The 72,089-nt window shown below is 28.6% G+C and overlaps 2 protein-coding genes and 1 long non-coding RNA gene across 9 annotated transcripts; 2 read left to right on the top strand and 1 right to left on the bottom strand.

Moving 5' to 3' along the window:
* Window positions 1-14,665: 14,665 nt before the first annotated feature.
* Window positions 14,666-19,125, bottom strand: LOC111312130 (uncharacterized). Of its 7 annotated transcripts, none has more exons than XR_016343335.1 (8): window positions 18,802-19,125; window positions 18,561-18,707; window positions 17,819-17,883; window positions 17,560-17,698; window positions 17,386-17,447; window positions 17,065-17,165; window positions 15,830-15,948; window positions 14,666-14,995 (listed from the first exon to the last, which is right to left on the bottom strand). It is a non-coding gene; the product is annotated as an uncharacterized LOC111312130 (long non-coding RNA). The 7 variants fall into 7 exon arrangements; XR_016343325.1 differs by having other exon boundaries at window positions 14,666-15,071; window positions 18,802-19,124; XR_016343332.1 differs by having other exon boundaries at window positions 14,666-15,929.
* Window positions 19,126-40,699: 21,574 nt separating this feature from the next.
* Window positions 40,700-45,097, top strand: LOC111312129 (pentatricopeptide repeat-containing protein At1g80270, mitochondrial-like). The gene is made up of 3 exons (XM_022912156.2): window positions 40,700-40,844; window positions 41,576-42,176; window positions 43,663-45,097. The coding sequence occupies exons 1-3, from the start codon at window positions 40,810-40,812 to the stop codon at window positions 44,908-44,910; spliced, it is 1,884 nt and encodes a 627-aa protein (XP_022767891.2). The 5' UTR covers window positions 40,700-40,809; the 3' UTR covers window positions 44,911-45,097.
* A 16,493-nt stretch (window positions 45,098-61,590) lies between these two features.
* On the top strand, window positions 61,591-66,608 carry LOC111312128 (uncharacterized). The gene is made up of 8 exons (XM_022912154.2): window positions 61,591-62,621; window positions 62,713-62,845; window positions 63,073-63,288; window positions 63,587-63,742; window positions 63,984-64,236; window positions 64,944-65,344; window positions 65,852-65,968; window positions 66,071-66,608. Exons 1-8 carry the CDS (start codon window positions 61,609-61,611, stop codon window positions 66,404-66,406), a joined length of 2,625 nt encoding a protein of 874 aa, XP_022767889.2. The 5' UTR covers window positions 61,591-61,608; the 3' UTR covers window positions 66,407-66,608.
* Window positions 66,609-72,089: the final 5,481 nt, after the last annotated feature.

Here is a 72,089-nt window from a genome sequence, read left to right as displayed (position 1 = left end):
TGCTAAGAAATTGCTATTGCAATTTCGATATAATTGCCTAAGTGAGGTAATATTTTCAGTATGCTACTAAAATATTAAAGTATTTAGGAAGTTTTCTAAAATCAAATAATCTAATAAAAATGTTTTTTATTTTGCTGATGGAATCTCTTTAAGAATAACAATAGACACTTTGAATGCTCCTGAGGTGAGAAAATATTTTTAAATTTTTGCTGAAATATTAGAGTAATTTAAGATTAATTTCTAATAATAAATTATTTTGAAAATATTTTTAAAAAATTTTGCTAGACTTAATGGATTACAAAAAATTAGCTAGACTATTTTTGGATTGGTGTTACAGGGGTATTATAACTTTTCTTATACGTAACTGTACTTTTAAATTTAGTTTCGATTTGTAGACCAAATATTTATTTTTGGCCAATCACAGCTAAAAAGATTAGTGACAACTCTTGTTTTGTGTCTAGCGATCGAAAAATCGTTATAACAGCTTACCAACTCCATTAGGGATAAGAGAGTTGAGCTATAATTGCTTTTATGTTATCCGAGCTTAAGTTTTTCGTAATTTCTAACTAATTTTTTTTCCTTTTGATTTTTGATATTTTAATTTTTTATATATTGATTTTAATTTTGGCATTTTAATATCTTGTCATTCATCCTACATATGTATAATATGAGCTCTATACCCAAACTCCGTCTTTATATGAAGGAGTAAAATACTTAAGCTTTCATGAGATTATAATGTTTTCACAATAGCTAGCAAAATACTCATATTCAAATTGAATCCTATCCACTTGTAACCTATCATATGTAAAGATCAGAGTGCTATACTAGTTCAACTTGGATGATAATGAAAAATAATTTAGGAATATTTTAACTTTTGTCATATGTTAAACCATGCATATAATGCAATTTAAGAAGCCAACCCTATATAGAGCCATGCCAAACTTTTTATAGAAAGCACCCTGATTAGGGCGCATGAAAAAGTTTTGTTATACATATATGTATATATTTTTTGTATTTTCATATTAGTTTTTTGTTCCTCTTATGTGATGTTGAATTGATTTCATTTGTGATTATATAAATTTTTATTTGAATAAAACAAAAAATTTTACATTGTAAAAAAAAAAAGAAAAAATATTTAAAACAACAAAATATGTGGTTTTTTCTTTTAGATTTTTAAAAATATGAAAAGTAAAAATAAAAAAAATTTCAATTGCACTACATGGTAAATACATTACATTTTTGTGTGAATATGTTTTATTGTTGTGTAAATATTGTTTCATTTCATGTGCATTATCAATAATGCATATACATCTCTTATCATATTTGTAAATGTTGCTACATCTCCATGAACATTCATTCTTTATAATGTGACCGAGTTAGGACTTAATAAAGGAGCATATTTGTTTTTGATATTAAAATTCTGTTGTTTACTTCATATGTTGCGTATAGATTTGATAATTTAAAACATGACACGATAACACGATACAAAAATTATACAAAAAAAGACATGAAGGTGACGTAATTTAAAATTTTAGTAATAACTATACATGTGTTTAACAAAACCAAAAAATATATTTAATGATTTTGTGTTGATACAAATTGTGACACGTAAAGCATGATATGAATACATGAATTTCAATATTTTACACGATATGAATACACGAATTGCCATGTCTAATCACTTATTCATTGATGCATTAATTCATTCATGCACACATTACTTTGCTACAAATTGAAATCTCACCAATGCATTAGGTGGTTTCAAACAAAAAAAAATCTCTCTTGGTACAAGTTTGTAGTAGAGTAGTGTCCTAATTATGGTAAAAAGGTTCAAGAATAACTCGTTTATAAAAAACTCGAATTCAATCAACCCATCACCCATGTAACACTCAGGCCTAAGTAAAGCTCAATGAGCAAGAATAGGCTAGTCAATTTGAAAAATGGAGAAAGGCTAAGAAGAGCTAAAATGAGAGTTAAACAAAATAACATATATGCTTTAAGAATTTAGGTATAGAAAAAATGGTAGAAGAATGCCCCTTTTACAAGAGTAGTTACAAGACATAATGGTCATTTATATCCCCCAAGATTTAAACCTCATCAACCCTAAACCTCTCAAAGAGCCAGGACACAAATTCTTATTCCTTGGGATATCTATACACTTATCTTGGAATGACAACTACAACTACCTCAAAACAATTCCAAAGTTTTGCTAGTCTAGTTTTTGTAGAAAAACCATCTGATATAATCTTAATTCTTGATTTGGACGATCTCAAAGAGAAAGAAAAGTTAGGAATGAAAGCATCTGAGCTAGTGAAAGATGCAAGTTCCCAACAGAAGATGAAGATGTTAGAATAACGGTTGAGAACCATAAAAAGGATGAATTTTTACAGCTCTATGGACATAGTTATTTGTTTAATTCCAAATGTGATCATCCCACCTAAGTTTAAAGTCACAGAGTTTAAGAATGATGACGGTACAAAATATATGGTGACCCATGTCACTATATTATCTGAAGATAGTCGTTTATGCCTATGATAAAAAGTTGCTAATGCATGTAAGTCAAGATAACCTTACAGGTTCTACTGATATATGGTATGTTCAACTGGATTTAACTCGTTTCATTCTTAGAAAGAACTTACAAATATGTTCATTGTTAGAATTTTTCATAAGTGGGATACTATTAATTGACGATTTTGATTTATTAAAATTGGCTAATGGATTTAGTCCTAAAACAAGATGAGTATGAGAGCCTAATTAATTTAATGAGATCACCTAAGTGTAGGTTTTGCACATATTACTGGGTCAGTGTGGTATGATGGTTGTATAGGCCTTTGGCCCTATAAGCCTTTGATGGGAATGTTACTAGGGTTATTTAATTAATAAGACTAAGGTCTCCTCTTTACTTCTTATATACAATAATTACCAATTTGATAAACTGCTGACAAGAGAGAAGAGCAAAGAGGAATATTATAGCCACTTCAGGGATTGTTTGTTTTCACAAATTCATGATGACCACCCAAACAGGTATATCTAATCTTTTTTATTAACGTAGGTGTTCTAATTTTTACATAATGATCTTGGGTTAGTGCTTAAATGTTTTGCTTCCATGAATTCACAATGACTACCTAAACGATATGCCTAATCTCTTCGATTAATAGATGGTGTTTTAATTTTCACATAATGATATTGGGTTGGTGCTTATATTTGGTATCAAAGCACGATTGTGTGAAATTAGGACCTTAATTTCATGTTAATTTAAATTATTTTTTGGTGGATTGCTTGTTTGGGGTGAACAAGTTGTTACCAAAATTTTTTTAATTTCAATCATTATTTTTTAAAATTGTTTGAAGGCTTTTGTTCTTATCTGAAAGAGGATTAAAACCATATAAGAATAATTTATCATGGGATAATATCGCATTTGGCCCTTAAACTATTGCATTTGTTCTACTGTGGTACCTAAACAAAAAAATTTTCTAATAAAGTATTTAAACTACATTTTCATTTGTTAATTTACCCCCACCATTAACACAATTAATCCTAAACACTAATGTAGCATAAATATCTAATAAGTGCTGACACATTTTAAAAATAATCCAATTAATGCCACATCATTAATGGCACGTCAGTATTTAAAGAAGAATCTAAAAAATATTCTAAAAAATATTTAAATTTTTTTTTAAAAAATATTTTCTACCATATCCCTTTTTCAAAATCAAAAACCTAATTTTTCAATAAAAAAAATTCAAAAACACAAGAAAAAAATTTCAATCAAGCAAGAAACAAAAAAGCCTTAACACCAAAAATTGAAGAAACCCAACAAAACCCACAGTTTCAACAACATAAAAAGCAAAACCCAAACCCAAAAATCAAGTCAACACAAAGCAAACCTCAGCACAGATGACTAAAAACATTCAAGCAAAAACCTAAAAATCAAATCAGCAACTACAAATCAAAATCAACCACAAGTAAAAATAGTCACAAATAGACACAAAAAAAATGCAAGCAACTCAATAGCCAAAACTTATAAATCGCATCAACTGGAGAACACCTATAAATAATTTAGCATCCTCAAAACCAAAATCCTACACATAACTAAGAAATCTAGCACACCATACCTGAACCCAACAAAAAACAACCACAATCCACACCTACAATAACATAAAACCAAAATCACAAAAAACGATAAAGAGATTAAGGTTTTGACACTAGAATTTCAAGTTAAGATTATGGGATTTAAGTTTTGTTGTTAGAAAAAGCTTTGTGTTAGTGGCAGACCCAGTGGTAAAAAAGGTAGTAAAAGTTATGATTTTTGAATTTTAACTTTGGATTCTTGAAAGATTTTTTAAAAACCTATTTAAGAGAGAAAATGAAAGCGTTTTAAAGGCCGTAACTTTAGCTCTAGATCGACACATTGGAGATCGATTTGTGAAAATCTGAGTCCAAATTTGGGATAAAGAGGTCGAAAGAAAGCTTGTGGAGAAATTTGAATGTCAATGAAAATTGGTTAGTGATGGTTGACGACGATTAGATGGCAACGATGATGGTGGCTAGTTATTGATTTTTGAAAAATGAAAAAATCTAGAAGTTGTGTTATTCAATCTTCAAATTATGGGGTTTTATTTTTGAAAGAGAAAAAGAGGAAGAGAGAAAAGCAAAAATTAAAAAAAAATTATTTTAGATTTGTCAATATATGGCCACATAAGCATAATATGTAAGCAAGAACTTAAGTTGACATGTCATTTTATGTTCAGATGGTAATTTTTTGTTGGCTAAAATACCCAAATTAGCAACTCTACTAACGAAGTTAATTCGTGGACCAAATTGATACATGATTTGATAGTTTAGGTACCTATTTAACAACTTTTTTAGTTTAGATACCAAATCTAAAAAATACAATAATTCAGAAGCCAAATAGGACATTATCTTTCTAGTTCCTTATATGGAGAGAGAAATCGAGGTTTAAAGTTTTCAGTTACAATTTTGATCAAAATTTTTGTTTTCTTTATAACATCAACATTTTATGCGTTTAATTTGAAATTGATCATTGGGTAATGTTTTTAACATATTATAAACATGGATCAAAGAGTTTAATTTCATAAAATGTTGGATTAAGATGATTAAATACACAAAAAACAAAAATGGGTTGAATACGGGTTTACAGAATCCAAATTTTTTCTCAATTGATCCTGTTTTTGTTAAATTTTGATGTGTTTTTTGCATGGATTTGATATAAAAATACTTTAATTAAATTTTAGACACTCAAATTTGATGAAAAAACCAAGAAAATTGCATCAAAAATGGAGAAAACCATCAATAGACCTGAATGGGTTAGAACACCTTTCCAATCAGGTCGGGTTAACCTAGCTAAAGGAAGAAAAAGACCCCACAATGCCAAATGAAACCCATGCACGGTGAGTGGTGTGTGTGGGTTTATTTAATGACCCTTTTTGCTTCGATTTTTTCTAACATGCTTAAAATTTTATTTTTGATTTTTTTATGATTTTTCTAGAATTTTTAAATTGCATGAAATATTTTTTATTTGATATTCATGCTTTGTTCAATAATTACTACACATTATGCATGTGAATTTATTTATTTTATTTCATGATAAAATATTTTGGCATCCTAGGAGTCTAATTGTAATAGATACTCTCCCTAGGTAAGCCTTGGTATTTATGTACTATCGGGTTGTACTTTATGTGCATAATTGATTAGTAATTAAAAATAGTTTTAAATTAAGTTTGAGACCCAAGTTTAAATGCAATAAATATTATTTATAGGACCTAATAAGATATATCAAGATTTAGTATCTCAACTAGAATGGTCTATTGAATACATTAAGGTTCAGTATGCAAATAAGAATTTTAGGCAATTAATGAAAATTTCAAGTTTGAAAATTTTTTTATTAATTGATATAAGTGCTTGGCTGCCAAAGTGGCTCATTTATTAAAGTTAATGAAATATTTTATCATTCTAAGATTATGGGATGGTTATTAAATTATCTTATGCATTTACCTGTCTAAAAAGGGTTAATGTATGGGGTAATTTATTTTGATACATAAAGCATAATGGTTGAATGTGTATCGGTCTAGAAAATCTATTTGGCCAAAGGGGATAGGTTTTTCAAAAACTAGAACATTCTCATATTAGTTTTATGTAGAAAATTCTTAATCGCATGTAGCATTCTCTACCTAAAAGGGAGTTTGTAATGATGCACTTGGCTTTTTTAATAATTGTTAGCACATCATGAATTATTGCTATACAACTTATGATATTACCTATTGACTAATGTTGCATTTTGTCTTGAATAGTGACTTTTACTGTTAATAACAATCACGACACTATCAAAGTACTTTATAGGTATAATTATAAGAGATGAAATGAAGATCTAAACTTTGTTTTGGTTATAAGTAAGATAAATATAGTCTTATATTTTTCAAAGCCTGCTGATTTTATTGTGGAAAGTACTACTGAACAAAAGAAATTTTTTGCCAAATTGTGAAAAGGGCAAATCGTATGTGTTTATATGCCATTAAGAGGTATGTTTTTTAGCATCTTTTGAGTGGTTTGGATAGTACCAAATTGATAGGGATCTCTACAATGCTGTAGGTAATAGATACAAAAAATCCAATATGTTTGAGGTTGGAAACCTTATAAGTGAGCTTACAAGTATAAGGTATGATAGTACATGAAGTGTCAGAGATTTTTTTATGAGAATGATCCATATTCAAACCAAATTGACAAATTCATTAGTCACTGTACCCTTAATTCAATACCTATTGAATTCACTTAGATTAAAAGTGCTTATAATGCTATGAATGAGGTTTGGAGAGTTAATGATCTTATCTCAAAATGTGTTTTTAAAGAAGAAAAACTCAAGAAAGAAAATAGTGAGAATGCCCATCTTACTACCTAATTTAAATCCAGTTATCAAAGAAATTATGAAAAATCTTAGAGATCAGATCTTAATGCTTGTAAGAAAGTTCAAAATAACAAGGGATTGGGTAGTGGTCAGACTAAAAGGGTAAGAGATCCTAAAACTATCATTAAGAAAGATATTTAGTTTTTTTTTCTGCTAGAAAAAAAGGTCATATGAAACATAAGTGCCCCAAATATAAGGCTTGGTTAGAGAAAAAGAATAAATAAGAAGGTAATTCACTAGCTCTTATTTGTTTTGAATCCTATTTTGTTAGTTCCCCACCAAATTTGTGATGGCTTGATAATGGTGCAATTGTTCATGTTGTTGTTACCTTGCTAGGGTTCAAAAGCAAAAGAAAGCCAAGTGAGAAAGAAGCCAAACTTAAAGTTGAAAATAATGCTGAAATAGACATTAGTTATGTAGGAACAATAGGTTTACATTTGGATTCTAATTTTGAACTTATTTTGAAAAATATTTTTTCATGTACTTTCATTTAGGAGAAATTTTATTTTAGTTTCTGATTTGGACAAACGTGGTTACTACTTTGGCATTGGAGATGAAAAAATTGATTTGTTTTTAAATTTAAATGTTGTTGGTGAATTTAAACTTGTTGACAATTTATATAAACGGTGTTTGGACTTCAATAATGAATATAGTTGCATTAATGTTGAAAAGATAATGTCTAAAAGATCTTTGATTAAATATAACTCTTCCCTGTTATGGCATAAAAAGTTAGGTCATATTTCTAATGAAAGATTTCAAAGATTGATAAAAGATGGTACTTTATTATCCTTTATTTTTGAAAAGTACACTTGTGTTGATTGTAGTAGGGGTAAATTAACTAAGATTAAGAAGAAAGGGGCAACTTACAATTTTGACCTTTTAAAAAGTGTATGCACTGATATTAGTAGACCTCTTACATCTACTTTATGTGGTAACAAATATTTTGTTATTTTTATTGATGACTATTCTTGCTACAAGTATCTTCACCTACTTGGTGAAAAATCTAATGCTTTTGATAAATTTAAAATTTTTAAGACCGAGGTAGAAAAACAATTAAGAAAAGTCATTGTTGCTAGGCTTGACTATGGTGATGAGCATTATGGCAAATATGGTGAAACTGAATAGCACATGGGACTAAACATGGTGAATTGAATAGCATATGGAACCATTTGCCAAATATTTACAAGAATATGAGATTATTACCTAATATACTATGTCTGGTAGTCTTAAATAAAATGGTATGGCTAAAAGGCGAAATCGCACCTTAAAGGATTTGATGAGGAGCATGATGAGTAAGACTAATCTTCTTGAATCTTTTTGGGATGAAACTATTAAAAATGCTTTGTATATGTTCAATAGGGTACCTAGTAAATCTGTTCCTAAAACACCATTTGAATTATGGGCTCGTAAGAAACCCAACTTGAACCACTTTTAAGTTTAGAGATGTCTTATAGAAGTTAGAATCTATAACTTTTTTGAAAGAAAGATTGAACCTAGGAGTACTCGTTACTTTTTCATAGGGTATCCAAACCATTCTAAAGGATATAGGTTTTATTGTTTTACACGTGAAACTAAGATTGTAAAGTCACGAGTGGTAAAGTTTTTTGAGCTAGATGTTTTTAAAAATGGTACGAAAAAGGTTGTGAATAATAATGAATCTATTAGTCAAGTCTTCATTCTTTTGCCTAGAACACAGTGTCATATTATGCCAGTAGTTATAAAGATAGGAGATTAAGGGCAACTGGATACAAGCCCTCATTTTATTGATTTTATTTTTATCGATGTACCATAAGTTCAGAAAAATAATATTATAATACCTCTATGAAAATCTATCAGACAAAAAAAATCTACCATCTCTAATGATTATGTAATTAATCTTAGAGAGAGTGACTATGATATCAATTATATAGTTGACCATGTAGTTTTTGGTAAAACTATTAAAAGTTTGTACTTTGATGTACAGATGAATGCAATGAAGGATAAGATGAATTATATGGCTCAAAATGGTGCTTAAGAGCTTGTTGAACTACTATAAATGTGTAAACCCATTTGTTGTAATTGGGTGTATAAAAGCAATGAGGAGTTTGAGGGAAAAATTGAGAGGTTCAAAGCTAAAATAGTGACAAAAAATTTACACAAAGGGAAATAGTGGATTATAATGAAACTTTTTCACCAGTGTCTTCCAAAAGTTCCTTTAGGATCATTATGATCTTAGTAGCACATTTTGATTTAAAGCTTTATTAGATGGATGTGAGACAACTTTTTTTAATGGTGATTTCAAATAAGAGATTTATATAGTACAACTTGAGAGATTTTAGAAATCTAGAAAAAAACATTTGGTATGTTGATTTGAAAAGTCTATCTCTGGCCTTAATCAAGCTTTTAAACAGTGGTATCTAAAGTTTGATAAGATAGTTACTTCTTTAAGTTTTGAGAAAAATAAAGTTGATCAATATATATACCTTAAAATAAGTGAGAGTAAGTATAATTTTCTTGTTTTATATGTGGATGATATCTTGTTAGCGTATAATAATGTTAGTTTGTTGCATGAAACTAAATAGTTATTGTCTAAGACTTTTAACATGAAAGATTTTAGGGATGCCTAATTTATTCTTAATATTGAAATTCACAGAGATAGGTCTTAAAATTTGTTGGGTCTATCATAAAGATCTTATATTCATCATGTGTTTCGTAGATTTAATATGCAAAACTGTAAAGCCGAGGATACATCCATTATGAAAGGTGATAGACTTAACATTAGTCAGTGCCCAAAAATTGATTTGGAGAAAGAATTTATAAAGAACATACCTTGTTCTAGTGTAGTTGAGAGTCTCATGTATGCACAAGTTTGCACTAGGTCAGATATTGCTTTTGCAGTGTGAGTTTTTAGGAGATATCTTTCTAATCCTGGCATGAATCAGTAGGTTGCTACTAAGAAAGTGATGAGGTACTTGCAAAAGACCAAAGACCATATGTTAGTTTACAAAAAGGTGGACAATCTTGAAATAGTTGGGTATTCTTTAGTTGTCAAGATAACATGAAGTCCACTTTAGAATATACTTTTATGTTGGCTAGATGAGCTGTGTCTTGGAAGAGTATGAAGCAAACACTCTTAGCTTTTTCTACCATGTAGGCTGAGTTTGTAGCATGCGATGCAGTTGCTATGCAAGCAATTTGGTTTAAGAATTTTATTTCAGGTCTTTGCATTATTGATTCTATCTCTAAACCATTGAAGATTTATTATGATAATAAGTTTGCTGTGTTATTTTCTACGAACAATAAAAGCACTAATAGGCTTAAACATTTGGAGATAAAATATCTTAAAGTCAATGATTTTGTGAAAATGGTGAAATTGTTGTTGAACACATTGAGATTGAAAACATGATTACTAATCCTTTAACTAAGGGGTTAAAACCTATAATGTTTAGTAAACATGTCGAGAGCATGGGTATTCTAAGGTATTTAGATGTAATTCATTAGTAGTAGTAAATCATTGTGTTTCACACTCACACATTATGATTTATCTTTATGTTAGACCCTTTCTTTATGTTTGAAATATTTACATGATATTTGATTTTATGCTTGAATAATGATCATCGTTAGTTTAATATTCATGTTATTATTTATTATGTTAATACATGTACACTTGGAAAATTAAAATTTGCTATATGCATTGTAAAGTCTTAAAATGTGGTATCTGTCTTAAGGACAATTTTAATGTCTTTTGGGTATGTCTCATAAATGATACCAGCAAATGATCTTGAAGATATTAAGAAGACATATAAGCAAGAGGACTAACAATCAAAATAACACATTAAGATCACATTTAAGTGTTATTTTCTTATTACATAATCACACTAAGATCCATTATTGATAAAGTCTTTGGTACTTGAAATCGTGGATTGGTCTTATGTCAATAAAAGGCATAAAGACTACCATGATTCAGTATTAAATGGTTTATTAGACAAAATCATTAAGATATTGTCTCAAGAGCTAAATTGTTTTTAAAATTGTTGCCATATTAAAGTAAAGTAAATTAGTCTAAAGTCTTGTTTTCAAGTCAAATTTTTTTAAACTTAAACAACCCAATTAATATTATTTAAATGGGAGAATGTTAGAATTTTTCGTAAGTGGACTACTATTGATTAGTAATATGATTTAATAAAATTGGCTAATGGATTTAGTCTTAAAATGAGACAAGCATGAGAGTCTAATTAATTTAATGCGATCATCTAAGTGTGAGCTTTGCTCATCTTATTGGGTTAGTTTGGTATGGTATTTATGTAGGCTTTTGGCGCGATAAGCCTTTGATGGGGAGGTTATTAGAGTTATTTAATTAATAAGGCTAAAGTCTCTTATTTACTTCTCATATATGGTAACTAACCATTTGAGAAACTATTGACAAGAGAAAAGAGCAAAGAGGAAGACCATAACCATTTCAGAGACTGTTTTACTATTGCGAATTCACAATGACCACCCAAATAAGTATGCCTAATATCTTCAATTAATGTATGGTGTTTTAATTTTCACATAATGATCTTATGTTAGTGCTTACATGTTTTGCTTCCATGAATTCACAATGATCACCTAAACAGGTATACCTAATCTTTTCAATTAATGTATGATGTTCTAATTTTCACACCATGATCTTAGGTTAGTGCTTATTTTCATTTCTCAATACTAACACATCATAGACTAGATCCAAATCATCTGTCTTTGCAAACTATGGAAAAGAAGGCAATAGAGAGCTTTAATAAATGCGTACAAAGATGAAAAGATGTGACTATACAAGTAACCACATCTCACAGAGAAAGAAACTATTGTCTTGTTTATCAACACCTAGAAAGCTTTATATTATGAAAGAATGATTAGGAACACCACTAAGAAATTTGCTAACATGGTGATCTCATGCGAGATTATTAAAAATGTCATCAAGAATAAAAAATTAGATGGAAGAAAGATTACAAGTGTAAAGAGAAGTGAAACACCCAAGAAAGAATGAAGCTCATGTTGTGAACAATGAGGGGCATTAGTTTGAATACTTCACTCTATATTATTATCTCCCAATGTACCAAGGCCTTGTAACATTAATTCATTATCCCTATCATCCAGTATCAACATTAATTTTTCAGCCACCATTTTAACCCCAAACACACATTTATATGTCTAGCCCTATCATTATGTTGCTTTTAAGCATAAGGCATAAAATCTCATTGATGGTAGCTTGATAAATTTTAAGAATAAAAGAGGATCAGATGTTGTTGAAAATCTTTTTGCCTGACCATGTAAGGGCATAATTCTAAAAGGATTTTTATGATAGTTGCTTGTTATCTTTAGAGTTTTTAAGATATAATAAATGTTAGGAAAATCTTTTATGCGTTGATCTAGTGTTTGTCTTTCATTTCAATAAAATGACAAGTGCATTGCATTACACATTCTTCTTTCCATCCTTATTTTTTATGTCCTTTCATATTTCACTCATTCTTGTATTCTAATCAATAAAATGTTTGAACAATTATGACAAAAATTTAGGATTCAATTTCGAAAACTTTAGTCATGTTTATAAGATTGATGGCTTAAATCCCTAATCTGTTGAGATGCAAAGTGAATTAAAGTTGACATGCTATCTTCATCTATTAAAGGGAGAAATTATAGATGTTTTGTAAGCATGCGATCTTGTATAATTATTTATCCATGAGTTTGCTCTTATTCAATAAATATTTTTTTAAAAAATAAATTCACGTTTAAGATGAACAATGGCCATCACCATCATTTTGTTACCTTTCACACGAAAAGTAAAATCATCCTTTTGCTACATTTTTTAAGCTTATTGTGATCTTTTTAGAAAGAAACCCACCAAGGATCGTTTTCTATATTAGGGGACAAAGATTGAAAAAAAAATTGTTCACGAAAAGATAGAATGAAGGTCGCAAATTATTTGAAGGGCAAAAAAAGGAAAGCCCTTTTGTGTAAAGCAAAGCCATGAAAAATTCAAAAAATAAAAATTTCAAGATGAAAGGAAAATAAAGAGAATAGGCAAAATGCTGAGTGCCTTAAATGATAAGATATGATCTTTGGGTTTATGACCTTTCAAATACATATATTGAGCCTAATCTATCCACTTTTTAGAAAAAAAAAAATTCACCATAACCTACATTACGTGCCTCAAAAAGCTCATTTTAATCAAATGTCAATGCTTTGATTAAATAATCATATATTGAATTAAAGTGTACTTATGGAAAATTCAAAGACAATGAGATTATGGTCTTTTTTAGGATTGATTTAAAGTCGACGAAAACATTGTGATGAGTGAAAAGAAAGATGAAAAATGATAAATGATAAATGATAAAAAATTAAAAAATTAAAAAATATAAAAAATAAAAATTGAAAGACTTAAATTGAAAACCCGAAAGAGCAGTTTAAGTAAAAGATGATATCTTTGCTATATGAAAAGGTAGTTTAGGAATATAAAACCAATATCATTTGAGAATCCACAAGATAGGGGTATGATTTGGTTTCATGAGCTAAAGGAATCGATAAAATGAGGTTTTAAGAAATAATTCTAGATTAGTGTTAAAATTTGTCTAAATATTCATTATTTGGATGTTGTTATACTATCCAACAATTATCCTAGTGATATGCTTTGAAATTGTTCATTTACCTATTTGTTCCTTACTTATTCTTGCATCAAATATTCCTTTTCTTTAGTTTACCTTATCATTTTTGCTTCCCTATAATGAATTTAGGAGATATATAGCTGAATTATATTTGTCATGAAATTAAAATGATAAGAAATAAAAGATGCAACACATAAAAGATCTTTGCATGACTTATGAATTGAACTCAATAATGATAGGGGCAAAATGAAGATGATAAGGAAATGATGAAAGAAACTTCAAATTTAGAGAAACATTATGGAGAACTTCAAATTTGGGGATTATATGATGGAATTAACAAAACAACATTCTAGTTCATAAAGCAATTAATACGATAAATGAAGATAGTCGATTCTAAAATCGTGATTGCTAAGAAACAAAAAGAATGATCGAAAGTTGGAAAAGAAAAACAAAATGATTTCAATTCATTTTTTGGTACACGTCTATTAATCATTTTCAATCCATTTGTAAAATCATATTTACCTTATTAACAACGATTTTTTTCCTCTAATAAGCATGCTATAATTTATGTATTAATAAATTACTTCTTTAATTTTAATAAAATATTCATCCGTTAGAATACAAAAGAAATTATTTTATTAGTTATTTGAATAACAAATTTTTCAACATTTTGAACCGTTTAGAGGTAAATATTTATTGTTAGATTCAATTGACTAGTAATTTTTATTAAAATATTATTTAACTCTCGTACGATTTATTGACAAAATATTAAATTATTTATTTTATTAACAAAGGTTCAAAACTTGACAACCTCAATAATAAAAAAATATTGAAAAAAGTACAATAAATAATTTTACTTACAAAAACCCATTAATGAATCTTGAAATAATGAATAATTTTATTAATAAAAATATAAATTGTTGTTTACCTTATTACTTTATACGTAAAACAGTTTTTCAATGTATAAATCAGAATTCACAAACTGAAAGTAAAAATGTTTTTTTTTTTCAATAAATTCGTAATTTTATCTTTTTTAATTTATACAAATATTTATATAATAAATTAATAATATAAAAATTAAACCATCACCCAAGCGTCACACAAAATTAAAACACACGTTTCATAATTAAATAAGTAAAGCTAATTCATTTATCACATGATCACTCGCTAGTGACCCACATGACAATGTGCGTTTTGCATCTTTATCACCTAAGTCGAGGAAAAGTGTGAAAGTAAATAATATTCTTATTTTTCATGATCTATTAATGCCTCGGAACTCGTCTTACTGATGATACAATGGGCCAAATCTTTAAACTATATTACTCGACAGGAAGATGATACGGCCATGAACATATTGGGTGCTGCATATGTCTTTAAAAAGGGCTCAAGTAATCAGTTCTATCGCCAAAATTTACTTGCTTCTCTATGAACATATCGGTGCAAGTGCTGCATATATCTTTAAAAAAAGGCTCAAGTAATCAGTTTTATCGCCAAAATTTACTTGCTTCTCCACAGGAACTACTGCTTTTATCCTATAAACAAATTATGAGATTCTACCACATGATTAAGTAAGTATATTTCCACTATAGACTACTCAACAACCATTACAAGAAAATAGATCTTTTAGTGAAAGAAATTTTCATCACTAAATCTCTTCTTTTCTGTCACTAAAAATAATTATCAACGAAAATTTCATCAATAATATTTTATTGAAAAATATAGAATTGCTAAAAGAATTTTGTCAGTAATGAAAAGATCCTGTCAATAAAAAAAGAATTTAGTGACAAAATTCCATCAATAATTTCAAACTTTTGTCGCTAATATTATTTTTTAGATAATATATTTTTTATTTTAATTCTAAAATTCTATCGTAAAAACTATTAGCAACAAAAATTTTCATCTCCAATACTTTTTTATTTAAAATATTTTTAATTTTAATTCCAAAATTCCATCATTAAAACCCATTAACAACAAAAGTTTCCATTACTAATGGGTTTTATTGATACTTCATTTTATCGATAAAAATATTTTCATTTTTAATTTTAATTCTAAAAATTAAAATATTTTCTTTTAAAATATATTAAAAATAAAAATATAATAAATAAAATTCTTCATTTTATTGATAAAAAAATCTTTTTCAAAATTTTTACAAACTTTACACATACAAACCTAAAACTTATATATACAGTAACGCACCATGCACTAAGAGAAAGATACTGATATTGGACTAGACTAGCCAAAAATCTAACTTAATCCAGTAATGCAATTAGATATAAGACTAGAAGTTTACCATTTAATGCACCATATGCTAAAAGATTAATCCTGCTGCATTACTAGGACCAGCTTCAGGGATTGGATCTTTATGGTTTTCATGAATTCCTCTTTGATATCTTCATCATCAATGCCCAACTACGTAAGTTTATTAAGAAACAGTCAAAGAGAACATGTTATATAAGAGAACTAAGTAACAAATATATTATCAAGACACTATGCAACAACTTATGAAAATCATTTAGCATTTCTCACTACAGATATATTATCAAGATATTAGACACAATACCACAACTTAATGAAAACCTAGTGGCATTTCTCACAACTTACAAGTTACAAAGTTGTAAAAAATGATGATCATGAATAAATACATAAATACCTAGAGCATATTCAACTTGCTTTTGCAAATTAATAACCTCATCAAGCTTTTGCGAATTAATGCTCTCAAATACCCTTCAACTTTCATTTGTAGTGCTCCCAACCACCCTAAAACCATATCTAGAGATATTTGCACATGTGTGATACTTTGGTGTCTAACATTTATTCTGCCTTGCTGTTATTTTCTTATTCCATGGACTTAAACTTAATTGGAATATTGGATTCAATGTCTCTCATGACTAGGATGCTGTTGCCAAATCCTTGAACATATGGAATGTAAACCAGACCTCACAACTAGAAACTACAGTGATGGAAATTTGGTTGCATCTCAAAAGAAAAACAAACTTGGAATCAGTCGGGTCCATAACGGTCTTTGACTAGTTCTGAAAAATAACAATTTGTAAATTATTTCCATCTATCTATGAGACAATTGAGATGCACTTATTACATCTTCTAATTGCAAGGAACTATAGCTCATGCTTTAGAGAAAACTAAGTATGGAGATTCAAATGTCCAATGGAAAGAAATAGAAGCAAAGTATCACTTTCCACGTCAATTCACAGCTGACATAATAGCAAAGAATGCCACTGATTTTATCATAACCAGCACCTATCAGGAAATTGCTGGAAGGTTGTTTACATCTTATATATTCATGCTTGAATCATGATTTTGCATCCATTATCTGATATAACTAGCTGCCAAATTTCATGCTCTTCCAAAATTTACATATAAAATAGACATTCTTCCAAAACTTGAAAGACTGTTCTCCATTAATAAAATACCTCTTGAAATTGCAAAGGAGAGAGAAAGAGAAGATGGGGGGAAGGGTTTGGATGATGTAAATTTAAATACAACGTGTAAATCCAGTAAAGTTACCTTGGTGGAGCGGACATGTTTCAAGGATGACTGTAGTTGACGCTCATGCTGCTTAAGCTCTTTTGGAGTTCAAGGGGCCCAAGTCTTGATCAAGAAGATTTCTGCTGAATCAAAGACCAAACAAAATTGCACATAAAACTGCTCATATTCAAAAATTTAAAGCAGGAGTAATTACAATCCTAATGTTGCCCTGTCCTTCCAAATGCATACATATTCTCAATCTCACAAACAAAAACTGTTCAAAACATAAAGATAAATGCAAAAATAGCCTATCAAGTTAATCTAAAATCTAAAGCTAAGTATGGTTGTTAGACTAATTACCTCTGAGTGCGTTGTAGGGCCTCATATCTAGCTTTCAGCCTCAGGTACTCCCAATAGCAGCTCTGCTACAGCAAAGATTAACAATAAGAGACACTATCAATTAAGTCTTTATCTATGGTTACATACTAGCAAAAACTATAGTTGTTACATATAGCAAACAGTTTATGAACATACCAAGCTCTCAAATTAAGTTGCAGTAAATATTGTGCAATGATAGAATTATTGCCATCTCAACTCAAGCTCTTGGGCTGGCTTGCTAACTTTCATTGCACCATAGCTGCATTTCTGATATCTATCAAGTGTCTTTAGCATGCTGGGACGAAGGCAAAAGAGAGAAGAAATTTATCGATGCTAACCATTTCTATGATACTGAGGAGGACCAGTCTAATAAACCCATGTAAATAGAAAAAAAGGTTGAAACTTTTTAACTTACTTGTTTGCCATTAATAACATGTTCCTCTTGCTAATGCCCTCATTCTTAATTTTCAAGTTTTATAACTAAAAAAAGGGAAACAGAACAGGTTTTATAAGTAACACATGCTGAAAATTCATTGAGGCATTTTAACAAACACTAGGCAGATATTGGCTTGTGTACATACAAACACAGCTTTTGGTGTTGGGGAAACTCCCTGCAGCACTTACAAGCAAGCAAACTGTTTTCAAATTCTCTACACACTTAACTAGTTGCTGCTGTATATGCTACACGCATGTCTAACTAAGCTAGCACACATGATTAAATAAAGTAGCACACATGTCTAACAAAGTTGGAAAGATTGAGATATAAACCTGATCGCAAGCAATATTGTAGGAAAGAGTTTTGGCATAAAATCTTAAATAACTACCTCAACTAGCATAATTGCCAGTTTAACTCTTGCCCACACATACAAAAAAAATATATTTAAGCAATATTTAATAATTTGCCCAAAAAATCTAAGTTCTAAAGGCAAAAGAAGATTAATGAAAGAGTGTGAATAGCCAAAGATGTCAAGCCAACTGACAACCAAATGCAAAATTGTTTGGTGTGTCAATTCAAGAAGTACACAGCAATTCATGGCCACTAGAAATTACCTATTACACATGGAGAATCTCAAGCACAACGTTTATTGATGTATTGATGAGATAGTATTCATCATTTTACAAGTAAATGATTAGGAAATAAAAATCATATAGCTTACCAATTTAACAATCAACGCGCACTCATGGCGCAAGTGAGAGAGCTTTTCACGGAGTTTATCGGAAACAAACTGCTTCCCCCCCAAGTTAACCTCCATTCCCACCAACAGTAGTTATCATATATATGCCCATGAGATAATTGGACTTTGCTAACAGAGAATGAAGAATCAATATATTATTTTTCCCAAAAAAAAATTATAACAGAAAATTTTAAAAAATAAACCCCCCCCCCAAAAAAAAAACCTTTGTATACGAACACAAATGAGGAGGAAAGGGGGAGGCCAAGTGCCCGTTAGGCCTCCAAGGGGGCACCAGCGATAGCCATGGCTGAAAGAGACGCTGGTAGCGCAAGGGGAGGGAGGAGCCCAGCTCGCGAAAGGGGTGGATTGGGCAGCGGAGGGCGCGCAGCTTGCGTAGGGGTCGGGTGCCGGTTGGGATGGCGGTCAGCGGAGGATGGGGTCGCACAGGCAGCAGCGCTACTAGGAGGGAGGGTCGGGGTGCCGTTAGCGTGTTGGGGAGGAGGGGGTCGGCGGGAGTAGGCTTGAGCTTAGCTAAAATTCGATTAAATTTTATTTTATTAATTTGAATTCTACTTTATATAAAAATTGAATTATTCAAATTTATTTAATTAAATTTAATTGATATATAAAAATAAATTATATTATAAAATTTTAATTATTTATACTTAAATTTAGTTTAAATTTAAAATATTTTATTAATTAAAATATATTAAAATATAAAAATTATATTAAATTCATAAACTATTTAAATTGAATATAAAAATATTAAAATTTGATTCGATCAATAAATTAAATTATTTGAGATTGACTTGATAATAATTAAGTAAAATTTAAATTTTATTTAAATTAAATCTAAATAATTTACGAATATTAATATATCATTTATACTCTTAAATAAAAATATTCAAATACAATTATACAAACACAATTTAAAATTGAATGAATTCTATTAAAATTTTAGATGACGTTTTTTTGACCCTTAATAATTCTTTATAAGATTATATTTTATGCTTTATTGTGGGTATATATTTTCATTTCTTTTCAATTATTTAACAAAATGAAATATAAAAAAATAAGTTAAAATGTAACGATAAATAAAATAAAATAACAGGTATCTCAACTCTTTGATAAAACAAAAAAGACGGACATAAGTATAAGATAACAATTCAAACAATTGTTCTTTGATAAAAAAAAAATCTATTTGATATTATAGAAGCTATACATTATAATGACTTTCGCATATTTAAAAATTAATTATCATAATTGATATTTATAAGTAGTTTTGCCATTTAAAAAATTACATTTTATGTTTTTGTATAGGACCACTTGTGACATTGCACGTGGCCTAAAATATCTTTTAAACGGTCATGATGGTCCATTTACATTCCAATGCCATAAAGCGCTATATAAAATCATACAAAGATCACGGGGTGCTCAATTATTTTTTATCTTCGTTATGTTAGGCATTTTAAGTATTGCTGTAGCTGTTTTTTTTTGGGTCAAAAAACAAGTTTAAGAGTATAGAAAGTTATTTTATTTTTAAAATTAAAGTAAAATGTCAATTCATAAAGAAAATTTACGAATCTTTTAATTTTTTTGAATTTACAAATCATTTACTAATAAAAGATCGTGAAAATTCAAATCTAAATATTTTACATCTAAATTACAAACCTTAATCACTTGCGCCAATCTTTATTGGCAAGCATTTTTGTAACTAAGGTATGCAATCAATGCCCCCTTAACGATATTTATAGCTGCTCTTCTAACTCTATTTTTATACCTTGAAAAATATCACTAAAGTTTATTCACAATAAAGAGCATGAACAGTTCTTTCGGTTATTTGACTATAAAATTAATAGTAGCTTAGCATAAATTTTATTACCATTTGTTTTTTATAATACATTTTTTGTAAATAAAAGTAAACAATAGTTTACTGGCTAAAAAATCATATATATATATATATATATGTTTTTAATATTGAGACACATTAATTATCCTAGTATATTATTAAAAAGGATACATTAATTCATAGACTTAGATTACCAAATCTAATGATATCAATAGCTAAGGCATTACGCTGTATGACTCATCTATTGCGTTAATTTCTTTAGACACATACATTTAAAGAGGAAAGGTTTTATCAAAAGACAACTACACTAAAGTTAAGAGAACAATAGTGTGAGCAAATATAAAGATTATGCTATTTTACAGGTTTATGTTAGATTAGATAACAATACAAAATAATCTTTTTTTCATGAAAGTCATAATACAATAAAGATTCACTAATCAAACAATTAAAATTATAGAGCAACATACCTTAATTTTGCATGCAAGACCTCATTTTTTAAAGTGATTTGTAATCTGTCAAAGTATTTAATATAATCAAAATATGAGAGATTCGAAACCTATACAATTTCTAATAAAACTGATTAAACAATTTGACTAAAAGCAGTAGGTTCGAATGCTATTTTATAAATCAAATTCATAATATGATTATGTATGTATGTATGTATGACAAATCTCTACAATCTAGAAAATACAAAATCATTTCTATTACATAAAGAAGTGAAGGAAATTATAAGTAGGAATTGGTTATTACATGAGCAAAAACATAAAATTAAACTCTTTCATATCATAGAAGCATACACATTATATTGGATTCCGCATATTAGAAAAATATTTGAAACAATTGACAATGGTAAATAGTTTTACAGTTTACAAAAAAAAGAAAAAAAATTGTTAACTTGCATAGGACCAATTTGGTCATTACACATGGCTTAAAAGATATTTTAGGTTCTGATAAAAGTCCATTTATAGGCTAACACCATAAAAGACTAAATAAAATCATAACAACATCATATCATGCTCAAATATCTCTTAGCTATGTTAGGCTTTTAACTATTGTTGTAAATTACCATATGTATTACATGTCCCCTATCCATACCTACCTGCCGACTATAAAACACATGCCATTGTTGACACATACTGTTAAGAAACATCAATGTTTGTATAGAATAGATACACTAGAAATAAAATTTTCATTATTATAAAATAGATAACACTTCAATGAATGATCACATAAATGTCGGTATAATTGTTTTCTGCTATATTGAATTAACAACTCAAAGTAATATGATGAATCTAAACATGAGCAAATAGTTGCAGGTTGATAATAGTGAGAAATTGCATAAAGCTTCTTTTATTGCTAATCACACATTTCATGTCAATCTATTTTAGTAAAAGAAAGGATATAGATTAGCCATGAAAGATGTCAATTGAGAACCTAGCAGCAAGCTAAGAAAAGATAAAATAGGAAACACACACTGAGTTTCTTTAAGACTCCAAGGCACCGAAAAAACTTCTTTGAATCAGTTAGATTCACATTATTCTGACTTTGGTTCGTTAAACCCTAGGCAGTCATAGATTTGTTTCATCAAAGCTTCGATGACGATGGAGGGATTTCTGGAATTGGGATTTGCCACAATTCTCTTTCTCTAATCCAAAGAACAGATAGAACTTGCTTCAAACAGAAATGACAATTAAAATTTAAATAATTAGCAATCACTGACATAATTTACCCAAATGAGAAAAAAAAAAAAAAGTGAAAACCTATAACAGAGATGTATTAAATCAATGAGCCAAGCCAAAAGAACACATACATAAATCTTGAATGTGATGGAAACAAAAAGGAGATTCTTTAAGGAATGAAAATAATTTACTTACGAGATTGATTGCTTTCCCTCGATTCAATTGCGAATCAATTTCTTCTTGACCAAAACGAAACTTCAGAACAGGAAAAATATTTTAGCTAGTTAAATGGGAGAAAGGAGGTTTTTTCTCCTGCGATAATGTTTGAACGATATTAGATTAAGGATAGAAGATTAAGCTTTTTGGAGATCTCAAGGGACTTTTCAGAATTAATCCTTCCTTATTTTAGGGAAAAATATTCATCATTATTATTTTTTTTAGAAAACCACAAAATTTTTTGCAAAAAAAATTGAAATAGGAATGCGAAAGGATAGAACTTTAAAATCAGATGAACGTTTTTTCTCTGGTATGAATGATCTATGTAACATGGGGTTTAATGATTCATTAAATGTTTAAACAAATAGTTTTTGCTCTGGTTCAATGTTTTCATCCAATTTAAAAAGAATAAAACGTTTTTAAAACAAAAAAAGGAGACGTAAATTTTTTTTTTAAAAAAAATTGCCTTGCAAATTCATTAAATAGTGTTTATTTGTATAACTGATGAACAGAAAAACCCATAAGACATATGAATAAATTTTTTAAAAGAAAGGAAATATTTATAAAATAACACATGGCATCATGTCAAGGATCTGCAGATAAAAATAATTTATTGTTAGATTATGATTGAACAATTATAAAATTATAATAAAATTAAAATATATATATTTTTTACAAGAAAAATAATGTTCTAGCAACGAAAATTTTCTATTGTTAAATCTCTTGTAATCATAAAATTACCAATGAAATTTCGTTGCTAATTCTATTGGTAATATTAGCGTCAATTTAGTTATTTTGGCATGCACTAATACCAATAGAATTGAATTCCGTCAATAATTCTCTATTTTTATCAATAGAATTATGCCATTGATTCTATTGATAAAGGCAAAATTTTGATTCACATAAATATATTGGTAATTTATCAAAAATCTATTGATAATAACCATTTTTAGAGATGAAAAATTTTCATCATTGAAAGCCTATTTTCTTGTAATGAACTTGTTTACCCTCTCAATATATTAATAAGTCTTACTAAAAGTCTTTAATTAAGCCATTCATGATATCAATGAAGTGATTTGATATATCGACAATGCTTTCACTTGGGTTCAACTTGAAGAACTTATAATCAAGTGTGAGCATACTAATATTTGATTCCTTAATTAACTTGAATTGTACCTTCATCTGTGATTATCAATTTTTTCCATACTTGCTTGGCATTAAAACAAAGAAAACCATATTGTATTCACTTGGTCACAATGCATAAAAGACAGTGCGCATAGCTTTTGCATTTAGTTAAGCCATCTTAATATCATTATTATCCCACTCATTTCCATCCTTGACAACTTTCACACCATTTACTATCTTTTTTTTTAAATAAGTGGACCATTCATAATCACCCCCACACTTTATAATCATTAGCTTAATTAAAAAGTTTCACCCTTATCTTTAAATAGGAATAGTTCTTAATAATGAAGAGTGAAGGCCTTACCATTGAGTGACTTTGACCACCAATTGATGTAACAATCATTCCAAGGGCCATGAGACACACTTCATGTTGAACATCTTTTTTCTTATTACTTAATATATTTCTTTAAGTTGAACATAAATTTTCTTAGAGTTTAAGCAAGTAAAGACTAAGTTTAAGACGTGGGAATCAAGAGCCTTATAGAGAAACACTTGGCTTTGAATTATCTTGTAACTTCTTTAAGAAGTTTTTATCATTTGAAAAAGCTTAAAGACCTTTTTCTTCCTTTTCCATACTCCAATGTCATGAGCCATAATTAACATCTTCATTCTCATTTTCCATTGTCAAATCTCATATTTTTCAAACTTTGGAGCTTTCTGTTCCTTTACATTATTTTGGACAAGATCAATTTGAATCATAAGATCTTTCACTCAAGGTTATTAGACCTCCAAAAGAGACCAAAACTTTGGTACCAATTATTTACTCAAACGTAAAAAGCAATCCAAAAAAGGGTTGATTGGATTGTTAAAATTATAAATAAATTTAATGCCAAGTATAGTGAAATTGATAAATTTAGCAAAAGGCAATTTAAAACAAAATAATATGTAAGTAAAAAATATATGGATAAAAAAGCAAACAAAACAATATATAAAAGTTCAACCCTTCTCCAACAAGGTGCCTACATCATCTTCGGTAGTTTTTCTAGCTAAGCACCAATCCATTATTATTTAATCCTTTTATAAATTACAATTTTTATCTTTTCAAGAATAAAATAGCAATCTCCGCAAATATACAAACCATACAAGTAATATAGCAAATTAAGTACATGGTAATCTCCACCACAAGGGTTGAATTATGTTTATCCCAGGGCTATGTACCGAAACTAGACATCTAAACTATATCTAATTTTGAGAGAAAGTGAGTTTGATTTAAAACTAAAATTAGTTAAATTAATCCTAAAGTTAACGAAGTGATTAAGCTTAAATTACTAGCAAATTATGAAATCACACAACTAAGAGTAAAAACTTATTATAAAAAGAAAGTTACTATATACCTAAGGCAATGCTTTAAATTAACATCTAACCTAGCAACTTGAAAACAAATTAACATACATGAAATGAAAATTAATATCATTTGTTATATGATAATTATTTAAAATATGAATAAAATTAATACAAAAATTAATTTTATTCATCAATAGTTAAAATTTTTTTATCTAATGTCAGATACACTACATTATAAACTACCAATAATCTCTCATTAGTTTGGAATGTTAGTGCTTACTCTTTAATCTTTCACATAAATAAATATTATGAATACAAAAAAATATCTCTCGATTTAAACCTTTAATTAGCCTATATATCTTAGAATTCTAACAAAATTGATGGTGTTCATAGATTAAACCTCAACTCCTAGTGTTAGAATTGAAAATAGAACATACATAATACTTATTTATTTTTCTGCCAGAGGTTTATAACCTTTAACACTGTTATGACCATTTGCTTATTTTATTTATAAATATTTACAAGAGAGACTCAAATTCTTCTTAGTAAAGTGGCACCATTTCTATGTTTATATGGGCAGAGTTTCCATTATGTCTTAATTGCTTCAGACATTTAAATAATAAACTCTATTAAGAGAATAAAACTCATTCTCCCCATGCAATGGATCATACTATTTTTTAAAATTTGAACGGATTTTACTAGTACTTAATAGACATAAAACAATAACTTATTTTTATCTATTAAACTTTGTAATTTGAAGTTACCAATTCAAAGTTGGTTTTTCATTATTGGTGTTTAATAGTAAGAGTTTAAATCCATTCTACTTGTAGTACTACGAACATAATATCTTGGAATTCAATTTTCTTTTATGATAATTACCCCCACTTAAGATTGAATATCTAATATAATCATTTCAGGTTAATATGTCCAAAATTTTCATTTGGCATATCATTCATATGCTTTAGACATTGTTGCCTTGTTCTTGTCATTTTAAGAAATAGTAGGTATTGATTGTGGCCACAACTCTATACTCATAAATTTCAACTATTATATTTGCATACTTTTATACATCTTTAATACAATTATACTTCTAGTGCAATTAGATAAACTCAATAAATAAACCAAATCATTTTAGTCTTTTTAAGATTTTTAAAAACCTTTTTATGATTTTACTTTAATAAGTGTACTATACTTATTAGTTTGTATAATATACTCATAAAATTATACTTAAATCTTACAATACTATGGTGGTAATTTTTATTTCTTTTGATTTTTGTCACTTTCACCATGTGCAAATATGCATTCTTTTATTAAAGAATGTTCTATTCAATTATCAAGATATCATATATACTTAATCAAATTGTCATTTCAATTATCTTTTCACTATTTGGTAATTTTTTTTTAAGCAGGAGGCATCCAAATCTACCTTTAGTGAAAGAGAACTAACAAATATTTTATATTTTAATATTTTCTTTTTCATAAAAGTTTCAAAACTTTTATTTAAACTCAACATGAGAGTATGCATCAATAAGAATGATGTAGAATATAATCAATTCCAATTTGGTTTTTCTTTTAGTAAACTCATGCTTTCTATAATCTTCTTTTGAGACTTTCATACCAACTCATAGATACTTATAAAATTATTTTATTATGGACATTAAAGCCATATCTACCATGGTTCATGTCATTAAGAACAACCATAATTTCATGTATAACAACACGATACTATATACAAAATTTGTGTGCAAATTATCAAATACATGAAACTTTTCATCCAACAAATAGAAAGCATTTTAACTAGTTACAAAAAATTATATAACTTCTCAAATCGAATTGAAGCTATCTTAGATAATATGTTTATATCTTGTCGAAATAATATTATATAAATCAAATAATATGAATCATGCATTATTCTCTTGACAATAAAATGCAATCATGGAATATGGATTATAAAATATGATTTTATGATAAGAACATACATACTTACTTCTTTTTCGAAAAGATTTATAAATTCACAATTTCTTTTATGCCTTAAAATAATTCTCGAGAACTTTTATCATTTTGATTTGATAACCATGGTCTTACCAAAATATAACAAGGCTATAAAAGATTTATAACCAAAGTTGGCAAGTACTCCATATCCATTTTATACTTATGACCATTCAATGCCATGATCAAGAAAATCCTCATTTAAAATCCCATAAAATCATGAATCATAAATTAAATAATTTAATTCAGAATTAAAAGATTAAAAGAATAGTCAATAAAGAAAGCAAAATTCAATGAGATTCAAGGTCTCTTATGAATTATTAATCATCAATTCTTTTAGTTAAATATTAAAACTAGAAAAATAATAACAAGAAACTTATCTTATATTTAATATTTATTTCACCAAGACTCTATTTGGATAATTGAAACTTTCTGTGCTTGTTTCAAAAGTCGATTTTGCCAACTTTGCCAATTTCTTTTCCTTGTATCTTCCTTATATGAAATATGAATTTCATAATTGTCTTTAAATTATTAGAAAAATAAATAAGAGAGTAGAAATAATATAAAAGAATTTTGGCTTTGAAGTGTGAATAATACTTTCTTAAAGGCAATTATGCCTTTAGGATACAACAAAATCTTAAAACTCTCTAAGCAGAATTATTGAAAATTATTTTACTGAAAGATCTATTTATAATGAATGAACATATATAAATTTCTATTCAAATGGTTATAAAATTTTGTATAATCATGATTTTTATGAATAATAATATATTTATACATAAATAGTTATGACCATTTACCATATAATAATTATTTTTGTTCAAATATAATTATTTAAAATATGAATAAAATTAATATAAAAGTTAATTATTTCATCAATAGTTAAATTTTTTTATCTAATGTGAGATACACTATATTCTAAACTATCAGCAATGAAAATTTAAATGACATAAAATGGAAATGCTTGCACATAAGTGATGTGAAAAGTGCATGAAAATAAACCTAAAAATGAACTAAATTGTCTCTTGGCCTAAACCAACATGACTAACTAACATGCATGAAAATTAAGTACAAACTTAAATTGCTATATCTAAATGAAGATGACCTAAAACAGCCCTTAATTTGACATATCCATGCAATGAAAGTAAAAGGGAACGAATGCAACATGAAATGGCTAAAAGCTAGAACTGGATGTTAAACATAATACATGGACAGAATTTCAAATCAACAAAATAGAATGAAAGTAAAGGAAAACAATGATGTTATGCAACAAGAGATTGAAAGTAATTAGGCTTGAAATTAAAATGGCAACATAAAATGCTATAAAACAAATTGCAAGTGTAAATAACATGAATTTTAGAGAATGAAATAAGAAAAAGAAAACTTGGCCGAACTTAAAACAGAAAGTCAGCAACTATGTAAGCTCAAATGATATGAAATAAAAAAGCATAAGAACTATGAAAATTAAAAGGACAATAAGGTAACATTAAACAAAAGAAGCATGGAAGAAAAATAGGGTATTAACAAGTAAATAAACTAAATGAAACAGACCAATAAATAGCAATAAACAGCTCAAATAGAAATTTAAGTAGCAACAAAGTAATAAGAACTTAAAATACAATACAAAGAAGAAAATGGTGATTCAAGTTGCTTGGAGGCCCATAGGTGATTTCTTAACCTAATAGCATTCAAGAACCATCCTAATAAAGCCCAGCCAACCAAAGAAAACAAATGAAAACATGTAAAAACAAAGGCTGTAACAGTGCTGGAAACATTGTCAAAACCGAATGGAGAAGAAGGAAATTGCATGGGAGAGACAATGGTTTAAATTAAAGCTAATTGCAAACTTGAAAGGAGACCTAAGCTACAAAGTGAAGGACTAAATGAGTGAAAAAGTTACTGAAAACTCAAAGGAAAAAAACTCAAAATGCAAGAAAAACCGAAACTAAAAGCTGCTGGACACAGAAATAGGAAACAAGCAAGAAATAAAAACTTTGCGTAGAAAAGTAAAAGGTTTAAGCTCTTAAAAATTAAAATGGAAGTTAACTACAAGAGAGGTATGAAAAAAGAGTAAAATGGAATTGAAAATCTAAAAAAAATACAAAAGAAATCCACTACAAAAGCCACAAAACCAAACAGCCAAGGAGGCTACCAGTTTCTGGGAGTTGCTAGGGAAAAAGAAAGAAAAATCTATAAGGCGGTTGGAGGGCCCTTTTCTTTTGCAGCAAAATGTGCTATAAATAGCTAATTCCTAGTTCAAATGGCCAATCATGGTGCAGCAAAAAGCCAAATCAACTGCCTCATTTTCTAGCTCAATAGAGGAGTCTCTTTCATGTTAAAATCGTGACTACCTTCCTGCATTGTACTTGTGTCCAGCTTAGCTCCAAGTCATGCCAAGTGACCAATGGGAGGTTGCCAACTAAGGAACAAGTCATCATCTTCATGTGCTCTTCAAGAGTGGGTGAATGGTTGTCCAAGTGGACCAATAGACCGCTGGCAGGAATTCCATTCTAGCAAGAGGTAGTTTTGGTTTGCATGGGGGGGGGGGGGGGGGTGTTATCTTGTAGCTTCATGTGCAGCCGATGTATAGTCTCCTACTTGGACCAATGCGATCTTCAATCTTTGTACCAACTCATCAACTATCTAAGCACTCTTTTGCCAGCTCATTTGCACATCATTTCTAGCTTGAGAAATGGGAATGTAGCAGCTGTCTTCTTTGGCAGCTTGTACAACTGTCAATTGTCTTCTAGTGTCATGCATTCTTCCTGCTTTGACTCCCAATTTGGCTTGTTTCATGGCTTGGCAGCTCATCCACCTCTTCATGGCTCAATTAATGCATGAAATTCACCTCACATTAGCACCCAATCAGCTCATGCAAAAAATAAAAAAAAAACGGTGGCAGCTTGCTCATGCATTTCTCGGCCTAGGCATAAAAAAAAATACCTCTTGCATGGTTTCCTTATCCTTCATGACATCCAAGGTGTTCAAACTTGAGGTCTTGTTACCGTGGCACTCCTTCATCCTACATGTCAATGCCAAGTCACCTTAATTCCATGCTTGATCAAGTATCCTACTGAAGAGATAATGCAAACAAGTTTAGGTGGAATTTTGCCTTATTTGCTAAAGATTAAGCTAAAATTAAGCAAGTAACCTAATTGATTCAATAAGTCCTATGATAATTCTATAAAAATAGAATTGTCACAAGGCTCTCAATAGATTACCTCACCCCTTACTAATTCTCTTTTAATGACAAAAGAATATCCAAACTAAAGAAGACCTTTAATAGGTGGATGTTTGCAAGGTTTAAGTATAAAGATGAATAGCTAATACAATCGAAATGAACTTAAATGAATACAAGGAAAAAGCTTTAACACTTGAAATGCTCCAAAAATAAAGAATATGGGCTTTTGATTTTATTAGAGTGTAATATCCTGCTCTTGAATGTGTTGGAGGTTTCTTTTTATATTGAAATATTATTCCTAGTCATTGTGGATGATTGGATTTGAAAAATAGTTACTGAATCTTTTAAATTTTGGCTTTGATTTGAATTTGTCTGCGTGTAAAGGTCAATCTCTTGCTTGAAGGAATCGATTCTTTTGTTTTATTAAAATTAAAAAATTCAATCATTAATAACTAATTTAATGATTTTTCCATGAAGGGATTAATCCTTTCATTTAGAGGAATGATTCTTTTATATAATGGATCGATCCTTTTACTTAAAAAAAAAAAAATAGAGGAAAGCTTTTTGTTAGTTAAAGGATTGATTTTGGGATTGATCTTTTGTTGAGGGGATTGATCCTTTCAAACGAAGTATTAATGCTTTTAGTTGAAAATTCAAAGGGAGTGTAAGTTGAATGATTGAACCTAGGATTGATCATTTGGCAAAAACCAAAGAGGGGAATAACCGTCCTTAGAAGGGCATCGACCTCTTCTTAAGTTTAAAAAAATTGACCTTTTAACCAAAGAAAAAAGAATTGATTTTTTTTTTCAAAAACATTTTAACCATTAATTTGGAGAAAAATAAGAATCCAAAAATATTTAATAATTTTTCAAAATGTCAATTCAAAATAATTTAACAAAAATTTATTAAATGATATCTATCTTTGAAATCTTTAAAATTTTAACTTAAAGTTTTATCATATAAAAAAACTAAATTATAACCCATGCGATGTACGAAATAATTTTATTTATTTAATATGAATATATATATATATATATACAAATTAGTGTCTCTTCAAAATTATATTCAAAATTTTAAAACTCATAACATATATAAAATTTATATATATTGGTTTGTCATTAGAAAAAAAACTTTTTGAAAACAATAAAAAAAAATTATGTCTTTCCTTTAGATATTTTTGTTTACAATAACATTTATATACTTATAAAATTATATCAAATAAAAATAAATTATATCTTTTTTTAAAAAATAAAAATATATATTATTGAATGATAAATTAAATAATAAAAGAAGTATAAACACATTTCCACTTTAGTAATGTTGACTAAATTATTATACAAAATATGAAAAATGTTAGAAAATATGTGAAAAAAGAAAAAATAAATTGAAAAAATATTATTTTTCATAAAAAAGAAACTATAATAATAAAATATATCTTAGAAAAAATTTGGAAACAAAAAAAAATTACAATAGTAATAGAATATACCTTAGAAAAAAGTTATTGAAAAAATTAAAACAAATTGATGTATAACACATTACATTTGTAGTCTTAAATTTGTAAAAGAATTCTTTAGTGGCAACTAAGATTAAATAGATAAGTTTTAAATTAATTTTTTAAAATTTAAAATGGATATAATAAGTGATAAAGATGATATTTAAATTTTTGCATTTATTTTAAATATAAATTTAATAATTAAAGTTCAAATTGATATAATCATTTTGATAATCTTATTATTTAAATATTTAAGATGAAATTTTTTTTGAATTTTTAAAATCTTACATAAAATTACTTGAATTTTTAATGCTTTACATAGATATTTTAAAAAGATAATTTTTTTAAATCAAGATAAAAAAAGATTATTGAAAGATTTGGATAAGCTTAATCTTTATAATTTTTAAACATGTTAAGATTTTGATAATTAAATAATTTTTTAAATAAGGTTATTTGGTAAACAACTAAAATTATTTATTAAAAAAATAAAATCCATATTTTATATTTTTAATTTTAGAATATATATCTTTAAGTTGATTTGATTTTCAATTATAATTTAAATAATTTTGATATTTAAATAAATTTAAAATTATCTAATTTTTAATTAAAAGAAACTATTTTATTCTTTTAAAAAAATTATTATATGTGTCATTTAAGAGAGTTATCCATATAGGCATCTATGTGGCAAACTTATTTATGTATATTGTTATATAATATATATATATATATATGATTAGATTTGATAAATTTAAAGTTAAAATAACTTAATCCCAAAATCTAATGTGTTTTTCCCAAATAAATTCAGATAATCTAAATTCAAATCAAGATATCAAATTTAGTGTTTACACCAATTATTTATTTTTATTAAATATTTTCAAAATAATATATTTATCTAATACCAAATCCATGTATTTAACACTACTTTCTTTCTAATTGGACTGGCAGATTGAATGAATAGCTAAAACTCTCATTGTTTCAATCTCCTGTTTGATTTTAAAACCATTACTAAAGCATGACTTCAAAGCATAGTTATCATATTGGACTAGATCGTTGGTTAGATCGATTGAATTAATGATTTGGCACTAAATTTGATAATTTATGTATTTATATTGCATAAAATATTAAAATTTGTGTATTCATGTTGTGTTTTACACAAAAATTGCATATCACAATTCATTTTGACACAAAAATATGAGATATATCTTTTGTTTTATTAAACCCATATATAGTTATTACTAAAATTTTAAACAATGTGACATTTGTTCTTTTTAAAGCATGTCCGTATCATGTTACTATATTATATTTTAGATTGTCAGGTTTATTTAAAATCTAAATCAATTCGACTCTCTTATAAGACCAAACTTTCAATTAACTCGCTTTTAAATAATATTGAACTAGTGGTTCAATTAATAAATCATGTTGGAGATTTTTAAAATAAAATATAAAAAATAGTCTCATGTAAAAAAAGAAAAAATAAAGATAGATAGTTAAGTCTGTTCAAAATAGATAGATAAGTTTATTCAAAATAAATAATTTTAACTATTCAAAAATAGATAGTTTTTATCTATTTAAAATAGACAGTCATGTCTGTAAGAAAGGACACTTATCTGTTTATAAAAGACTCATTTGGTATTCTGAAAGTATACAAAAAAAATTGTTGAAATTCTCATTCTTTCTTCAAACTCCAAATTTCTTTTATAAAAGTTTTGCTATAAAAAACCTATATAGAAATTCAGTGATCTTGTGATATATCGATGATTACTCGATGGACTGATTTTGTTAGTGCAAAATATAGTTAATCATTGGGCTTCATTGTATTCTCAAAATTTATTATCTGCAACCCTTTTACACATCTACTAACTAAATAATATGGTGGAGACAAATAAAACCTAAATGAAAGTGACACCGTTACATGCCTTGGAGCCTTTTTTTCAAAATTTTAGATTTATTAGAAGCAGTAATTCTAGATTTTCAATGTTTGCTCTGACAATCTTAAGGTTTTATTCGATTCAACAATGGCTACTAAAGCAACTCTCAGGGAATTGACTTCTAGTTTTGTCAAATTGGATCATTTTGATGGTGATAATTTTTGAAGATGGTAGAAGATTATGCATTTTCTGCTTTCAACCTTTAAAGGTTATATATGTTTTGACTACTCCTAAGCAAAAAAAAAAAAAAAATGATAAAAGAATTTGTTACTGTAACAAGAGAAAGGCAGAAATGAAAAATACAAGCTATAAGAGTAAATGTCAAATTTTGAAAGGTTTATTTGACAACTTGTTTGATACATACAAAACAAGACTATTGCAAAGGAGGTATGGGACAAATTGGAGGTCAGGTATATGACTGAGGATACAACAAGTAAAAAATTTATTATTAGTCATTTCAATAATTATCATATGGTTTATGGACGTTTTATGATTGAACAACTGTGTAAAATTGAAAGAATACTTAATTTTTTAAATAATATAATACGAGTATGGATGAAACAATTATTGTGTCCTTTGTAATAAACAAATTTTCTTCATCATGAAAGAACTTTAAAAGAAGTCTAAAACATAAAAAAGAGAAAATCACTCTTGAGGCTTTAGCTAATCATTTCAAATTGAAGAGGAATACATAAAACAAAAATAGAATTTTAGTTTTGGTGATGCCAAAGTTTATGTTTTGAAAAAAAGACAGACTACAAAGCTTGACGAAAAGAAGTTCAAGTTCAAGCATATTGCTAATAGGCCTAAATTTAAAAAGAATAAGAAAGGCTCATGTTACTATTGTGGTAGCCAAGGCATTTTAAGAAAGAATGTTGGTTGCTATAGAAAAAAATGATTATTTAAAAAAGGATACTTTTAAATGATTATCAACATGCTTGAAAATGATGAATCTTGTTGGGTTGATTCTAAGACAACAAAACATGTATGTAAGGACAAAAGCATGTTTACAACATTTAAACCAAGTGAATATGACAATGTCTTGTAGATGAGAAATTCTTCTACAGCAACAATCAAAGACAAAGAGATTGTTGACCTTGAATTCACTTCTAAAAAAATAATAACTTTGAATGATGTTTATTATGTGCCAGAAGTTAAGAAATACTTAATGTTTGGAAGTCTATTGAACAGGTTTGGTTTTAAACTTGTATTTGAGGCAAATAAATTTATTCTATCTAAGGAAGAAATTTTTGTTAGAAAAGGGTATGTATGAAGGAATGTTTAAACTCAATATTATTAATAAAAATAAAAATATTGTTTTTGCTTATATGGTTGAATCTTTATATTTATGTCACTATAGATTAAGTCATTTAAATTATAAAAAATTACATGATATAAGTAAGTTTCTATTAATTCTTGAATTTAATCAAGAAATTAATAAATGTAATACATGCATGTTGACTAAGATTACCAGAAATCCTTTCCTAAGGTTGAAAGAAATACAAAGCTACTTGAATTAATTCACAATGATATTTGTGATATGCATAGCACTTCTACATTATTTGAAAAGAAATATTTTGTCACATTTATAGAATATTGTACTAGATATTATTATGTTTATATGTTATATTCAAAAATAAAGTATTTGATAAGTTTAAAATATATAAATCTGAAGTTGAACTTCAATGTAAATATTTTATCAAGTACTTGAGGTTGGACATGGGTGCATAATATTATAGTTCAAGTTACTTTGAATCCATTGGAATAATCCACCAAATTATTGTTCCTTATACACCACAATAGAATGATTTAGCTAAAAAAAAGAACAAGGTCTTAACAAAAATAGTAAATGCAATGTTATCATAATTTGGTCTTAAACAAGGATTTTAGGGTGAAGCTTTATTACCAATTTGTCATATACTAAATAGAATTCCTAATAAGAAAACAAAAATAACCCTATATGAGTAATAGAAGAAAAGAAAACCAAATTTAGAGGATTTAGGATGTAAAGCGATAGTTAAAATTCCATAACTCAAAAGGAAAAAGTTTGGTGAAAAAGGAATTGAATGCATATTTATAAGATATGCACAAAATAGTAAAGCATATAGGTTCATGGTTATTAAAACAAATGATTCAATTTCAATTAACACTGTTATTGAATCAAGAGATGTATTTTTTTATGAAAATAGATTTAAATCTATTTTAAGATACATACAAGCAATTCATTTTATAAGTGAAAAAGAAATTCTAAATCCATTGGAAAAGACTAAAACTATTGATGGATTTTGTCAAGAAATAAGGACAAGTAAAAGGGTTAGAAAGGCAAAAGATTTTGGACTAGATTTCTTTATATTCCTTGTTGAAAGGATTGGTGAAAACATAAACAATAAAATTTCTTATTGTTTTAATGTAGAGTCTGATCCTGTTACATTTGAAGAGACAATGAAGTCTCAAGATTCTACTTTTTAGAGAGAAGCAATAAATGATAAAATTGACTTAATAATGAGAAATAACACTAAGATTTTGATTGACTTTCCACCAGGTTCTAATCCAATAGGTTGAAAATAGATTTTTTTTTTTTAAATGAAGATGGATGGAACCATAGATAAATTTAAAATAAGGTAAGTAGCCAAAGGCTTTACACAAAGCAAAGGATAGACTATTTTGATACTTATGCTCAAATAGCTAGAATTGCTACAATTAGGCATCTAATTTCATTTGCCTTGATTTATAATTTGATTATACATCAAATGGATGTAAAGATGGTATTTTTAAATGGTGAATTAGAAGATGAAATATATATGGAACAACTGAAAGGATTTATCACTCTAGGTCATGAGCATAAAGTTTGCAAGCTTGTGATATCCTTGTATGGAAATAAGTAAGCACCAAATCAGTGGCACCAAAAGTTTGATGAAATCATTCTTGCTAATAGTTTTAGAATTATTAGGTTAGATAAGTGTATATATAGCAAATTTGAAAGTGGCAAAGGGGTCATAATTTACTTATATGTGAATGATATGCTAATATTTGGCACAAATTTAGAACAAGTTAAAAAAACAATGAAATTTTGATCAAATAACTTTAATATAAAAGATATGAGTGTAACGAAAGTTATTCTTGGAATTAGAATAATCTAGAATGATAGTGGCATAACCTTGTCACAATCGCATTATAATGAAAAAGTACTTAAAAAGTTTAATTTTTTCAATTGTATTCTAGTATCTAGACCCATAGATTTTCAACTGAAAGTAGTATCTAATGGTAGTAAAACAATTGATCAACTATAATATGCAAGAGTAATTGATCGTCTGATGTATGCAATGACTTGTATAAGGCCAAATATAGCATTTGCTGTTAAAAAGTTGAGTAAGTACACAAGTAATCCAAGTAGCTTGCATTAGCAAGCAGTTAAAATAATACTTCAATATTTGAAGAAAACAATCAATTATGGATTGTGTTATAGTGGATACCTTAAATTATAGAAAGATATTCTAATGTTAGTTGGATTACTAAAATAGAAGATCATACTTCTAAAAACGGGTGGATCTTTGTGCTCGATAAGTGTGCCATTTCTTAAAGTTTCAAGAAACAAACATGCATAACGAATCCACCATGGTAGCTGAGTTTTTTGCATTAGTCGCAATAGCTAAGGAAGTTGAATAGCTAATAAATTTATTATATGAAGTATTTTTATGGCCTAAACCAATTTCTCCAATTTATATCCGATGTGATAGTGAAACAACTCTAGCAATGGCATATAGCCAAGTATATAATGAAAAGTTTAGATATATTAGATTAAGACATAGCTATGTTTGATAATTAATTTCAGATTGTAGTTATCACTATAAATTATGTGAGGTCAAGTGAAAACTTAGTGGATCCTTTAACCAAAAGTCTTACTAGAGAGTTGGTAAAAAAGACCTCAATAAAGATGAAGCTCAAGCTCATGAAGTAAAGTCACCTATGATAAAAAAAACTTGACTCAACGCTTAGTATAATGTTAAGTCTTGAGTACAATAAGACAAAGTACATCATTTGTATGTAACTATTAGCATTGTAGTTATGTTTAATTCCATCCCAAGTAAAATGCTAAGTACCCATAATGATAAAAAAATGATAAGTAAAATACTCTTAATAGAACCATAACATATATATATTAAAATGTTATAGTTATGAGAACAATGTTGATGAAAGTTACGTATATAAGTGTGAAATGTGGCCACTTTTAGGAGTTTAAGAGCTTGGCTCTAACAACACTCATGAAAAGAGGATGCAAACACATGGCCATATATGTGTTACTAGATACCAAACATTCATTGGGTGTTGAAATAATTGTAAAAGACAAGTTTGGTTAACCAAATGGAATAACTAGTTCAAAGCATAGTCTACCTTTTGATTTCGGTTACCTTTAACTTATTTTCATTAAGTGAAGGTTCAAACCAGAAGATACATTCATTTATGTAATTGATTTCTAAAATCATCATAAATTTGGATTATTTTAAAAATGGTGAGGGATTGTTAGAGATTTTCAAAATAAAATATGAAAAATATCCCACATTGAAAAAAAAAAAAGATCGATAGCTAAGTTTGTTCAAAACAAAGAGATAAATCTATTCAAAATCAATAGTTTTAACTATTTAAAAATAAAACAATTTTTGTCTATTCAAAATAGATAGTCATATTTGTAAGAAAAGATACTTATCTATTTATAAAAGGCTCATTTGATTTTTTAAAAATAGATAAAAAAAATAAGTCTTGAAACTCTCCCTCTTTCTTCAAACTCCAGATTTCTTTTATAAAAGTTTTACTATAGAAAACCTATATATAAGTTCAGTGATCTTATGATACATTGGTAATTGCTTGGTAGATTGATTTCGTCAATGTAAAATGCAGTTAGTCATTAGGCTTTATTTTATCCTTAAGATTTATTATTTGTAACCCTTTTGCACACTTACTAAGTAAATAATATGGTGGAAGTAAATAAAACCTTAAGGAAAGTGGCACTATTACACACCTTAGAGCATTTTCTTAAAATTTTAGATTTATCAAAAGCAATAATTTCAAATTTTCAGTGTTTACTCTAACAAATCTGTGAATCGATTGAATTTTGTTAAACTAGTCGGGTTTTAAAATTGCTAATAAAATGATTTTAAAAATTAAAATTAATTTAATTTTTATACTTGAAATTATGGATTATTTATTATTTAACTAAAATAATATATTTTAAAATAAACTAAAAATAAAAAAATCTAAATCTAAATAAAATTATGTTGCCATCTTTTACCCTTTATGCATACTTAAAAATCAACTTAAAAAAATAAAATCACTTTCTCATTTCTTCCTTTTTTTTTTTTTAGATTTTTTTTGTGTTTTTTAGTTTTTTAGAGTATTTACTTTTGTTTGGTTCTTTAAATTAATAAAATTGAATTATTTTATTAGTATTTTGAGAGTTTGAGATAAGAGTTTGAATTTTAAATTTATTTTTAAGTTAAACTTATTATATATATATATATATACTTTTTTTAACAATGATTATATTATGTTATATATTTTAATTTTTAATTATGAAATTATTTATTATAAAATTTTATTATTTATCACATAGTTTTTTAACTTTTTGAAATATTTATATATTTTTAAATATCTTTATTAGTTTGAAAATTAACTCAATTGACCTAGCAATTGAATCAGTTATCAATCCGATATCTTAAATGTTTAATTATCCGATTTGGTTTCAACGACTTCCATTTAGTTTTCATCTTGACCATAGTTAGTCTTTTTGCCCCCTTAACAAGTTTTTTTTTTTTTTTTTTTGCTTTCTTTTATAATGTTGAAGACATTTATAACAAGATATTAATGTTATCTCCAAATGTGATATTCCTTAATTTCAAAGACACTTAATGTAACACATAAAAATGATTAAAGGTTTAATTAAGATATTAAATAAATTGACTAGGGTTATTTGGGCAAAGAACTTTTGGTATTTTTTTTTCTTTGCTTTAGACACATGACAACCAATTTTTGTTCATTTTGGTATTTTTATTTTATTTTGTGTTTTATTTATTTATTACATATTATATTATTTTTTATTTACATACATATTTAAATTTTATATTAGCAATATGTTTTAATCATTTGACAACATAAAAAAACTAAAAAAATGTGTTAGACAAATAAATTTGTAAAATTTTTTATAATTATATTTATTTACTTATTTATTTGTATCATCCAAATTAAAAAAACTAGAAATAAATAAAATTCATTGCAATAATGAAATTAAAAGAAAATTACAAGCTTAAAATTCCTAAATGATAGTTTTTCTTAGAATTTTACCAAAAGTGTTTGAAAGATTTTGAAAGTATTTCAATAAAAATATTTTATTTATTTTTAGTAAAATATTTAGTAATAATAAAGGTGGGTAAAATAAAAATAAAATTAAACTTTTTCTATAAAATTTTAAATTAATTCAATAATGGAGCCTTTTAAAGAAAATGAATTGGTTTCTTAAATAATTTTGAGGTGAAGAAATTTTCTTAGAATTTTAAAAAAGTATTGAAAAAATTTAAATTTTTTTTAATAATTTAAATAATAAATTTTAATTAAGAATAAAAGATAATTTATATATTTTTTAAAATAATATATAATTAATTGATACTGTTTTTACATGAATATTATGAAATGTAATAATATGATTTTTACATGTAGATTAATTAATAATATATAATAAAAAATTATCCATAAGCGGAGATAACTATCAATTGAAGGACAACTCAATTGATTTTCATTTTGTCAAATAGCGATTGGTTGACAAAAAAGTTTAATAAATTATTGGATTTGGAATGATATAGGATGTGAGGTTTTAATTGGATTAAGATATGATAAATATAGTAATTTAAAATATGATATAATAATATAATATGAAAATATTACACAAAAAAATATGATTTAAAATTTTAACAAAAGTAATATTTAAATTTGATAAAAATTAAAAAATATAATTCGTATTTAATGTGTCAATATAAATTATAATATAATATATTTATATTTATATAATTTAACATAAAAAATAAAAATACATGAACGGCCAATTCTAATTAAAAAATAAAAAAATTTCTAGTAAAATAGAATTAAATACATTAAAAATGAATTAATTATTACTATACGAATATATGTCAAACTCTTTTAATACTGATGATGGAATTTAAATGGCCACGGATGGTAAAAAGGTAAATTTCGAAACCGGAGTTATTCGCCCCTTAAAAATCTATGACTACTTGGACCTTTAAAAGCCCAATTGGAAGTTCTAATAATAATACCTTGTTTTATTTTTACCGCACGGAAAAAGATTAATTCAATAATTTCCTTCGACCTTGGGTTTTTAGGGTTTAAAGCAGACAGAGACTGTTTCTTCTTTGCTGCTTCAACATGTGGGCACTACGCAGAGTTCCTAATCCTCTCAAGTACCTTTCTCTTTCTATTTTGTATATATATGTTGTCTGCATTATACTTGTTTTTCCTTTTTTGGGTTTAATAAGCTGATCATTTCTTCTATATGGTTGTTTAGCTTGAAAACCGGCAAGTAGAAAAAGAAGGAAAGGGAATTAGAAATGTTGGGTTTTGTGACTTGTATGTATATATATGTCTGTTTTATTTGGTAGAAATGAATTAACTTAAAAGTGAACCCAGTTCTTACTTCCCTGACAATTGCTTCCATAACTAAAATGCCTGTGTTACTGACATGAAAAATGCTTACTTTCGAGTATTAGAAATTTGCTAAAAATTGATTGATATGATTGAGATGAGTTCACCCTAATTTCTTCAGTTTTTTTGTTACCCGTTTAAGACTCTGAATTTGTTCATACACGTATCAAACAATTATAACAATCCTTTTATATATATATATATATATATATATATATCATTTCTGTCATTATAATGAGTCCTAAAATACCATGGAAACCAAATAGATGTCTTTTCTATTTTTGATTGGGTCGTGCTTTTATTTAATTGTCCATTTATGAAATCTCAACAAAAAGTTTCATCAATGGTCATTCTCTTTCTCATTTTTCTTTGAACTTTACATTAAGCTTTTGAATTCACTGCGTAGAAAATATGTTTCTGTTTCTTTTCTTTTTTTTTTTCATGCTTTTTGGTTTGAAATAGTGGCCAATGAATTTTTGGCTGGTTTCAGGGATACAAGGATCAGCATTGGAGCTTCTTATGCTGCTTCTGCTAGATTACAAACTTGGAGTAACTACATAGAAGAGAAGGCTATTATTTTCGAGTCATCTCAAACAATATCTGATAAACGTCTATCTTTATTGAGATTTTACCATTCAACACATGCTTCCTCTAATTTCCCTGTTGGGAGGTGTGGCCTTTCTTCCCAAGCTGGTGCAGAAAGCAGTGGGAAGGAAAATGACTTGGAAGATGGTTTCTCTGAACTTGAAACAGCTGCTAATGCTGAGACCAAAGAAAATCGTAATGCTCAGGATGAAACCGAAGATGGACTGGATTCTGATCGAGAACCATCTGGTGATGAAGAAGATGTTGAAGGAACTGCTTCAAATGAACTGGAATTGTCAGAGGCTGAGACTGATGTCAGTCATAAAAAATCATCCACAAGGAGGACTGCATCAGAACTATTCCAAGCTATTATCTCTGCTCCAGGTCTTTCTATTCATAAGGTTCTTGATAAGTGGCTTGAGGAAGGAAAAGATCTTAGCAGAGCTGTGATTGCAGTAACAATGCTCAGTCTTCGCAAGCATCGAATGCATGACAGGGCGTTGCAGGTGATTTGACTTATCCATTGCATCTCTTTTGGGAATTTATTTTCCAGTAAACAGTGGTCACCTTGTGTAGGAAATTAACTTCTCTGCATATAGGCTTTGATCCCAATGTGATTTTAGAGTTCTTGTAATTTTCTGTATTGCAAATTATTTAAATAACTTTTTTATAAAAAAATTTAAATAAATTGTATAGCTTTTTTATGTTACTTCATATATAGCGTACTCTTTCTTTTTCTTTTTTTTTTTGTAAGTGCAAAAGGGTATACCTAAATATGATTTAGGCATATCTGTTTGATCTTTTCCCTCCTAATGTTTTATTTTTAAAGTTCTCTATTTTTAATTTTGTTGGAATGGCTTTAGATATTTCAGAAAGTACTAAATAGAACTGCCCTTTTCATTCCACTGAAGGGCAACTAGTAAATAGTTTTTTTTTTTCTCATTTTCTCTGTTTTCCTTTTCTTCAATACAGAAAGGAAGAGAACTTTTATTTTTTATTCTTCTAATTATGTATCTTATTTGTTACCATAAAGGCAAACATTACTTGATTGTTTAAAGTTCCATGGTATTAAGTTAAATAGTGAAGCATACAAAATGATTTTTCTGTCAAAATTTGTGCTGAAAAAAAAATAATCAACTTTGTGCTGATGGTATTTCATATATGCGGAAGCAATCATTGGCTTTTGTAAGTATATCCACTAAGCAATTGCTTGACATATGTGTTGGATGCCATGAACTTACTAATATCGGTAACATGTGTGTAAAACTTCTTGTTTGAATGTTTTAACACAAGTACAATTCATTTCATATAAAATAAATAAATATTTGGTAACCTTTATTTACCTCTCTTTTTGATACAATGTCGCATGAGTATATAGAAACTTCGGTTTTGTTTTTTCCCCCCTTCCCTTTACCTTATTGATGCTCTGGTGTATGTATTCAGGATGCATTGTTTGCTTGTGCATTATCAATCCTGTGCACAAATTTGGCGCCAAAAAAGTTCTGAAAATTTGTTCCTTTTCTATTTTTTTTTTGTTTTTAATATTTTCCGTCGAGGTTGGCTCACTTTTCTTTTTCCTTTAGTTAGGAGACAGTTGTATACCCTCTTATAAGAAAAGTCTTTCTTCCGTTTTGCACTTTGCTTGTTATTATCTGAAGGCTCGCAGAGTATTTGGTTGCAACTTACTTTAACTTGCTCTGGCTTCTAACTGTTACACTGCATTTTTTGTGCTCTCAAAAATGTCTACTGAATAAATGGTATGGAATTTTCTAGGATAGTTCATGAAATATCTCTAATCTTAGAATATCATCTACACCCCGTTTTAGGCACCTTTGGCCCTATTCCATTTTGTTGGTTTAGTTGATATTTTTTTAAATGCATAAATTGAAATGATATTCTATTGTGTATGCCTTTGGTTAAGGAAGTTGTAGGTTTGACTTAATTGCATTTTGTTCTTTCCTATCTGTTTGCTTACAATTTGATTGTTTGCAGCTCTCTGAGTGGCTGGAGACCAAGAAGCAGCTTGACTTTATTGAGAGAGATTATGCTTCTCGCCTTGATTTGATTGCCAAAGCACGTGGTCTTCAAAAGGCAGAATACTACATTCAGACTGTCCCAAAATCTTTCAGAGGAGAGGTAATCTATGGAACCATGCTGGCTAACTGTGTTATTGCTGACAATTTGAAGAAAGCAGAGGAGGTCTTTAACAAAATGAAGGACCTAGAATTCCCAATTACTTCATTTGCTTGCAACCAGCTATTGCTCCTCTATAAAAGGCGTGACAAGAGAAAAATAGCTGATGTGCTGTTGTTAATGGAGAAAGAAAATGTCAAACCTTCACTCTTGACTTATAAAATCTTAATTGACACAAAAGGTTTATCTAATGACATAACCGGAATGGATCAAATTGTTGAGACAATGAAGGCTGAAGGTATTAAACCAGACATCCATATAAAATCCATCCTGGCAAAGCACTATGCTTCAGGGGGCCTTATGGAAAAAGCTCAGGAAGTTTTAAAGGGGATGGAAGGGGACAACATAAAAGAGAATCGTTGGGCTTGCCGGTTTTTGCTTCCTCTATATGCAGATCTTGGAAAGGCTGATGAAGTAGAAAGAATTTGGAAGGTGTGCGAATCAAATCCCCGCTTTGAAGAGTATCTTGCTGCTATTGAAGCTTGGGGAAAGTTAAGTAAAATTGAAGAAGCAGAGGCAGTTTTTGATAGGATGTTAAAAACATCAAAGAAGATTCGTGCAAGGTATTATGCTGCACTCTTGAAGGTATACTCAAACCATAAGATGCTGCAAAAAGGGAAGGATCTTGTTAAGCAAATGGCTGACAATGGCTTCCAGATTGGCCCATTGACTTGGGATGCTCTTGTGAAGCTTTACGTGGAAGCAGGAGAAGTGGAAAAGGCTGACTTGATCTTGCAGAAGGCATGCCAGCAGAACCAAATTAAACCCCTATTTAGTTCTTTCACGGTTGTTATGGATCAGTATTCTAAGAGGGGAGATATCCATAATTCTGAAAAAATGCTCCATAGAATGAGACAGGCTGGATATGCAGCTCGATTTCGTCAGTTCCAATCTCTGGTCCAAGCGTATATAAATGCCAAAGCTCCAGCTTATGGGATCAGGGAGAGAATGAGAGCAGATAATATATTCCCAAATAAAGCTTTAGCTACACAATTGGCTCAAGTAGATGCATTCAGGAGGACTGCTGTCTCTGATTTGCTAGACTAAGGATTTCAATGGTTACTTCTAGCATCCATTTAATGGCACCCTCTATTTCTATGCACAGTTATTATCTGTTTCATGTGGGTCAAACATAGGTTGTTGCTTCTAGACATTCTGCGGTGTTTTCAAACTTCAAACGGTTCTCTCTGTTTCTCATATGAAATTTTAAGAAATATGTTGTTTTCTTTTTTTACGTGTTCTCTTCCCTGAAGTTGATATATGGTTGTAGCTGTTAGTTGTTAGTTCCTAAAACATTGGTAAGCCTTTCCAGGAGTTAAAGAGTTCACTTCAAGGGTAGCTGCAATGTATATTTGATTTGGAAGATATGAGAGAGTGACTGCCCAATTTCTGTTTTGGATAGGTAGTTTCGAAAATACTAGAAGAACTACCCGGTCCAGGTTATAAATCTTTTATTTTGAAATAATATAAATTATATTTTTTTAATAATAAAAAAATAATATTTTTAGTATTGTGTTGGTTTTTAATTTTTTTTAAAAAAATATAATCTTTTGAAAAAAATATTAAAAAACAGATGTTTAAATTGTGTTAATCTTAATTGGATAGGTATCGGTTTTTATTTTAAATAAGAGAGAGTGCTTTAAATTTTTATATAAGTTAAATCAAAATCTAATAATATATTTGTGACAATCCAATCTATTAATATAATATTTAACTATTATTAACATCGATCAATTATCAAATTCAAATCCATTTACTATGGAATCAAATTTTACTAATATCATTACCTATTTAATTTAATTTTTTAAGGAAAAAAAACCAAAAATTTTAATATGATAAGAAGGGTATTACAATAATTTTGCCTAATGATGCTAGGAGGGCATTTTTATAATTATAGTTGCAAGAGTATTATATTAACTTTAGCTAATTATGGTAAAAGATATATTTTAATAATTATGTTAAGAGGGGTATTATAATAATTTTAGTTAATTATAGAAGCAGAGATATTATAATTGATTTGAATAAGTCATTCAATTATCAAACAATTAAAAAGGTATTATGATAATTTTCAAAGAGATCAATTTCATATAATTGTATGAATGTTAAAATTTAATATGTAATTATGAAGCAATAAAAGGGTATTTTCATAATTCAGATAAGAGAGTATTATAGCAATTTTGACAAATTATAATATGAAAGGTATTTTCATAATTATGATAATAAGGACATTATAATAATTTTGGTAAATTATGGTAGAGGACATTTTGTAATTATAGTAGTAGGGATGCTATATAAACTTTGACCAATTTTGATATGATGGGTATTTTAATAAAAATGTTTAAAGGAGTATTATAGTCATTTTAGTTAACAATAGAAAGAAGGGCATTACAATCAATTTGGATGCATATAATTCAATTATTATGTAATTAAAAGGGCCTTATGATTAATTTTAAAGAGATTAATTTCATATTATTGTATAAATGTTAAAATTTAATGTGTAATTATAAAGCAATTAAAATGATATTTCGTAATTATGCTTAGAAGTTATTATAGTAATTTTGACCAATTATAATATGAGAGGTATTTTCAAAATCATGATAAGAGAGGCATTATATAAAAGCAATCAAAAGAGCAATTTTTGTAATTATGATTAGAGGATATCATAGTAACTTTAGCTAATTATAAGATTAAGGGTATTTTCATAATTATTGTAAAAGCATATTTTCATAATTATGGTTAGAAATTATTATTGTAATTTTGACAAATTAATAAATAAATGTTATTTTTGTAAATATGATAGGAAGACATTTTCATAATTATGATTGTACGATATTATAGTAATTTTGGTCAATTATGATAAGAGGAGTATTTTAATAATTATATTAATAAAATAATTATAGTAATTTTAGTTAATCATTGAAGAGTAGCATCACAATCAATGGATGTATGTAATGCAATTGTCAAGTATGAAAAGGGTATTATGATTATTTCTAATGAAATCAATTCATATTATTGTATGGATGTTCAAATTTAATACAAAATTAAAAAGCAATCAAAAAGGTATTTTTGTAATTATATGTAGAAGGCATTGTAGTAATTTTAGCTAATCATAATATGAAGGGTATTTTCATAATTAAGGTTAGAGAGGCATTATATAAATAACTAAAAAGGGATTTTTTTGTAATTATAGTTATAAGGTATTATAGTAATTTTAGTCAATTATAATAAGAAAGTTATTTTCATAATTATTGATAGAGGGTATTATAGTAATTTTGTTAAATTATAATATGAGTTTTTTTTTTTATATAATTATAATAGGAAAGGTATTATAGTTATTTTGACAAATGATGGTAGGAAGGTATTTTCATAATTATATTTTTAGGAATATTATGGTAATTTTGATCAATTATGGGAAAAAGTGTCTTTTAGTAATTTTGTTAAAAGGGGCATTATAATAATTTTATATAGTCATAAAAAGAGGGGCATTACAATCAATTTGAATGCATGTAATTCATTTATCAAGTAACTAAAAGGGTATTATGATTATTTCTAAGGAGATTAATTTCATATTATTGTTGGAAGTTAAAATTTAATGCCTAATTACAAAGCAAGCAAAAGCGTATTTTCGTAATTATGCTTAAACGTATTAAAATAATTTTGGCCAAGCATAACATTAAAGGTATTTTTATAATTATAGTTGGAGAGATATTATATAAAGCGATAAAAAAGATTTTTTTATAATTATGATTAAAGGATATTATAAGAATTTTAGCCAATTATAATCTGAGGAGTATTTTTACTATTATAGTAAGATATATTTTTATAATTATGGTTAAAAGGTATTATGGTGATTTTGATTAATTATAATATGAAGGGTTATTTTTGTAGTTATGATATAAATAACATTATAATAATTTTTGTCGATGATGATAGAGGGTATTTTCATAATTATGATTGTAGCGGCAACATCGTAACTTTCGCCAATTATGGTAAACAGAGTGTTTTAGTAATTATATTAAGAGGGACATTATAGTAATTTTAATTAATAATAGAAAGAGAGACATTACAATTAATTTATGTATTTAATTTAATTGTCAAATAATTAAAATGGTATTATAATTAGTTCTTAGGAGATTAATTTCATATTAGTGTATGGATGCTAAAATTTAATACTCAAGTGGATTTAGTAAAAAAGTTAAAAAAAGAAAAACAAAAAAAGTTTGACAGAAGTGAGTTTCAAACATAAAAAATAATTAAAAAAAAAACTATAAAACATTGTAATTTTTAAAAGTATTTATTAAGTAATTTTAGAGAAAAGTAAAGAATAAAAAAAGTAAAACTCAAAAAATAACACATGATAGCAAAGGAAACGGGATTATGGATCGCACATTATTCAAGTGCATTCCAAAAAAATTAATTATTTTTTTATTTAAAAAAAGGGAGTTAAAAAAAAAAAAGAAAAAAGAGAACTTGCACATCTAGTCACATAGATTATTCTTGACAATTAGAAATCTAGTCTGTGGATAAATGAGAAATTGAATTTTCATATTGTCGGTGGAAATAGGTTGATTGAAATTACGTGTTAGAGAAAAGTAGAAATCTTATATTATGCTATTTATCTAGTATCTTAGTTTGACAAGGTTCTATCAAATTCACTTGCCATTTTGAAATGTGCTAGTTTTATTGAATCTTCAAATGTTGTTTCTGTTGCGTGAGTCATTCGTATTTGCCTCCCCCTTTGCTTTGACAAAACAAAATGGTGAAGAATTCGGATTGAAATTTGCTTTTACAAACTCATGAATGATCCTCAAGTAAAAAAATCCAAACAAGATTTGGATTGCCTGCTGAAGGCAAGACAGCCAAGTCAAAAAGCCTAAACCTGAAATGTTGCAATCAAAATTTTTGGCAAACTTCAAAGCTTCTATATGGTAGCTTGCAAGTTTCAATAAGTAGCAAAACCCAATTCTGGTTTGATGAAATCTTGCACGCAAATATGCCCACATTCATGACAAGTAAAGCTAGCTTAGTTACTTGGCAAAAAAAAAAAAAAGGCTAGCCAACTTAATATTGGAAGTATATATGATGAACAAAATGAATGAATGTGTTCCAGTATGCAGTCTACATGCATTACTACAAACAACATCTATAAACATGGTCACATCCATCCAAGGAATCATCACAGGCATCATGGGAAGATTCAAGCTCGCCCTCGCTGAAACAAATTATTCACGTGTGTCCCACATACTCGCCTTGACTCGTGTTTAAAGGATTAAAATATCAGTAACAAGATTAATTATTAATGAGTTGAAACAAGGAATTCTACATGATTTTATAAAATCTTATCTCTCTCCTTTCAAGGATGAAGTTTTGAATTTCAATTATGAATTGAGAGAAGATTTAGGATGTTGTCCAGCATGAAGTATAATCGTAAATCTAATAATTTTTATATTTATATCATATAAAATATTGATAATTTTTGTAAATATAAAAAATATTTTATATATATTTTTAATTTTATTAAATTTATATATGATTTTTGATAAAATTTTAAATTATATTACTTTTATTTTTTTATATAATTTTTATGTCATATTTTATATTATAGGTCTATTTGTTGAGTTATCATCCAATAAGTTTTAAATTTCCTATCATCTTATTTTAGTTAATTATTGCCGTCTTATATTTTTTTAAAACAAAATGTATTTGAAAAATAAATATTAAAAAATATAACATGACACTATCGACTGAAAGTATTCTATTAAAAAAATTAATCGAAAACTTTCCTTTTTAGAAAATAAAGATTTTAAGTCACTCGTACCTGGAAAAAAAAAACTCCTTGAATTTGATTATCATGTACACTTGTTTTACACGTGTCAATCCTAACAATATGAATGTCGCCCATTATGTTGTCTATATGCATAATAATTATTCCTATTCTACAACATCCAAAAGAAAGGTAAAAGATAAATTCTCTTTATATTTGTATACCGACTTTTCTTCTTTAAAAATTTATTTTTATTAACTACACGTTTTATAATATGCTAATTTAATGTTATGAGTAAAATGTTACTAACTCAATTAGGAAAATTACTTAAGAATTAAAATAAAATTAAAAAAATTTATGTATTTAAAATTTTAAAGTACAACAAAAACATTTTTTTTCATACTCATTTTAAAAAAGGATTAAATACACTTTTAGCTCTTGTACTATATCAATTTTCTTAATTTGATCCTTAAAAAATAAAAATTATCAATTAAATACTTAAACTTTTATTTCATAAAATAAATTACTCAAATAACTAATAGTATTAAAAAAATAATGACATAGCTTTACAAGCCAACAGTGTGCCGCCCACTATTATAAGGTGCGAAGTCACATGCGTGGCAACTATTTAATCATCCTCATTGCCACGACAACATGAAAAAATAATAAAATAATAACATTTTTTTAAAACAAAATTGAAAATTTTTAAATTAAAAATATAAAAATTCAAAACTTATGATTTCTAAAAATTCAAAATTAAATATGTAATTTAAAAAAATAAAAATGTTAAAAAATATTTTTTTAAAAAAAATCTAGAAATTTAATTTAAAATATTCAAAATAAAGAAAAAAAAAAAAAGATAAGGGAATACGGGTAAGTGGAGAAGAAAAAAAGGGAGAGAGAGAGAGAGAGAAGGAGGGGAAGGGACGGTGAAGAGGCTGCCATCGGGGTCGTCTTGTGGCAAATCACATAATTTCCTTCTCTTTTTTAAATAAAAAGATTTTTACATTCTATTCATTATTTTTGGTGAGAAGAAAAATTAACAATTCTTATAATTTAATAATTTTCTTTGTTTTAAGTTTGTTACAAGTTTCGTACAAGCAAAGAGTGAGTTTAACTTTGAATGATAAAATTGCATTACGTATGAATACTTAAATTTAATGATAAATGTATCTATCATTTTAGCTATATACTCAATTTATGATATTAACTTTGGGGATGATTTTCAATTAAAAATTAAATGTTTTATTTGGTTCAAATTAAGATAAAATATTTTTGTGATTGCTCAAATAAAAAATTTTTTAACAAAAATATTAAAATATATAACTCATAATGATATATTACATATGATATTAACATGTCACTTTTTACATGTGTACCCATTATTAATTATGAGTTGTAGAGGTGTAAATATTAGTTTATGTTTTAATGAGTTATGTCAACTTAATATTATTTTTTAACAAATCGTATTGGTATGGTACATGAAGACTAAGGGCATGGTCTATCATGACACATGGTTTATAACTTTCTTAAGTCATGTTGGGTCAAGTATAACATTATTTTTCGTATTAAATAGAATCAAGTACAAGTCATTAATAGTTTTTCAAATTTTTTATTTTTTTAAAATTTTAATTTATTATTAAAAATAACATGTGAGATAAATAGTAAAATGGAATAAAAGACCACATAATTTATGTGCTTTGACAAAATGCTTACATCCATGAAGAAGGATAATATAATTCAATAAAGAAATATATTGAAATTTACAATCATAATATTTTATATACAAACATGTCATTTTCACCAATCTATGCCCTTTTCACTCTTGAGAGCCCAAGTTATTGGATTACAAGATTAGTTGTTTAGTTATTAGTTTATTTTCATTTATGTTCGTTTATATGTTTATGAATATGTCTATTTAATATTCATAAACGAATTCATTTAATTTGAATGAATCGATCTCTAATCGAGTTTGAACATTCTAATATCTAAACAACCGAGCTCAAGTTCATTAAACTTAAACAAATCGATCTAAACTGAACTTGAACATTAATATCTAAACGAAGCTCGAACATAATATAAAAATTTATTGCCGAATACGAATAAAATACGAACAGCCTAAAAAATAAATAAACGAACCACGAACATAATAATGTTTGTTCACGTTCTGTTCATTTACACTTTTACTCAATCTCCATATCATATAATAAATAGTTTCCTTAACTTGTATAAAATCACCTTGTTGCACCGATTTATCTGCAACCCTTAAAGCTTTATTATTTAAAATGGTATGATGCAAATGTCTGTTGCGATTACTAACCATGTTGGAATTTAAGGCTACTCATTTGAAAATTGTATTGCATTTAAATACAAAGTTTGTGACCTCATTAAAGCTAAAGCAATATAATTTGAAAAGAAAAACAATTGAATGTCATTGGAAATCCATTGCCTAATCATATTGCAGCAAAGGTGAATGCCATCCTAAAAGGGAAGGCATGTTGGGACAAAAGAATAACGGAAGAAGTTAAAACATTACTGGAAATGGTATTTGAGGTAATGGTCAAGGCAAAAATCATGTAGGGTATAAGATAAAAGATCTAAAGGCTAAAGGTTGATTCAGTATAATAAAGTGTAAAAAAATGAGTATAGGGGAAATATAATTTTATGAAGAAATTGAAAGAATCAGTGAATGTTATAATAAAGTGAAAGATAAACTCAAGTACAATATATACAAATATAATTGTATATGTTTATATGTTTAGCATAAATGAAAACAAAAGCCTAAGTTGAATTATTAGTCGTTGAACAAGATTGCAGTACAGAAGTTGTTTGTTTCATAGCATAAATCTTTTAACACATTGAATAAAAAATTCCTTTTGAAAGTCGCAGACTGTCAATCTCTCTTTCTCTTTCATTTTTTTTCTTGCGTTTTTCTTTTTCTTGTAAAAAACTTTTCTCTTTGGTAATATTTTTGTTTAAATGGCCGAATTCTATATGATGTGTAGAGATAAAGGGTGGCAGTTGCATGGTTTAAGTTCCATGCATAATTGCCTAAAGGCAATTCAATCCTAGGCAAAGAAATGCCTTATGCTAGTTGCCAATTTACTTAGGGTGTTCAAGTCACCCATTATAAGCAAACTCGACCCCAAACTTTCATGATCTCAAAAATATTTTTCTATTCTTTGCATCGAGTTCATACAAGAAAATAAGTCATGTGACCAGCATATTTTGATAGCTCAATTGTTATACGATTGTTAAGTGCATATAGTAGTTTATAATCATATCCTGTTACTTATTCAACTGTTAGGTATGTATAATAACTTTTATGTACAAGTAAAATAAGTATGCAATACCCTAGATGTATTCAATCACATTTTAAGTTCTTTACAATCTCTTTTTTTTATCATATTACATGATATGCTTATGTATTCACAATTTTGTTCGACGTTTCAAACATAATTGATCAACTTGTGTATACAACTAAAAGTAACACTAGAATTATATTTCTTTTTTTTAGAATGTTTCCATTTCAATTCAACTACTATCCATATATGTCCCATTAGATCGATTCATCCATAACCATTGGCAACATTTCAAGGTAGCTAACATTAAATTGAAACTTTAAAAAGTCAAAAGTCCCTAAAAGTACTAAATATGAGATCCTCTAATCTCAAGGGTCTCACACAATAAGAAGTATAGATCTATACTTCTATTACCATTGTTGGTCGAACAATGCATACGTGATATAAAATATATGCAACGGTATTTTTTTCATTTTTTAGAGAGCAAATGTCTTTCATCATTTATATACTAATAATACAAGTAATAGTTCAGATACTCCCAATATAAAACTTAAGTTCACAACTTTACTTGATTTCACATAATCAATAAAACTTCCACTTGACGTATTAAGTCGACAAAATGAATTATGGGTTTATTCACTTTCGGATATAAATCTTAATATAAAGTGAGCTCATCTTAATCCCTTATCAAGGCGATTCCAATTTAAGTTTGAACTATTGATACATAACTTTAAACTAATCTCATCTTTATAATACTAAGCTATTGAGGCAATTGTTTGTGTGAAAAGGCTAATTATTTGTCCAACATACCTTGCAAATCATATCTTATATGTATATATACATATACATGTATGCATGCAACACAAAATAAAGTACTAAACTAAAATAACATAATTGTATTCAATATAAGTCAATTCAAATGGAAAAATGTCATACATTGTTCAAATATAATTGTTTAATTAGTATATGTACATCAACATCTACATAACCCTAATGATCTCATGTGGTTATTAAACACATATAGGCTTAATAAATGGATTTGCAATCATTTTATGCATAAAAATGTACTATATGTTGACTTTTTTTGTGCAACCATGTCTTACGCATTGTTATATTTGGTATCTATATTTTTAATTTTATAATGATATTTGAAATCCTTTATGAATACGATTGTAGATTGACTATCGTGATTTACTAACACTGAGTTAGACTTATTTTTTTTAAATCCCAAATGATTTAAGAATCTCTTAAGCTAAACAAGCTATTGCATTATCGTTAAAAATGTTACAAATTCAGCTTGCATTATAGATAATGCTATGCAACCATGTTTCTTACTATTCCACGAAACTGCCTCACTATTTAGTAAGAAAATATAGTCGAAGGTGAATTTTCTTTCATCTAAATCTTTTCCCTAATTGACATCTACATAGCTAACTAAATGTAAATTACATTCTTAATAGCACAATGAATAATTCACAATGCCTTTTAGATATTTCAATATCTTTTTAACTGCTTTTCAATAGGGTTGACTTAGGTTAGACTGATATCTGTTTACCATGCCCACGACATAACAAATGTCTAGCCTTGCGTACATCATAGCATACATGAGGCTTTCAATAGCACTAGAGTAAGGAACCGTTGTCATTTGTTCTTTTTCTTGTGTAGTCTTAAGACACATTCCCTGGCTAAGGCCTTCATCTTTTGCTTAAGACACATTTTCTAGCTAAGACACATTATCGACTTACAATATTGTATATTAAATCGTTCTAAAATTTTTTTTAATGTATTGCTCTTTTGATAGAGCTCACAACTTCTTGGAATAATCTCTTATGATTTTTACACCAAGTATATAAGTCGTTTCACCTATGTCCTTCATTTTAAAATTTGAGGACAATCAATTTTTCACCTTAGTGATATACTCATTATCATTGTTAGCCAATAGTATGTTATCCAATAAAGTTATAATATCACAAATTTATCTTTGTCTTTTTTGACATACAAACAATGGTCTTTATCAATTATGATAAAATTATATGAAATTATTGTTTGATGAAATCTAATATACCATTGTTTGAAAGATTGTTTAAGACAATAAATTAATTTTAAAAAACTGCATATTTTGTGCTCTAGACCTTTGTCAATGAAACCTATAAACTGTTCCATATAGATTTTTTCTTTCAATCCTTCATTTAAAAAGCCAATTTTCATATCCATTTAATGTAACTTTAAACCTAAAATGGTTACAATGGCTATAATTAAATGTATCGATGTAAATCTCACAACCGATGAAAAAATCTCTTCATAATCAATTCTTTCTTGTATATATTTCAATTATCCTATTTGATTTATGCTTAATCATAAAAACTTATTTGTTCCCAATTACTTTATGTTCTTTATAAAAATCAACCAATTCCCATATACGGTTTGATAAACTCTATTTCTTTAGACATTATTTTCATCCCTTTTTTTATGGAAGATGAAATAGCTTCTTTCATATTTCTTAGCTTTGCTTGATCTTGTTAGGTAATCAAGAACACTTTTCTTTTATGTCAAAATGACATCGAGGAATATTTCTATGATTACTTTGCTAACTTGTGATTCTTAAGAAACTAATTCACCAAATTCATCGTCTTTAGTCATGCTTCCACTTAAATAAAATACTGTTAGTTTTTTATTAAGAACATGTATTAATTGATTTAGAACTAACAAAGCAATTACTTCTTCAATCTCATAAAGAGATCTTTTCTAATTTATCTGACATTTTTTTGAAAATTTATTTTCTAGAAAAATGATCTATCGAGATTCAAATTCAGTTACACTCTCACTTAACTATTCACCTATGAACACATATCCCTTTGAATTCTCAGAGTATCTTATAAATATACCTTTTTAATCTCTAGGACCTAACATGCCATGTGGATAAGTGGTCTAATGTAAATAGGTAGCATAACTTCAAATTCTTAAATTATTAAGAACATGTTTCTCTTAGTCCATAATTCATAAGGGTGGACATAACTGACTTGGATAGTATTCTATTAAGTATATAGGCAGCAATTAATAATGCATCACCGCAAAAAGTGATTAGCAAATTTGCTTAGGCATTATAGACTTCACCATTTTTAGAATAGCTATATTATTTCTCTCTAACACCATTTTGTTATAGAGTCCTTGGAATGGTAAATTATCTATTAATATCTTTTTCATCACATAATTGTCTGAACTAATCGGATAAATACTCACGTTCTAGGTTTGTTTTTAATGCCTTAGCATTTTTATCTAATTAATTTTCTACCAAGGTCACATATTTTCTAAAGCACTCTAATGCTTCAGACTTGTGAGAAATTAAATAAATGAATTCGATGCGTGTAAAAGCATTAATGAATGTGATGAAATATTGACATCATTTTCGTGACCTTACATTCATCGAGCCAAAATGTTAGAATATATCAATTGTAATGGAACTTTAGTTCTAGTAATCCCTATTTTGCTAATTTATCCATTCTTTTTTTATCTATATGGCCAATTTTATGATATGAAATATTTACATCAATATTCCCATTAGAATCCATCATAAAGGAAAAGCTTAGATTATTGTATGGAATAATATCAATATAATAAAACAATATGATAAATATTCAAATCCATAATAAGTTGTATCTAAATACAAACTCAAATCGATATTGTTGAAATTCAAAACAAATCCTAGACTAAGAAGAACAATAACAAAAATCAAATTTCATCAAATATCAGGAGAAAAAAATTATCATTTAAGATAAGGTTCTTTTCACCTCATATGGATAGCTTGCAGGTGCCAATTTTTCTTTTTCAATCCACGTATTGTTTCCTAAATAAATTCACTTTTTTCCATGTGAAATCTAAAGAAAATCCATGAATGCATTCTTATCTCGTGCTACAAGGGTTGTGGCCCTTGAGTTTACATTCTTTAAAGAATCTGATTTAGTCATCAAAACATTATTATAAACAAACATAGTACTTTCAACATTAAGTAAAAATACTTTAAAGGTTCATACCTTCTTTGACTCACTGCATTCAAGAATAAAGTGACTCATTTTGCCACAGTTAAAACACTTGACTTTCAGTTTGTTTTTGTTAGGATAAGCCTTGGGATCCTATCATTTGCCACTTTAGCCACTCTTTAACCTCTTAAGAGCTTTCTCCTTATTCCCACCATATGGAATACCCTTGAAGCCTAAAACTTTTTTGAACTAGATGATGTATAAGCATTAGCACTGGGCTTAAATGCTTCCATTCAATCTTTCTTCAATTGAAAATTACATGAAACATCATCGAGAGTTCTTATACTCTCATTGTGGGTAAGGTGTGCCTCTATGTGCTCCTAACTTATGGCAAAGAATGGATGATAGCTTGAACCTGTTATTCATTTGTTAGAGTGTGCTCAACCGCCTTTAGCTCGTTTATCATGTTTGAAATCTCCTTCATATGCTATAACATATTATGATTAGGTCACTTTTTGTAAGTGTTAAACTTGATAATAAGTTACCTCAATTTGGTAATCGAGTTACACTAAACTTTGCTTTTAGGACACTTTACATCATTTTAGCTATTCCATGAGATTGGAACTCGCGTATAATATTATTCTCCAACTGTTAAACAACGTAATGTGTGTAGTGGACTTTTTTTTTTCAAATCTTATAAGCCTTTCGATCTTTCTTATGATGGGACATATTCCCTTATTCTGGCTCATGAAGGACATTGTTTGAAACATCAAGAATTTTTTGTTCTTCGAGTAAATACTGGATTTTCATACTTCAAATTTCATAATTTTTCCATTCAACTTCTCACACTTTTTTAACTTAGCAATAATATTCTTAGAAGTAGAAGGCATTTCAAAGAATAATTTTACAATTGGAAGACATGCACTAATTAATGCTAATATTACACACTTCCCATTTTGCTACAATGTCAAAAATAAAACAATAACAATCATTCACATAAAGATGAAACCAAAAGGCCATTATGTTTACAATCAAGTTTCATTTTTAATGTGTTTGATCATCATTAATTTATTTTACTATGCAAAATCAGTTATTCTAAAATAGAACAAATCAATTATCTTAGAACCCTCACTAACCATAAAGTTACTAACATTTAATTAATAGCATATATTGATTTCACATAAACAAGTCATACAAAGTATAATTCAAATTCATAAACATATTTGTCATAACATACAGATTCGTAGACCTTTCGCTAGACATGGATTAGAGGAGTCACCACTAATCTTTTTTACTTGGGTGTGATTGACCACTTGATATAGATTCTGATATGTAGAACCAAATTTTAAGTTTGAGAGTACGATTACATATAAAAATTGTTATAGCACCTCTACAGTGCCTATCTAAAAGATGGTACCGTTTGATTTCAAATTATTCAAGTCTTAAACATGTTGGTAATTTACCAAAATATTTAATATTGAATATTAGTCTTAAAATTGTCCCAATAGTTTGGTAGTAATTTAAGATAATTCTCTCACCTTAAAAATATTCATAGGGACTAGTGTCTTACTCTGAAAAGGCTCAGTCGTTGGATTTATTTATTTACTTTATTTTTAAAAAATTAATAAAGTCTTCTAATAATTTGGTAGGACTTATTTTGAGACAAATGTCCTAATAACTTGGTGAGATTTTATTTGGAAAAAGTTTGTAAAAATTTTGAGAATCTCATTAAGTCTCCCAATAATTTGATAAGACTTAATTTAGAAAGCAATTCTCCAATCGTTTGGAGGATGAAAACATTTTTTTTTAATTTTTTTTGTTGAAAATTGATTTTATAAAATTTTTCAATAGTTTGGTGGATTCCATAAAATTTAAATCCATGAAAATTCTTCAATAGTTTGGTATGATTCATGAATTTATTTTGTAAAGATTTTTATTTGAAAAAGATTTTTTTTTTTATTTATTGAAAGGATTTTTTTTTGTTTTTATAAATATTTTTAAAAAAACTTAAAAAAATATTTTTTCTGTTTATTTTATTTTATTTTAAAAACTTATTTGAAAAGATTTTTTTTACTGAAAAGATTTTTTATTTATATAATTTAAAAAAAAACAGAAACAATTTTTACAGAATAATAAAATTTTTCAAAAATTTAAAACTAAAAAATAATTAAAAAAACTAAAAATAAGATGAGCTAAAAATATAAAATAAAATAAAATCAAAAAATAAAAATAAAAAAAAAATAAAAAAAGAAAACCTTGCGATCCAGGTCGAGTCAGTGTGTGGGTCGAAACGCGGGTCGCCGAATAGGCACACGGGTCAAGGGCTTTTAAAACGCTGTCATTTTGGTGTAAAAGGTAATCCTCAGCCTTTTTCCTTATAATACTTGAGTTCTTTCTCTCTCTAACTTCCAAAAGCTCTAATTTCTCTCTAAAATCCAATCGAGATCTCATCGAAAATTCATATTCTGTCAGAAAACTCATTGAAAATTTCATATCACACCAAAAAATTCATCGAAAAATTCAAACATTCATTGGAAAATTCATGTTTTCTATAAAAAAAAAAACTCAAAATTTCCAAACTTTTTTAGATTTCTCCCAAATTTGCCCAGATTACTCCCAGAATTCTCCAAAATCCTAATTCCAACCCTAGAAACCTAAATCCAAGCCTAAAAACTTCAAATCAAACTCTAAAAATCCCAATCAAAAAAATTCAAGAACCAAAAATCCCTAGTATCGAAACTCACCCTTAAAAATTTTTCAAAGTTTTCCTTCCACCCTCCAATTAATCCTTATCTGTTCTTTTGATTCTTAGTTCAATTTATAGGCACCCTTAAGAGGATTTTTAAGAAACAGGCAGAATCAATCCAGGCTTAAATCCTGCAATTGAATTCTGTCTTAACCTGATTTTAAGTCTAGGTTCTTTTCTAGATTAAATCCCAAAGTAATGTGATTTAGTTCTGATTGGCCTTTTAACCAAATTCAATTCTCAATTTCAGTTTCATTGGTCGCCAGTTAAGAAAAAAAATCAAAAGGAAATAAATAATAATAATAATAATAACCATAATAATAATATAATACTATAGTAGTATAATAATAATAATAATAATAATAATAAGAGCATACTATACTATAGTATTAATAATAACAAATAATACTAATAAAAAAGTAATGATAAAAATCGACCTTAGACACAGATAGATGTTTACAATGTTCATAATATATGTATATATATATATATATATATATATACTAAATATTAATTAAACATGTTTTTAATTATTTACGAATGATTTGTCTAAGAACATGGATGAATTTCAAAAACTCCTTTGATAGTTCTATATTCACATTATCCATCCATAAAAGTTCAAGAATTTAGTATTTTCCATTACAAAGACTTAGAGAAATTGAGAGGGTTACACTTTTTTTTGCCCTCATTCTTACATATTCTTTCACAAAATATTTAATTAATATTTTATACTTAGGGTCACTCAAATACATACTAATATCTTAAAAGAGATTCTTTTGTCTATGAGTTAAAAATATATCTTTCAGCATTTTATATTCGATTTAGTCATTCATAATGTACATGCAAGCACATTGGATCAATTTTTGGATTGTATCATTGACTTTGATGATATGTCTCTCAATATTATCATTTGGATTAATTTGATATTGCATTAATTTCATAGTCAACCTTATGACTTTAAAAAATTACAACTATGTCCTCAAAACAATAGAAATTATCACAAAAATAATCATGGTTTTTTGTAACAAAATATAGTAGCTTTGATTATATTACAGGCATAGAGGGAATTACGATCAAGGGGCAATGCTATACATCAGATTTGTTGGAAAAAGTGTAGAAAATACAAGCAATAGAAAAGACGGGCGTTGAAAATTCCTCACACGAAGAGCAAAAGAGAAAACAACATCTCGAACAGTAGAACACAAAAAAATTAGTAACAGAAAGGAAGGTTTGTGAATTTTTAAAGTTCATCAAGTATAGCTAATATAGCCGGATGGAATAGTTGAACCGGCTATGTGCCAAAAGTATTAAATAAAAGAAAGGAAAAAAATGTAAAAAAAAAAAATGAAAATAGAAAGTTTTAGAATGGAAAAGAAAAATAACTTCATCCACAACAATTTGATGCATTTGAAGGAAGCCAACGACGGTGCTACCACATTAAAAAAATCAAAGATTATTTTTTTCAATTCTCATCCATGTAGATCACAACAACTAATGTTATAAGCAAAGGATTTCTCTCTCTCTCTCTCTCTCTCTCTCTCTCTCTCTCTCTATAAAGATGCCACTATAATTTCTAAGTTAAAGATAAAAATATTGTTATATAAATAATTTTGACAACCATATTGGTTGGACTGGTAAATATTAAATATTTTATTTCTAAAATCTAAATTCGATTCTTAAACTATTTGTGAGTATAAGGTAAGTAAAAATCTATAATTTCAAACTTATTTCATTTTTATAATATGATTAGAGTGTTTAAATTTTATTTAGTTTAATCTTTTTCCAAATGATTTTAATTGATGCATTTTTTTTCATATTAATATTTATATTTAAATTTTGTTTCCAAAATTTTCTAATACTTGACATAGATAAACAATTTCTCTATCATTTATATTCTAAATTTAAATCTATAAATTAAATGAGACTCCATGCACAATCAACTCCCCAACTCTCAACATGTCAACCCTCAAGATCACAAAAAATCACCACAAACATCTCAACAACCCCTTCCCTTCCACCCCAAAATCCCTCCCCCTCATTCAAGGTAATCTCTTTATCGATTCCCAAACACTGCCTCCCTACCAAATTTTCCAAGTTGGAAAGGATTTTCAGCTTCTTTGGAGCAGCCGACATGGTGGGTATCTCTCTATTTCTCGCCAATCTCAACCTTCAAAGTCATTATGGTCCACCATCCCTGGACAGGCATTTATATCTGCAGCCCTGGCTGAGACAGAGGTGGAAGAAAGCAGGGGATCTTTTGTTGTCAAAGACAGAGATGTTCACCTCGTTTGTGATAACCAAACTATTGAAGATATAGTTTTGATCAATCAATTTGATGATAAAGAATATGACTTTCTACCTGATTATCTGGAATTGGACCATATCAAAACAAATTCCAACTTTGCAGAGTCCCCTGTTTTGGCTATAGCAGGACACATTTTCAGCAAAAGGAAAAAGAAGAGGCTTCAAAGTTCAGGCATTTATAAGGATATAAAATTTGAGACAAAGGGGCCTTGTGCTTCAGCAAGGTATTGGGTCTTGTTTGATCAAAAGAACAGTAACCAAATTGGATTCCAAGTCAAAATTGGACAGCCGAATTTTCAGCTTTATCACCACAAAGCTTCACCTCCCGCAGCCTCAGGAAGGTGCCGGCGTTTGAGGAGGAAACTAAAGTGGTATCGAAAACGGAAGCTGGGATGGTGCTGGTTCTTTACAAGGACAAAAGGGTTGGTCACAGCTTCTTCATCAGAGGAGGAACTAGGAGAATTGAATATTGCAGAACCTACCGCAGAATTCAACAGGGTTTGTTTTACCTACGCAAGTGAAGAAAATGAGAGATTTTTTGGTTTCGGAGAGCAATTTTCTCACATGGATTTTAAGGGTAAAAGGGTACCCATTTTTGTCCAAGAACAAGGCATTGGAAGAGGAGACCAGCCTGTTACTTTTGCTGCTAACTTGGTTAGCTACAGGTAAGAGTTAAAAATTAAAATTGCTTAGCCATTAATCATTTAAGCACTAATTTGATGGCTTTGATCTCAAAAAGAATTTCTTTTGTTTTAGAGCTGGGGGAGACTGGAGTACTACATATGCTCCTTCACCATTCTATATGACATCCAAGATGAGGTCTCTTTACCTGGAAGGATACAACTATTCTATATTTGATTTGACACAACATGATAGGGTCCAAGTACAGGTATTTTTCAATAAAGGTTGTCCTAAAATTGAATTTCTGATTTAAAACAATGCAAATTGTTGAACTAGCATGTCTTTATATTCTAGAATAATTGGTTGCAATCCTCTCAATCATATGTGTACTTGATACTTATGAATGTTATAAAGCTGTTATGAAATTGGGTTGTTTGAGGCTCCTTCGGATCTAAAACTTGCAGTTTCCTATTTTCTGTATGCTGGAGATTGCAGATACATGGAAATACAGTTCAAGGGAGGATACTTGATGGAAATTCGCCTTTGGAAATCATTGAACACTTCACAGAGGCCATTGGGAGGCCTCCTGAGCTCCCTGAATGGATCATATCTGGAGCAGTGGTTGGCATGCAGGGGGGCACACAAACGGTGCTTTCTGTTTGGGATAAATTGACAAGTTACAAGGTTCCCATTGCTGCATTTTGGTTGCAGGTAACTTGCCTTTGTTCAATACCGAAACTGACTGAAGTCCACAAGATTCTCTTCTTGTTTCAGCAAATATTAAAATTCTCGACACCTGAGTAAATTTTGTGTTATTTCCTGTTTTCTGATAGTACAGTTTTTCTTGTTTTGTGGATAATTTTGAGGAGTTGGAACAGCATTATGTGATTCATCTGCCAGTATGAGATGATTTCAAAAGAAAATTTTACTCTGCTCAAAGAAACACAATCACATAAGAACTGTAAATGCAAGTTTTCTGTCAGTTTGATTTGTAGCTATTATTCTGTAGGACTGGGTAGGGCAAAGGGAAACATTTATTGGGTCACAGTTATGGTGGAATTGGGAACTGGACACAACAAGGTATCCAGGATGGCAAGAGCTGGTTAAAGATCTTAGCACACACTACATCAAAGTGATGACATACTGCAATCCTTGTTTGGCACTGGTACTTTTCTTCCTATGCCGATTCTTCTTTTCTGTATTTCGATAGAACCATTGCAATCACCAAGTTAAATATGCACACTAGTCTACCAATACAGAGTGCTGCAATTATTTATCCTTAGAATTGACCAAAGGTTTTTCATATTGAGCATAGCATTTCCAAATATTTTTAACGAAGCACTCACTATAGTTTGATAACAGATGCAAGCTTGCAACCTTATTTGAGACTTCAACTTTCTTTATAGATGGATGAGAAGCCAAACAAGAAGAGAAATCTCTTTGAGGAAGCAAAGGAGCTGGGCATCTTGGTGAAAGATAAGCAAGGAGAACCATACATGGTTCCAAATACAGCGTTTGATGTGGGAATGTTGGACTTGACACACCCACTTACTGCAAGTTGGTTCAAGCAGATTTTACAAGAAATGGTGAATGATGGAGTCAGAGGATGGATGGCTGATTTTGGTGAAGGCCTGCCAGTGGATGCTGTGCTCTATTCAGGTTTGAAATCTTAACTGCTTTTGAACTACTCTTCATCGGATCAAGGTGATCCAAAGAGATTGCTTCTTCTCTTGGCTCTCTCCCATTGTAGTTTCCTTTGTGGTTATCCAGGAACATGAGCTTAGTAATGATGAGAATTTGAAGTTGTTTATTGGTATATAATTCTCAAGTTTCAAAGGCAGTTGTTACAACTTTCTAAAATTATCCAGTTGCTCTAAAGCCCACAATTACAAAATAAGCTATGCATATACCAATACACATCTCTATGTTCTGTCATGTTTGGTGGCAATGGTCTCAATCATCTCCAAACTAGATTGTAATCTAAAAACTAAACTACAATATTTCGAGAGTTCAATTGGCTATCAGTTACCATGGTGTCTTCCAGAAGTGCCTCGATCTTTTGACTTTACATTTTCTAAATTTATCACCCTAGTAAGTAGACTTTCAAGTATAATAAAAAGCAGTAAATAGTCCTTTTGCAAAGAAGGTCATAATCATTCTGTGATCAAACATCCTCAAATCATTTGCATCCTTCCTTGCAAAGTGCAGTAATGTAGAAAGTTCATTGGCAGGAGACCGTAGCATAATCTCCTTGGCATATCAGATGTTTACATGATAATCATTATCCTCTTTCTTAACCCCCTCTCCTTTTTTTCTCACTCTTTTCTTGTTGAACTACATCAATAAGTATATACTCATCGTTTCAGGTGAAGATCCTATTTCTGCCCATAACAGATACCCAGAATTATGGGCTCAAATAAATCGAGAATTTGTTGAAGAATGGAAAAATAACCGTGTGGGAAAGGAGAGAGAAGACCCACAAGAGGGCTTAGTCTTCTTCATGAGGGCTGGTTTCAGGGATAGTCCTAGATGGGGGATGATGTTTTGGGAAGGGGACCAAATGGTAAGCTGGCAAGCTAATGATGGGATAAAGAGTTCTGTCGTTGGCCTATTGAGCAGTGGACTTTCCGGGTATGCTTTTAACCACAGTGATATTGGAGGCTACTGTGCCATTAACTTACCTTTTCTTAAGTACCATCGAAGTGAAGAGTTGCTTTTGAGATGGATGGAGCTAAATGCATTCACCGTAGTTTTCCGGACTCATGAGGTAAGTCCAAAACGTGCATCCTGAATTACCCAAACAAATAAACATTCATTGTCAATGTCCTATCCTCAATTTTGTTTAGTTAAAAATAAATTAGCACACTCCTTATAAAATCTATAAAGGTCCATAGCTGAACTTTTAATTATTTACCTGCAACACAAGTTATTGCTCTAACTTTGTTCAAGACTATTTAATTCGGTTAGAAAAGTTTTAATGATAAATACATCATCTTTATATCTGTATCGCTAACATATTGAGGAGCTTTATCAAAATATGACACGTAGGTTTAAGCATAGTCAAGTGAGTTTTAGAGGTTACCAAGTGCATGAAATATAAGCCATAAGATATTTATTTTTGAGTTGTGTTAAATAAGCAAACTAGTTAGTCATAACAAGAAAAAATTCTCCAGATTTTTAGCAAAATATTTGAATTTTTTACCTAAAGATAACCAATAACTGGTTGTCTGATATGATCTTGTGAGTAACTGAAATCAATATTTTCTTCTGGCAGGGAAACAAGCCTTTGTGCAACAGCCAATTTTACTCCAATGACAGAACCCTATCACAATTTGCATTATTTGCTAAAGTGTACAAAGCTTGGAAGTTTTATAGAGTCCAACTTGTAAAGGTAATGCTGGAAATATGAAGTTATGCAGTAATAACTCAATCAACATGTTTAATGAACTGACAAGCCTCTTACTCTCACCTTGTATGGATGTGCACAAAATAGGAAGCTGCTGAAAGGGGCTTACCCGTCTGCCGTCACCTATTTCTTCACTACCCAGATGATGAGCAGGTTCAAAGCTTGAGTTACCAGCAGTTCCTGGTGGGCAGTGAGATACTAGTGGTTCCTGTCCTTGACAAGAGGAAGAAGAATGTCAAAGCTTATTTCCCAGTAGGAGAAACTTGCACTTGGCAACATATCTGGACAGGAAAGCAATACCAAGAACAAGGTTCTGAAGCTTGGATTGAAGCTCCAATTGGTCATCCTGCTGTATTTGTTAAGGTTGGCTCTACAGTTGGAGAAACGTTTCTGAAAAACCTAAGAAATCTTGACATTCTTTAAGGAAAATATATATTCTCAAAGAAGCCAATGTTAAATGTATGTTTTTTACTTTGCTAATTTTTTTTTTCTTTGGTTCCAAATTAAGGGCTTTCTATAATCATATGCTTAAACACGTGAAATTAAAAATTTTCAACCTCCAAAAAATTGTATTAATTTACAAAAACTTTTGAAAAAGAAGTCTCAATATATTCTTTGCTGAAAATGATTCTGCTGATAGGAAGTGATAATCAATTTTAGATTATTACTAAAAGAATGTTTCTGCTTTGGTGTTTGTAATTTTAAATCATCATTTAGTGGTGAATTTTGATTGATATTTGATGAACATGGTGTCGAGGTTTCATATACGATCACATTGTATACAAGACAAGGTTAATCTTACCTTAAACCCAAAAAAATAAATAAAGAAATAAAGAAAATTGATACTGCTAAATACCAATATATCAAAGGAAAAAGAAAAAAGGAAAAGAAAAAGTTGATACATTACCAAGTATATTTCCCCTTTCAAAATCAATTGCTGTATGCTTGATAAATTTGAAGATTAAGAAGAAATGAGAATTTCAAACATTGTTCCAACTTTAGACTTCCTTTTCCCTCTTCTTTAATTCTAAAAACAAGAAGCATGAATACGATGGATTCGAAAATGTAATGGCATATTCCCTCAGTGGGGTCACTTTGTTTATTTATTGTCTATTTCAAACACCCTTTTGAAAAAAAAAGAAAAGAAAAGAAAAGAAAAGAAGCCTTTTTTCTATCGCATAAACCCTCTCTATATCCTAAGATTCCAACTGTTTCACATCATTTGAATTCAATCAAATTCTTATTTCATTGCTAATTACATGAATCAGGCAGGATAAATTACCCCATTTAGCAATTAATGGAGAAGCATTCAATGATCTATCACCAAATATCTTTTGTTGATTCATTTGAATTGTCCAAGCAAAATATTGTTCATTGGAAAACAGTAACCTAGTCAAACAGCAAAATAATGAAACTAAGCAATCCACATTTGCAAACATTAAACTTTTCCTGATTAATATGAGCCTTAAATATCTATAAATACAACATTTATACACATCTCGAAAATACAAAATTGGAAAACCCCCCAACCCACCTAAATTAATTCTTTCCTTTTACACCCAAGAAAAAAAGAGCAATTTCCATGGGATAGAAGATCAATCTTAACTAATGAATTTCCAGTCAGCTTTACCAATACAACAAATATTTTATACCTGGATCTATGCATGCATGCAGTACATCAAAACCACCCTCAAATGTCCAGCTTATCAAGGTTGATCTTGCTTGCAGAATTTTGGACGAGTTCCTTCCGTACATCCACCTAAAACACACCACAAAAAAAAAAAAAAAACCTTGAACTAAATAATTCTCTTTTTTCTTTTTTAGTATATAGAAGGCCGTAGCCTAAAGATAAGGAAAAAAATAGTAGATGCTAGGATTCAAACTCCAAACCTATTGGGTGTCACTACTTAAAAATGATTGCATAAACTAACTAGACTCAGCTTTGGGTTCAGCCAAGTAATTCTCTTTAAACCAAGAGATCTACATACCTGAGCACCCATAAGGGATGAAAACAATATATTTGCTTCGGCTGCTTCTTCAACCACTAATTGCTTCAGCAGCCTTCGCTCAGGATCCATTGTTGTTTCCCATAGTTGAGCAGGCATCATCTCACCCAAACCTGCATTACAACCATTCACATTCTAATTAAATTATACAACCAATGCAAAAGGATGAAAACTTATATATTCCATATTTTTGGAATACAGAACACAACCATGATTAGGGAAATAAAAAAAAAGGTGATGGTAATTTCATCCAAGTCCCAGAACTCAAGTGAATTCTTACTCTTGAAAGTAAATTTTGTGAGAAAGGCTCTAATAAAAACTGCATATATGTAAGGGATGTGTTTGTGTGAAATTATTCTTTATAATTTAAATCTTTTCTGATATGGTGTAAATTTTCTTGCTAATTTTAGAATGTCAACAAATATTCTGTAATAATCACCTGGTAGGAAACTACTCTTCCTATACAAGGCTTAAGGAATCCTGATTGAACCCTACACTAGTTGCTTTCATGTTGAGCTAGAAGCCATAAGTTGTTTGTATATAAAATGTGTTCTACTGTTATGCTTCTATTTAGTTGATCCATTAACGCATGTCAAATTCCATAAGTGTATTACAGCTTTTTTCAGGCTATTACTGTCACTTTGAAAATTCTCTAATTGTAAATCTTCCCTCAATTCTCAATCTAAGTCTGATTTTCTTTTAGGTATCCATGCTAGATATATCACAAAGTGACTAAAAAAGAAAAAGCATTAGGTCCAAAAGACCATGCATATTTGAGCACATTCTGATATTATATATGCATTATGCAAAAATAAAAAATAAAATGCATCATTTTAATCAAAGTACATTTTCAAACTAAATAGATTTTATTACAAATGAGAGCACAGACATTAAATTACAAGAAACAATACATCTTTTGCATGAATCATAAATCTGAATGTAGAATATAGTTGTGCAGCATCTAACAGTCAATTGTAAATTTGAGCATGTTCCAGTATTATACATGCAAAAACTAAAATAAATGCATCAGTATAATAACATAATAAACTTCCAAACTGCTTTGATGTCATTAAATATGAGAGCACACAACTAAGTTACAAGAGATAATATATCATTTGCATGTGTGGGAAAGCACTTATTTACAGCTGGTTGTAATCTTGTAATTTGTATATTTATATTTGTATCTCTAGAATTAAGTGTTTGTATCCCTAGAATTAAGGAAGATTTAGTTTCCTAGTTTAACCCCTAGTTAGTTGTATATAAACCTAAGATTCTTGTATAATTAGAAATAAGCAGTTTTTCAATATACATTCAGTTTCCATATGGTATCAGAGCTTTAGGCTCTTCTTGGGAAGAAAAATTTTCAGCCTTCATTGCTGACTTTTTTAGGCCTTCATTGCCGACTTTTTTAGGCCTTCATTGTCGAATCCTGTTTAGGCCTTCATTGCCGAACCCTTTCAAAGAAAGATATCACTATCACCCAATTTGAGAAAATGTTAACTGGAAAAATCACTGGAGTACTACAGATATCTCAGAAACAAGGAGAGTTCAACAGGGAAGAGATTGAAAAGCTGAGAAACTTATTGAAATTCCTTGAAAAGCCTACTATGGTATGTTCTTTGGGTAAAGTTTCTAGTTCAGGTAAAGCTTCCGGTTCTCATGGATTAAATGTCTCGGCTAAGCCTATTATGAGTTCTTGGGTCATTGACTCAGGAGCCACAGACCACATGACACATTCCCTACAAAAGTTTAGTACATATAACCTGTGTCCTAGTAATAAGAAAATTGGTGTTGCTGATGGTTTACTTACCACAGTGGCAGGATTAGGAGATGTTCAAGTTAATCCCTCGTTTGTTCTCAAAAATGTTCTTCATGTTCCTAGATTGTCTACTAATATGATATCTATACAAAAACTTACCAGATATATGAATTGCAAAGTAACTTTTTATCCCTCTTATTGTGAATTTCAAGACCAGAGTTCGGGGAAGATGATTGGACTTGCTAAGGAGAAGGATGGACTATACTATCTTGAGACATCAAATAACACAAGTAGTATCAAAAATAGTTTACCTTTGTCATTTCTTTCTGAAAAATCTTCCAATAAAGACAAAATCTGGCTTTATCATTTTCGTCTTGGACATCCTTCTTTTGGAACCTTAAGAAACATGTTTCCTTCTTTGTTCAAAGAATTAAATGTTGAAGATTTTCATTGTGATATTTGCGAATTTGCAAAACATAGACGTGTGTCTTTTTCAATCAGTAACAAAAAAAGTTCTACTCTTTTTTACTTGATTCATAGTGACATTTGGGGTCCTTCTACAATTCTTAATATTTCTAGTGCGAGATGGTTTATTTCATTCATAGATGATTGTACTAGGGTCTCTTGGGTTTTTTTACTTAAATCCAAATCAGATGTAAATAGTATATTTTTAAGCTTTCAAAACATGATCCAAAATCAATTTGGAGTAAGAATCAAGAGATTTAGGTCTGATAATGCAAAAGACTACTTCAACCAGAGTCTATCCACCTATTTCCAAAAAAAAAAAGATTATTCATGAGTCATCTTGTGTTAATACTCCACAGCAGAATGGAGTGGCAGAGAGAAAAAACAGTCATTTATTAGCCACAACCAGAGCCTTTCTTTTTCAAGCAAATGTACCTAAATCTTATTGGGGGAAAGCTATTCTTACTGCCACACACATTATAAATAGGTTACCTTCAAGAGTTTTGGGATTTAAAACTCCTATGAAACTACTTTCACAATTTTATCCCAACCTTAATACCACAAACAATCTCACACCTAGGATATTTGGTTGTACATCATTTGTTCATGTTCACAGTCATAACAGGGAAAAGTTGGATCCAAGAGCGATTAAGTATATTTTTGTGGGGTATTCTTCAACTCAAAAAGGATATAAGTGCTATCATCCTTCTACCAAAAAATTTTATGTGTCTGCAGATGTCACTTTTGAAGAAAATAAACTATTTTTTACTCAACCTTATCTTCAGGGGGAGACTTCATTCATGGAAGATAAGGATAAAGACTTCTTTTTGTTTGATTTGCCCCCTTCTTCAACATTTACACCCATTAATTCTTATGAGTCGAAACCTGTTTCTGCTGAGCCCAAGTCAAACATTGAATTTGAGTCTGAACCCATTCCAAATAAGAAAGATGTGACAAAAGATAATATTGTTCTTGATTCTATGAAGGAATTACAGGTGTACTCAAGAAGAAAAGTTTCAGATCCTGAACCAGTGCTAGTCCAAGAACCTGATCCTAACTCTGGAAATGAGGTAACTACAGTTTTTGACTCTGTTTCTCAAAATGAGCATGAATCTCCTAAAACTATAACTAGTGATTATGATTTACCTATTGCCATTAGGAAAGGAACCAGAGAATGTACCAAGCATCCACTATACCCAATATCTAATTTTGTGTCATTTGAAAAATTCTCACCATCCCACAAAAATTTTTTTGTGAGCCTAAACACTATTTCTGTTTCAACTACATTATCCAGTGAAAAATGGAGGCAAGTCATGAAAATAAAAATAGAGGCCTTAGAGAAAAATCAGACATGAGAACTGGTAAAATTGCCTAAAGGAAAAAATCCAGTGGGGTGTAAATGGGTTTTCACTGTAAAATATAAGGCAGATGGTACTGTTGAAAGGTATAAAGCCAGGTTAGTGGCTAAAGGCTACACTCAGACCTATGGAGTGGATTACCAGGAAACCTTTGCTCCAGTTGCCAAGATGAATACAGTTAGGATTTTGTTATCATTAGCTGCAAATTACAATTGGCAGCTTCAACAATTTGATGTAAAGAATGCTTTTTTACATGGTGATTTGGAAGAAGAAATATGTATAAAGGTTCCACCGGGATTTGAAGGTCATCTAGAAGCAAACAAAGTATGCAGGTTAAAAAAGGCTTTATATGGCCTTAAACAGTCTCCTAGAGCTTGGTTCGGGAGATTTGCCAAAGTGATGCTAGCAATGGGATATAAACAGAGTCAAGGAGATCACACATTATTTATCAAGCACTCTGATTCAGGGAGAGTCACAGTTCTATTAGTGTATGTTGATGATATAATTGTAACTGGAGA

The sequence above is a fragment of the Durio zibethinus genome, chromosome 1 (genome assembly GCF_047325235.1).
Source record: "Durio zibethinus cultivar Kanyao isolate XHJ-2024 chromosome 1, ASM4732523v1, whole genome shotgun sequence".
NCBI classification, from domain to species: Eukaryota; Viridiplantae; Streptophyta; class Magnoliopsida; order Malvales; family Malvaceae; genus Durio; species Durio zibethinus.
Note: the sequence above shows the minus strand (reverse complement) of the source record. Positions and strands in the feature narration are given on the sequence as shown.

What these genes read in the sequence shown, in the direction of transcription:
- LOC111312129 (XM_022912156.2), top strand. Translation starts at nt 40,810, where the DNA reads ATGTGGGCACTACGCAGAGTTCCTAATCCTCTCAA. An exon ending in AGAGTTCCTAATCCTCTCAA is followed by an intron (nt 40,845 to 41,575) that starts GTACCTTTCTCT and finishes GGCTGGTTTCAG; the next exon opens with GGATACAAGGATCAGCATTG. An exon ending in TGCATGACAGGGCGTTGCAG is followed by an intron (nt 42,177 to 43,662) that starts GTGATTTGACTT and finishes GATTGTTTGCAG; the next exon opens with CTCTCTGAGTGGCTGGAGAC.
- LOC111312128 (XM_022912154.2), top strand. Translation starts at nt 61,609, where the DNA reads ATGTCAACCCTCAAGATCACAAAAAATCACCACAAACATCTCAACAAC. An exon ending in GCTAACTTGGTTAGCTACAG is followed by an intron (nt 62,622 to 62,712) that starts GTAAGAGTTAAA and finishes CTTTTGTTTTAG; the next exon opens with AGCTGGGGGAGACTGGAGTA. An exon ending in GGATGCTGTGCTCTATTCAG is followed by an intron (nt 64,237 to 64,943) that starts GTTTGAAATCTT and finishes TCATCGTTTCAG; the next exon opens with GTGAAGATCCTATTTCTGCC.